Source organism: Protopterus annectens, chromosome 5.part0 (assembly GCF_019279795.1).
Source record: "Protopterus annectens isolate FY-2018-M chromosome 5.part0, PAN1.0, whole genome shotgun sequence".
NCBI lineage: Eukaryota > Metazoa > Chordata > Ceratodontiformes > Protopteridae > Protopterus > Protopterus annectens.
In genome coordinates this window covers 961,258,441-961,330,529 of record NC_056735.1, presented here as the reverse complement: position 1 = coordinate 961,330,529, position 72,089 = coordinate 961,258,441, and positions in this window count along the sequence as shown.

Here is a 72,089-nt window from a genome sequence, read left to right as displayed (position 1 = left end):
GTTGGCAAACAATTTTAAATAATGACCAATTTACATGTTTACATTAACAGTGCAAATAAGAGGCTTGATACTTCAGCTTTCTGGCAGACGCCTGAAGGTTTTGGGCCAAAAGTGACTGGTATTTGGAACTGTTCATAATTCCCTCCACCTTGACTAAAGCCCCCATTCCAGCTGAAGAAAAGCAACCCCAAAGCATGATACTGCCACTACCATGCTTCACCGTGGGGATGGTGTTTCTTTGGTGATGCAAATTGTTGTTTTTGCACCAAAAGTACCTTTTGGAATTGTGGCCAAAAAGTCCAACCTTGGTCTCATTAGACCATAACACATTTTCCCACATGCTTTTGGGAGACTTGATGTATTGTTTTGCAAAATTTTAGCCAGGCCTGGATGTTTTTCTGTGTAAGAAAAGGCTTCCTTCTTGCAACCCTACCCCATAGTCCAAACATATGGAGAATATCAGAGATTGTTGTCACATGTAGTACACAACCAGTGATGGCCAGAAATTCCTGCAGCTCCTTCAGTGTTGCTGTAGGTCTCTGGGCTGCCTCCCTGACCAGTTCTTGTCTTGTCTTTTCATCAATTTTGGAGGGGCATTCAGTTCTTTGCAACGTTGCTGTTGTCCTATATTTTCTCCACTTTCTTATGACTGTCTTTACTGTGTTCCATGGTATATCCAATGCTGTGGACATTTTTTGTACCCTTCACCTGACTGATACCTTTCAACAATGAGATCCCTTTGATGCTGTGCAAGCTGTCTGCAAACCATGGCTTTCGCTGTTGCAAGCAACTGAGTAAATGTCAGGAAAATCATACTAGGACAGCTGAACTTTATTTGGGGTTAATCAGAGTCTCTTTATTTGATGGCAGGTGTGTAGCCAAGAAGACTAAATGTTGTAATTAAATCAAAAGGTGATTCAACAAAGTATTAGTTTTAAGGGTGTGGACACTTATGCAGCCAGCTTATTGTACATTTTTTAATTTTTATATTTTTTCCCCATCAGATTTGTTTGTTTTTCAATTGACTTGTACAGGTTATAGCTCACATTAAAGGTGGGAAAAGTTTTGAAATGATTTATTGTGGTCTCATTTTGTTATATCACAAAAACCTTGCATTTTAACAGGGGTGCGTAAACTTTTTATATCCACTGTATGTATGTATATATATATATATATATATATATATATATATATATATATATATATATATAATTAGTATGCATTCATTTATTCAAGTTTATCAAAGGACTCAGTATTCACTGTTCCTGCTGATTCTTATTATAGGAGATCTCTGCCTTACATATAATGAAAAAAAAAATGAGACAATCCCCCAGATTCAGCAAGTCCTGGACGGTGTGCAGGACTAGTGTAGGAGCTCCAGCAGGCAATATGTATGCCATGCGATCCAGGAATAGGCTGTAGGGACGTGCACGAGCACTCCTGCACTAATTCTGCACAAACCCAGCCCCTGTATGCAAATTACCCCATTTGCAGGTGAAATCCATGCAAATGAGGTGAATTTGTGATCCAGGAAGCTGGAAGCTGGCCGTGCAGGACTAGTGTAATCTGCAGAAATGTATTTGGTCAGTAACCGAGTACATTTCTGCAAACTACAAAACGTTGCAATGACAGCTCCAAATAAAGGGTAGATATTATATAGAAAGCATGCCAATCACCAAATATATGGCCATTGGCATGGAAAACAGTTGCAAAAATAAAAAAAATCAACTTTCATTTGTTTTTAGCCAATCCCGGATGTTTAAGCATTGGGCAGCGGTGCGCAAACGGGATTGGGCGAAAAATAAAATAAAAACCCTAAAATAAGCATTCTAACCAAAATCACTAATTTGCCATTATACTAAATGTCAGGCAGAAGACAACATGGCCAGTAAATAGTGGTTGCTAAGGGGGGAGGCTCAGTGTGGGACCTGTAACTATGCATCAGCAGGCAATCCTATGCAAATGAGGGGAATGATACTGAATTCCATATTTCCCCTGCATGCTAATCAGCACGCAACAGTGTAAGAGCAGGAATAGCTTGGTGCAAGCCTAGGAGTTAGCTGACATCATAGGGGTTGTGTCAAGCATACTGTAAGTGGATTGGAGCCCTGTGGCTCAGGTTTGCCCTTAGCTTAGCAGAGCTAAGCAAGGGGGTGTGTCTGAGGCTGTCTAGCACTCTTTACATTGCCTAAATGGATGTGTGCGCCGTGCGCCAGGTTTTAAAGGAAAAAAAAAAGTAAACCAGGAAATAGCAGCTCTGTGCACATTTGAGCACTGTGTTTGCATAGTGCGCCCTGGGGTTTAAACAAGAATGAAATGGGAAGGGAAAACAGCAGTAGGAAAGTAATCTAGGCGAGCTAGCATAGCTGGCAGGTGAAATGCATCAGAATCAGCCAGTTACACAGACAGCAGACCAACCCAGCCCAGAACACTGCTATAAACTATGCAAACACCTTTCTCTCTGGTTTTTCCACATACTCTACACCAACGGTGTATACAAGCGGGGCAATTTTAACAAACAAAAACAACAAAATTATAGGGGCTGCAATAGCTATTATACATCATAATGTGGAAGAGACTGAGGATGGTGAGGATGAGAATGCTGTTAACCAACCGACAGTCAGGAGACGGAGAAGAGTGTACAGACTCAGGGTAACCTACCAGGAGCTATATGAGCTGGAGACAGTGGAGTGTTATAGGGTGGACAGGGACCTCCTACAGCAAATTGTTGAGCTGTGCTGGCCACTCCTCACACACAGAACCAACAGAGGAGAACACATCCCAGTGGATACCAAGGTATATGTAGACCTAAGAATACTAGTTACAGGTACCTTCCAAAGGCCAACTGGAGTTATAATGGGGATCTCACAGGCATCAGCATCCAGGGTACTCCACCAGTTCCTGGATGATATGTCAGCACATGCCATTGAGTGTATATTTCCCCAACACTTGTGAGGCATTGGCCAGCAATATGCATCTCTTCCACCAAATAGCAGAATAACCTGAGGTAGTGAGTGCTATAGACTGCATGCATATATACATCAAAGCATCACCTGGTAAACTGGGTAGGGTCTACATCAACTGGAAGGGTTTCCCCTCCATCAACTGCCAGGTTGTGGGCGATCCCCAGGGCATTATAATGAATGTGTGTGTTGACTGCCCTGGAAGCTAACACAATTCTTACAACTGGCATCTGACTCAGCTATACCAGAGATTTGCCAGTGGGGATATCCCTTACGGTCACCTAGTGGGGGATACTGGTTACGCACTGGAGCCATGGCTAATGACACCCGTCAGAAATGCACACACACCCAAATAAGAACTCCATAATGAGGCACATGCACAGACCAGAGTTGTAGTAGAGAGTGTGTTTGGGATGCTCAAGTCATGGTTCCAGTGCCTGGACACATCCGGTGGAGCCTTGCAGTACTCCCCAGCTACATGTACTCAAATTGTCATTGTCTGTGCCATGCTACACAATATGATCCTGCGGAAACAGCTGCTGCAGGGACAGCATGGGGTAGGGCCACACAGCCCCCCTACCATTGCCAAGGCCTGCACATGCACAGAGTGACTCGGAAGAGGAGCAACCTGAGCCTGCCCCAGTAGGCAGAAGGAGGCATGCCCAGTATGCCCTGGCCTTGGCAAAGAGGCAACACATAGCACATACACTGACACAAGAGGGACCCAGGGAATGACAGCACTCTCTGACTCGCACATACAGTAAAAGGGATGCCAAATATGACACTACCTGTGCTCAACCATGTATAGGGAGTGTACTATGTGCGTCCAATATAGGCAGCCAACCAGCACCATCCTCAGTACTGGCACACCCACAAGGTAAGTCACTCTCCTTACCAGTTGCTGAAAGGAGTAGTATGTGTTGTTACTTGTATCTATGGTATGGATGTGAGCATGCAAAGGAATTGGGTGGCTGAATGGGATGCCAGCAAAAAGTAGACACCTACAGTGGCACCATGAGGTCTGTAACACATACTGGTGTCACCATATTAGCCAGTACTACACATGGTGACAAAACCCACTGCAGGAAATGTGCTGGGCCACATGTGTGTTCATATGACTCACACATGCCAGTCAGAGAGGTTCACATACCCAACAACAGTCTCAGCCAGCAGGACAGGTGTAGACAAACACAAACAAAGGCTGTGCTAAGGCCTCTGAATGATGGCTATGGGTAAACACCCCCCAGGCCTACACAGAGAAACCACAGCAGGTCAGGCAGTGGGATGTTAGTTCTGAAGGGTAGGGAGTCAGAAACTAATGCAAAGGTCAATCAAACCTAAAACCTGTAGTACACTGATATGCTTCTAGTCAACATGATAGGTTAGAATACAGAATGAAATGGACTACCTGACATTCCAGTACAGTCATAGCAAATGTGTACAAGTGTCAGGTGTGACTCCCCCAAATCCTATGCATAAATGTGGAAACAGTCAGGTGTGCCCCCCAATCCTGTGTAGAAATGTAGAAACAGTCAGGTGTGCTCCCCCCCAATCCTATGTAGACATGTAGAAACAGTCCAGGTGTGACCCCTCCACTCCTGTGTAGAAATGTAGAAACAGTCATGTGTGACACACCCAATCCTGTGTAGAAATGTAGAAACAGTCAGGTGTCCCCCCCCCCTCCAATCTGATGTAGACATGTAGTAACATGTATGTGTAGGTATAATACCAGTGGAGCACAAATGACCAGAGGTGGCCAAGGTAGCAGGATAGATTGTAGCATTTGTACAATATGCAGGTATGTGTGTGTTAGGTTGGTGTGTGTTTCATATTGTGTGAGAGTGGTCAGTATGTATGCATGTTGAGGTTTGACCTGGTGGTCATTGCCCACTACTGCTGATGACAGGGCCAAGTCCTCACAACTGCAGTGCCAAAGACAATTCCCCCCAGTATAACACATGCTAGCAGTAAGCCATTGTAACTGTATGGCGGTAATATGTGTCACTATCTGAAAGATGGACATGGCATGACTGTTGGGCTAGATATACAAGCAGTACACAGGGAAAAGTATCCCAGACATACAGTATATAATGTGTAACTGTGGAATGGACACACCCTTGGAATTGTACATACAGGTATGCATCACATTATCTGGACTTGTAGTAGAGAATGCCGATGCCATCTGTCCTAACACTTGCAGATCACAAAGGTGATAGGACTGATGTATTGGGAAATGACTGATGTCCCTGCACAAGCCAACATAACTGGAATTCCCCATGCATATCTGTGAGTCATATGCAAATAGTGCTCATAGCACACATGCACCCAGCTCACCCAAACACCACCCACAGGTACCTCTCTGGTCATATCCCTGCTGTTGGGAATGGGTACAATATGACCCCCACCTGTGTATGGCAATAGCAAACGAATGCAGCATGCAGTGCAGGTGTCCCATGCAGGTGTGTCCCTAGCTGTAAGTCACACCCTGCCAGCATCCACACCACCTGATCAATACTGATAGAAAGTATTGGCATGAACCCCTACACACCTACCCTGTCACCCCAGGGGAATATACTGTATGGCAGTCTGGGACTGTAGGACTGACAGAATGCAACGGCCTGCTACAGCTGGCCTGCATCACCACCAAATGGCCTACAAGCCTCTGCAAAAGGCCCATGTCTCACCCATACTGCCAATGTATGTTATGTCATGGACACCCAAATAACAACATAACACACTCCACATAAGCCATATGCAAGGCCATATGGACAAACCACAGTAACATGTCTACCATGTCCCACTGCATGAACTTTGGACCAACACCAAAACACAGCTGTGATGAGGTGATAACTATAGGGAAAGTATCAGAGAATGTACGCATAATATATGGAAGAGGATAGAATAATAGAGGGGGGGGTGGGAGCATGGGCAGCATGGAATGTGTAAGGTCTAACACACAGCCATTTACACATACTATCCCTGGCTGCAAACACAAAAATGGGTGGCTAAAAACCCACCCGTACACAACAATAAGAGCAATTGTTCTAACTTATGACTCCTGCCTCTGGGTAACCTGTGTGAATCTGTACAGCTGTGAGGTATTGCCACAACATGATAAGGCCATACTGTCATGTTGATGGATATACAATTATGGGATCCTCTGCCAGCACATACCAAGGTGCTGAACTGGATACACAGACCCAGCAGCAAATGTCTGCAACTCCCCCTCCAGAATGGCATAACTTTCCATGAATATGTAGGCATTTGACCCCAATACTGGACACAGCTGCATTGACCCTGCGTTCCCCAGGACATCACTGTGAGCAAAAATGTCCACCTGACAGTACTTGAGGACATAAAACATCACAGTGTATAACAGTACACGTCTGAATATCTCTGCTAACATCAGTACCATGTAGCAGAAGCAGCACAGATACAATCACCTACAGTACACACTATCCCTTGCACAGTGTGACCCTATATTGCCAACTGATCTACAGATATCCTGCAGAAACAGTTTGCTATCTGTAGGTGTAGAACACAAAGGTCTGCACTGGAGTACAAACTACCTGCAATGGATCCACACATTCAATACAAAAGGGCATACTGGACATGCTCACACACTCAGAGAAATGAAGGCAATGTCAGACAATAACATGCTGAAAGGTCATACTGGGCATGCTCACACACTTAAATAAATGAATCCTATGTCTATGAAAAGCAAAGGACCATACATATCTGACAGTTGCAGATATTAGTGCATACAATCCTCGGTTTGCACCAGTCATGCTTTGCACACACAATGGATAGGAATACACACATAGATCCAAGGGCAACACACTATAATATGCCAAAAGTACACATACATAGATGTGTGGAAGAGAGTGACAGTGACAAAGAGCCTTCCATCATGAGGCCTGTCCCACCCAGCCAAATGGCTACAACCACATGATGTGCAAAAGTCACTAACTGTAGAAATTAGCCACTGGTATCCCTCAGCATTACAGACTCTGTGGTGCAAGTGCTAGCTGTGCAACATGACTGTACAAGGCAGTAGTCATCTACCAGTTGTATACATGTACCTGCAGAATATAAACCTGCATGTGCCTGAGTGTGGTGTGTCTACCTCTAGATGAATGAGTTTTGGTCCATGCACACACACTGCCCTCCCCATAGCCCTACTATGACAAGTCTGCTGATGTCATTCACTTTGAAATACACCTTTGGGAAAAGAATAGCTCAATAGTCTCTGTGAAGTGTTCTATAACTGGTAATGCTGTAGTGTGATAAACTAGTTAGGTAGGAGTTCTAATCCCAGACATGCTAACTGTGTGTGTGTGTGTGTGTGTGTGTGTGTGTGTGTGTGTGTGTGTGTGTGTGTGTGTGTGTGTGTGTGTGTGTGTGTGTGTGTGTGTGTGTGTGTGTGTCTGCTTGTGTAGGGAGCAATGCTTTTTCGGCTTGTCACACTCACTACAATACAAATGCCCTACTTTGGCAAGGCTGCTGATGTCATTCACTTTGAAATACACCTTTGGTAAAGAAGTAGCCTAATAATCACTGTGACTCGTCCTATGACTGTGTAATGTTGTAGTGTGATAAACTAGTTAGGTAGGAGTTCTAATTCCAGAAATGGCAACTGTGTTTGTGTGTGTCTCTCTGAAAGGAGCAGTGCTTTTTAGGCTAGTCACACTCACTACAATTCAAATGACCTACTTTGGCAAGCCTGCTGATGTCATTCACTGTGAACTACACCTTTGGGAAAAGAGTAGCCCAGTCATTTCCATGGTGTGTCCTATAACAGCATAATGCTGTTGTGCGATATAATACTTTTGTAGGGGTTCTATTTCCACAAATGGCAAGTGTGGATGTTTGTGTGTGTGATTCTTTTTCTGTGTAGGGAGCAATGCTTTTTAGGCTAGTCACACTCACTACAATTCATATGCCCTACTTTGGCAAGCCTACTGATATCATTCAGTGTGAAATACACCTTTGGGAAAAAAAGTAGTCCAGTAATCTCCATGGTGCGTCCTATGGCAGAGTAATGCTGTAGTGTAATATAGTACTTTGATGGGGGTTCTATTCCCACACATGGCAAGTGTGGATGATTGTGTGTGTGTGTGTGTGTGTGTCTGTGTAGGGTGCAATGCTTTTGAGGTCATTCCCAGTCACTACAACCTCAATTGACCTTTTTTGGCAATCCTGCTGATGTCAATCCCAGTGAAATACACCTTTGGGGAAGGAGTATTTCAGTAATCTCTGTGGTGCATCCTATAACTGCATAATGTTGTAGTGTAATAAGCTAGTTAGGTAGGAGATCTAATCCCATACATGGCAAGTGTGTGTCTGTGTTTGTCATTCATATCCTGTGTGGAGGTGGCTGTGAATGTGTAACAACTGGACTCATTGTGGAGTGGGTTTTGCAAATTTCTTATATGGTGGCCCTATTATATGTCACAATGTCCACCTTACAAGGATAAAAGATGTGAAATAGCCGAGAGGCCAGGTTGCCAATCTATACCCCTACATCTGACATCAAGACCTGGCAAATAAAGTTAGCAACCCTTGTATTACCCAGGGAACAGTCTCAACCCATATCTCATACATAAACACACTTGCCTAGGCAACAACAACTATGTTGGTAGTAACCTGCATAGTACCCACAGATAGTAACCATGGTGTGATTGCAGTAGACTACAGAGGGCATAGCACCCTGTCAATTGGTACAATTCACACGTACATGCAGACAGTGTGCCTTCACTATGTTCCCCACTGGATGTCTGCAACACCTGTGGTGCCATCAAATGTGACCCACAAATGACATACCATGCCTTAAACACATGCCCTGTATGGACAGATGCCACTGACACCAGAGAATGCCTATATCATGCTATCAATGTAGGTGCAAGTTCAACCTGCTGTCCATTACCAGTTCCCACCACATGAGCCCAGGACTGGCACATCTGATGATAACAATCTGTGCACACAACATGGGCCAGACACCCTAGGTACAGTTCCACATGTCACTGTACATGCATGTGGGACATGTGCACATCCCAGACAGTGTCCATGTCATGGACTAAAGAACACATACATGGCAGGCATTGCACAGCAATGGCCACACACAATAGTTACCCAGGTGACTGGATGGTGAATACAATACCCATCTGTGAAGACCAATCCAGACACTACACCCCTGAGCCACACTGCAGACCATTGTCATGTGGCCTGATGCCAAGGTATACCTTTCACCTAGCCTTGTATAGCCTTCTGACACAGACAACCACTACACACCTGTGAAGCAATGCACGCATGCATGTCAGTACTGGCACCCTGTGTCTGTGTGTGAGGCATATGATGCTTTCGACCACATTCACACTCACAACAACTCCCATTGGCATACTGAAGCATGCTGTCTGATGTCAGATACCTTCACGTACCCTTTGCCCATATAACCTCCGGATAACCCCTGTGGTGCATGTGATACGTGCACATTACTGTATTGTGGCAAACTAACTAGTTAGGAAGTGTATTCCTGACCCTGCCAAGTGTGTCAACATGTGTGAGTCCCTGAAGGGATGTGGCTGTGTTGATGCTGATACCTGTTCATGTCGACAGGCACGTGTACTACACCTACCGTATCACTACCATATCACTGTTGCAGTTGTTACTCACCATTACATATATGTTTGGACAGCTACTCAACAAGTAAGCTATGTGGTGCATGCGATAACTGCATAGACATGTGATAGCAATACATAGTCAAGGGTTTGAAACCCTGTACTGGTAGGTGTGTGACACAAACAAGCTTAGGTTTTACTCTACCACCCCCTCCCTGACTTACTTTGTCTCTGTCTGTCTCTCTAACTCCCTCTCTGGTGGATGTGGAGAACTACACCTCCTTTGCTTAGACAGCAGCTTGTGTTTTGTAATAGATGCTCATGATCAGCTGATGGCCTCTCCACGAATTGCAGCCCTCCTCTAGCTGATTGCATGTGGAACAGCTGTGGTAACATTCCTATAGCCAATTGCATGGAAACACACTCCAATATCTAGGAACATCATGTTGGTGTTGGGCCTTTTCATTCACTGTGCACAGTACCTAGATCTGGTGTTTGGCAAACATCACAGATGGATTTGGGATTTACCTCTAACAACATACACTGTGGAAACAGGCCAACACACAGAAGGGGGATGTGCCTGACATGACTGCAGAATGTAATTGTTGCTATTCTTCATTTGGAGTAATGTCGGTTTAACAGGGTGTGTGTGGATATGGCTGTTCTAAATGTTTTAATACCTGTCATGATAGTGCTATGTTTTTGAGGAAACTCCCATCTGCAGGGGCATCTGCAGACTGGGCAGTGTGTGGTGCTTTTTGTTTCTTGTGTTACTCAAAGAACACCTGTCTGAAAATTGCAGAAGCATAGTGTGAGGACTGCAGTTAGCACATGGTGACAGCTGTGAGAGATACTGACTTCATATCCCTTATAGGACATATGTCATACCAAACCTTGTTACAACAGTAAATGTATGAGGTTATCACAGCAACATGTCAATACTGGCCCTGTGTTTGTTCTTCCAGCCACAACTCTGTCAACCTTTGTACATATGTCATACAGTAAGAGGTGCATATGTTCTGTACACCATTATTTATTGACATCATATCTGATAACAAGCCAGTGAGATATCAGACTGCTTCACTTGCTATGTATAGTAAGGGTTATGTTTGAGGACATAACCTGGGCATTCTGTGGTTGTGTGTACAGTACTGTGGTCTGTGTACTTATGGTGATTGTCGACAGTGTGTGTATAGCAAATATGTACCTTGGCTTGTGTACAGACAGTGGTAGATGTCATTGTTTTTGGTCCTGTTCTATCTGATGTTGCATGCTGCGCCAGTCTATGGTATCCTATCGGCTTACATGTTTGTAGGGCCAAACACACACATGTCCCATACCACAGACAGGCATGGGACCACACTGTGTAGTGGCCCAGTATATGTAGGGTTAGTGTGTGAGTGGCACATATGAGGATGGTGTTAATCAGACAGTCTATGTACTGTAATATTAAGCTAGCTTACCATATGTGGTTGTGGCTGTGTTCACATTGGTTGTGGGTATGCACTTTCACACAGGTGTCTGTTACCCTGTGCTGTGACATGACTGTAGAGCCTGCTATATTTGCAGGTACATGTGTATTCCCCCATAAGAAATGTAGGCCAGTGTTGTGGCAGTCTGCCTGTAGTTTGCACAGTGCTCTGTTACATGCCTAGCAGCTTAGTGTACTTACCCAGTGTGATGTTATGACTAGATATTTGCCAGATGTACTGCTGCCGGACCATCATAACTGTCATGTATTTCTGACAAAGCAATGGGATGCTCTACAGATGTATGTCACTAACTCGTGGGTAGTATGTGGCCATGTGACCTCTGCACCAAAGGTTATGTGTCAGGACAGACAGGAGTGTGTGAATGCATAACCTGTGTGGTCATATGTATTCCAGTATTTATGTGATATACCCATCTACATGGATGTTAACATCCACATTGTCAGGCTTGGTCCACATATCTTGCACTAAGGAGTCCTGTGTATACCTCTGGACTGACCAGAGTGTGTCAGAATGTCCACATTTATTGGCCATATCTCTGCTGTAGTCCACAAGATCATTACTGTGCTGGCTGTGGTACTGTACTATGAGGTCCTTAGGATGTCTGTCAGTAGCGAATGGCGCACATGTTAAAAGCATATGTGACCTCCCATACACAAAGTGTCTGTTAAGACAACCCATATTACAGTAACAACAGTCTACATATATACTTGCAATACATACCTGACATTCCCTTGCACTACGAGGTTGGGACTATTGAGGCTGAGGTAGGACTCCGCTTTATGTTCTGGACATATGGTGAACATATATGTACATTTAATTATCCATATATCTATATAGATATATACACATATACATATCGACATACATAGATGGATATATATATATATATATATATATATATATATATATATATATATATATACTATATATATATATATACATATATATATCTATACACATATACAGATATAGATACATATGAACATATATATATATATATATATATATATTGACAGCAATAGGTATATCAGAATAGATATGTATGTACACATATGCAGATATAGATACATATGAACATATACTTATGGATATCTGTACACATAGGATGTGTATACATATATAGCTATATATAAATACATATATATATATATATATATATATATATATTCATATATATATATATATATATATATATATATATATATATATATATATATATATATATATATATATATATATATATATATATATATATATATATATATACAAAGAGATCTACACATGGCCATATATATGATGCACTATACAGATGTGTATACAGACATATGTATGAATATACATGTGTCTGTACATGTAGACATATAGCAACATATGTATATGTATATATCCATATTCCTGTCATATGTAAATGTCACGGTTATGTATACCTTCCCAGATGTATCTCACTGTATGTATCTGATATGTGTACATTATGATAAAAGAACATATGTGATGCAACAGTCATATGAATAACATGTACTACATAATTGTGAAATTAAAGGCAATTGTTCAATACTAATCAATATATGCATTGACAGATATATTGGAAAAACAACAGCTGTCTTCATAGTGGTCATGGTGTAGTGGTTAAGTGTAATGACTATAGTGTACAGGGTCCTGGCTTCAAGACCTGCAAGGGTTGTTCATTTTGTTGCTGGGCAGAACAAGGGGTGTCAGATACAGAGTGGTTAAGGCAGTTTTGAGCAGCTTTAAGTGTGTTTGCATGGGTTTCCATGAAGCTAAGCGGTGTTAAGCTATGGGTAAACGTATGGGCACTTACACAGTGTAGGCTTCACTTACCAGTGTGCAAATCAGCTTAGCTGTTATATTGGAGCAATGTTGATGCCTGCTAAGCATGGCTTAGCCCTTGTAACCAGTTCTCACCATTCAGTCTGATAACATAGCAGAGTAAAATCACCAAAACTGCCGTTAGGGTAAAAAAATAACAAATAACCAAATGACAAGACCCTGGAAGATAGCACAATAAAGCTTACGGACAGGACGAGCTTGTAAACCATTATATCTGTTTAATCCGAGTATTCACTCCACAGAAAACACAAATGCCACTCATAACACTCAATGTACAAATACATTTTCATTTTAAAACTTTCTCAGATGTGGGCTGGTATCTACCCCAATACATTTATATACACCAATTTTAAATTAAAACTACCAATTCCATGCTGAATAATAAATGAGACATAATTAAACATTATGCCATAAAAATCTAAAACACAACTTTTTTTTCTTTTTCTAAGTTGAAAACTTCATCTAAACTAGATTTACTTGTAAAATTACTAAAAGCATCATATGTGTTATCTATAAATTTACAACATAGCAGGGTAATGACATCTGTAATAAGTGTAGGGACATAGATATGTCCACCTGCAGTGATGCACCCCAGTACTGACACATGTCTACCTGTGCATTACTGAAGATAGCAGTGTCTGTGTGTTAGCACACCTGTACTTGGGAATTCCATGAGGGCCTTCACAACCACCACAACACCTATTGCCATAGTCAGTTGTGGCTGCTGCTGTATGGGACATTACATGTACCCTGTTATTCTGCTCTCCCTACCGGTTACACAAGCCTTGCAGTACCAGCACAACAGTGTTGTGCAAATTAGTCGATAGGCATGGGATACCCATTGAGTTCTGTCAAGTCTATGTATGTGTGCATGTCCGTATATCTGTAGGGTACAGCATTCCGAGGCCACATACTCCTATTACAATACCCATTGCCACACAGTAGTACAGATAGTGTTGTTGCTGCCCATAGGTGAGGCATGACAATGCAACACCCTACTATGCTTGTGGCATGTGCATTAGATGCAGATCCCTGTAGTACCACTGTTGGGATATACAATGTGTTATATCACAGTCATGGGCAATGTGTGATGGTGGGTATGTCTGAGTGTCATCATGGGTTTCAGGGAGTACAATATCAACTGGGGGGATGTGGGTGCTGTGTACACTGTCATTACATCAAGGTACACCCAATATATGTCCCATGTGTCACTTTATGGTTACCACTGTCACCATCAACCATACAGGTAACTGATACCACAATCCAGCCCAGTTATGCATATGCTGTGTGCAGCCTACCTGTAACACATTGGACACACAGTCAAGTTAGTTAGCAGCAATAGCTCCAGGTCTCTTGGACATGTGTCTGCCTGTTATGTGTCTGTTAATGTGTATATGAAGGTATGTCACACTATGTATTGTCCATTACACCAATTACATCCCCCATTAGCATACTGTACAAGTCTGGGGATTTTCTGCATGTAACATGTAACCTGGAACACACCTCACCCAAAATGCTGTGTGGTGTGGGCAATAAAAGCCACACACTTCAGTAGCACTACATACCTAGGTAGGGGTCTAGTCCCAGTGTTGCCAGGTAAGAGTGTGCAAGTATATGGATGGGTCTACATCAGGTTGCAGATTATACACATCCCAGCAGGACACTTGCCCATGTGGCACAGGCAATAACTGTTATACAAACCTGTGAAATGTGTTCAACTGTACCCCGGATATGTCATAGCCATGGTGTCACCACAGTGCCATACCCCTTCCGGAATATGACTGCAGACCATCCCCCTACTGACACATGTACAGCTAAAACACAAATGGATAACATTATGGAGACCACAATCACCCAGTGTTACTAACAGCAATAATGCATCATAGCTGGATGGCTACACTACCTGGCATGTATGTATTAAACTTTACTCCTGACAACATGCTACACTGCAGTACTTTGGTACACTATAGTGCAGTCACCGGGTGCATCAGTACTGCTGTATGAACAACCCCACAATCACACATGTGCATACATGGCCACCCACACAAACACACACTCACACACATGCACACATCAATGCTATGGATGACAGGGATGCGGCACAGGTATCATCATATGCACAGGGTGTGTTGGTTTGCCAGAAGCTGAGGGTGGGCCATACATTTGACACCATGTGTGTGTGGGTGAGAGGTGTAATGAGGTGAACTGGGCATGGTGATGTGGTGTGTGTAGGTATAGGGTTAACCTAGGTGTGTTCGTATAGTGTGTGTGTGTGTGTGTGTGTGTGTGTGTGTGTGTGTGTGTGTGTGTGTGTGCGTATATGCATGCACGCAGTTCTCCCATATGGCTGCCCTACACAGGTGTTTATGGACAGCTGCAGACCATACCTGGCAGGGTGTGCAGTTCACAGCCTCCGGTCATGGACACATGGACTGTGCCTGCCAAGAGTTCCATGGGCACGTCCAGGTACAAGCCTCGATGTGCCACTCTCCCCTAATGGTGACAGATGTCCGCTGGAACCAGGTCCCTCCTGGCACTGGCCAGGACCATGTGCTCATGGCCTGCTGTGGTGTGGTGTGGACAAGGGCTGGTACTGCTACTACGGTAGCCCCTTGGTGTCCTAGCATGTCCACATTGACTGCTGGCTGTTGGTGTTGCTGGCCTATGTCCACGTGGCCATCACCACACTCCCACCACATGCTTAAGCACGGACAAACCACGGTCAATGAGGGCCATCATCTCACCAGAACATCTATCCATGAGCTCAGTATAAGCACAGATAGCACCAGACAGTTCACGGAAGTTTTCACTTGCAGATGTGAGAGCAGCTTTCTGCTGCCTCAGGCCCTGTTTGATGTAAAGTTCCATATGTGCCTGCGCTGCCATGACAGCCTAAAACATGCACCTGGTGGTACCGGTTGTGGTGCATCTGCCAGCGGCATGATGACCAGTGGCCCAACCACGAGCACCCTGGGATATCTGCCTATGTGGTGCCCTGTTGGACATCCTGCTATGCCTGCTGTAACCAGACACAGTAAGAATTGTTACCACACTCTCCTGTGCACTGCCACTAAATGCCAGCTGTCCCTCCACTATGGCCACTGGTGATGGGGTATGTATAGGCACTGAAACTGTGTGTGGGGTTGAGGTGGCTAAAAGGGTGATGTAAAATTATGGCATTGTTTTGGCCACTGACAACCCCACCTGTGCCTAAACAGTACTACCATCATCTTCAGTATCTGTATGGACACCAACATCAGATTGCATGCAGGAGGGACCCTGACCCACCTCACCACCTGTGGGGGAAAACAAGAAATGCACTTTAAGACCTGTACAGCATTGCATAACAGTATACACACACACACACACACACACACACACACACACACACACACACACACACACACACACACACACACACACACACACACACACACACTACCTTAATACCTACCTGTCCATGATTTTACAGACAGTTCCATGTTTATTCCCATGCATTCTCCATCCTGCATCACACTTGGTAACATACACTCATTGATACCACTCATTAATGTATCATTCCTCTAAATGCCTAGACAAGTGATCACAACACAAGAGCTGTTACTCAATTACCTCCCTCACCTGAGTGGAGTGGTTTTACATGGCCTCACTGCTGTCATTCAGTGTTCACCCTGTGTATGTCCAGACATCGTGAGCATGGCCCCTATATGTGAAGGGCTACTATGTTCACTCCATAATATCACGTACTGGAGTGTCATGTGTAAGTATTGCTCAGTACATGCCAGATATGCTGCTCAATCAACCTATCATGTCACAACTGTAATATATGTATACACTCCCTGGTGTGGTCTAGTAATTCCCCAATGCATCTGTAGTGCTGCATACATGGGTTGTCAGTCACCTCTCTGCTGAATGCGATATTAAGGGTATATCTGGTGTCTACCTTCCCTCCCAATGTGTGTTCCATGCTACAGACCTTATTATACTATCAGCTGTCCTCTGATTACATACATGACAAGTATTCCTTGTGTGTGATGTGTCAGTCCATGTCCATGTACTGGACTATCCCAAAGGGAAGTACTGCTGTATGAACAACCCCACAATCACACATGTGCATACATGGCCACCCACACAAACACACACACACATGCACACACGCATCCTACATGCATCAACCTTCCTCCACTTCACCAGAGTGCCCCTACAGACAAAATAGCCACCCACCAAGACACGCACACACACACACACACACACACACACGCACACACACACACACACACACACACACACACACACACACACAGGTGAGGTTGCACAATGATAATACACACAGTCCTCCTTTTACCGATCTGTCAACATGCAGAACATCTGGTACACAACACCATGCAGTGAAGCTATAGTCAATCCATGCTAGCAACAGTATACGTGTGTGATGCATGTGCTGCATTAGTAGGTGATGCCCCTTACCCTGGATACCACTGCACCCATGTACACAGTATTGTTGTGCACCTGTTCTGCACCCTGCCATGTACTGTGCACCAAACCTCACAGTTGTACAACTCATTGCTGAATATGTAGTACTGTGTCAGTTATGTCAGCTCTAATGTTCACAGCCCCTAAGTTTTTCAGCAACACATACCTGGGATGATATGTGGACAGATGTCATTTCTGAATGCCTGATGTCTGGTTTACAGATCTCAAAATCAGCGGACCATGTATGACCAATCCAATACTATTATACTGACAACTGTCAGAGCATAGCATGACTATAGGGAGTGTACACACTCTTACTGATATGACGCACCCTTCCCTGATATGCCATGGGACCACATCACCGCATATATTAACAGTACATGAGCCTGATATGTGACATATATCCTGTACATTCACAGGCAGTGTCTACGAAATGTGTTAGGTGTGAGGATGCTGACCGTGATGCATACACTCTGTGTGTGCATATGTGTGCACACCCTTATCATGACAGTTTGTTGCACCTATTATTATGTGTACTACAGCAGTCACTACTCCTGGCAGGGGTATACTAGCATGGGCCATCTGCATTTGCCAGTGTATGTTCAGTCTGCCCTACACATGTCCCCCAAATCTGCATGATTGCAAGGTCTACTCATGTGCACATCCCTTGGTGTTCACACACTGCCATCACTATTGTTGTAGGGGTAGGGTATACTAGCATGGGCCATCTGCATTTGCCAGTGTATGTTCAGTCTGCCCTACACATGTCCCCCAAATCTGCATGATTGCAAGGTCTACTCATGTGCACATCCCTTGGTGCTCACACACTGCCATCACTATTGCTGTAGTGGTAGGGTATACTAGCATGGGCCATCTGCATTTGCTAGTGTATGTTCAGTCTGCCCTACACATGTCCCCCAAATCTGCATTATTGCAAGGTCTACTTATGTGCACATCCCTTGGTGTTCACACACTGCCATCACTATTGCTGTAGGGGTAGGGTTACGTCTGTCACAGTTCCTGAACCTGATTGTGTGCAGATACAGCCATTCTTAGCATCCTTAGGATCCCTGTGCAGTGCACTGGCGTGTAATGCTGACACCCCCTCCCCACCTTCAGCCTTTTTGCAGATGCTTGACAAGTAAGGCCTACACATGTGTCAGTTTACAGTGTCCCATACACTGAACACTACATGTTACAGCCTAGTCCCAGCTGATAATGTGGACCACAGTAATACATTATGCCATAGTGTAACTCTGTAACAGTTGCCATTGTACTACTGGTACATACGCTGTTGTTGCACTGTATACGGGGGATGTTTCACACATGTCCCTACTGTAGGCCATGTCTCCCACTATTATGTTACTCCCTGTGGACACATTTTGCAATGACAGGATGTTAGTTATCTTGCAGGTGCCTGACATACCCTTCCAATACCACATCATGGTCACCACTGTGATGTCATGGATTTAACAGCAACAATACGTGCACATGTACAGCATGCATTCTGGTAGGTATGTTAGATGTATACAAGGAACATACCGTAGCCATTACATGCCCAGTGTATTGGCAAGCATCAACATAAAACATACTCACCAGCTACAGGATGCTGCCTTGGTGGTATACCGGAGGGACAAACATAAGAAGGTGAGGGATGCAAAGTCAGTGGCCACACCTGTGTCATTGCTACAGGGTGGGCGCAGCATTACAATACATCAACAGTACATGTCCACAATACTACCACGTATGCACATCTGTTTATCACTACTATGCAGCAACAAACCTTATCTATGACATGTCAGATATGCATGATCTATCTGTACATATGTGGATGCATAAGCAACAGTGGTCTACTGATGTGCCCTGTGGCCTTACCTGCATGCCAGTGTGTGGGTAGCACCCACCTCCACCATGGTGTCCGGCAGTTGTTGGCTATGTGGATGGGCAGGTGCCATGAGGCTGGCGAGGAGCTCCTCAACAAGTGTCAGAGGGGATGGATGGCTTGCCCCCCCCCATTGTGAGGTGATCTCTCCAGACTGCAGCAGCACGCCAACGGGCATTGTGAATTAGGTCAGAACAATGATGCCGGACCTGCTCATAACTGCGGTTTTGCAGTCTGACATCACTGACGCTGAGGACTAGGTCATTCCACAGGGCGGTTCACTCCTGCTGCTCAGGAGCGGCCCAGCCAAACAGGACAGGGTAGGGCTGGATTAGGTGGTTTAGCAGTATTTCATTCTCAGCAGATGAGTAAACTGGGAGCTGTCCATGTGACATCTTGCCTGAAAGACATAAAGATGGGAACAGGTCTGAGCAACTCATAAAGCAAGTTTACCACAATTCTTAATACACATCTCTGTCACCCCCACACCATATCAGCGACAACAAACTGTACACACAACTCAATAGGTATGGCTATAGCTTACCTACCAGTGGGACAGATATTGTATTGTACCACAGGTCATGCTATGTGTTTGTAGCCATGTTCCCTGTATGGATGCTATCATTGCTGGCCTGTTACAGACTATTCACCTGCATGTCATTGTCAGGGCCACTATGGTTTCATATATGCCTGTGGTATGCTTGCTATGTGATTGCTGCACATCTGACATTCTGTGTTATTGGGGATATCTATGCATGCTTTTGGACATGTTCTGAGATTGTGTAGACTATTACTACCCACATATGTTCTATAACAGTGACACAATAGCATGTTTAGGGAATATTTGCCAGCAGAACCACCTCTCCAAACTCATCTGCCCATGTTACCAGGCCACATCACATGTGGGACCCACCCAGGGGCCTCCTCATTTATTGCTCCCGCAATACCTTCAGGTGGAACCAACTCAGGGGATGTTGTCTCCCCCCGGGGGCACAAACAGACATGATCTTGTCCCCCGAGGTCAGGTCCAGGATCTGTTCTATAGCGGGCTCCACAGACAAATGTGGGATGTGCTACATCACCTTGAGGCACCCAGTATGCATTCACAGGGTCCACATGCTCCTCCTGCTCAGCCTCCAGGCCAGGCACCTTCAGGACATGGACTGCTGTTGTGAGTAGCAGCAGGTGGAAGTCTTGTTCCCATTGTGTCCGTATTGGGGCCCATGGGGCTTCCACATCACAGACCACACACACCATCCAGGGTGTTTACCCACCATGTGTCGCATATCACCCCTGTAGGCTGTCCTCTATATCTACCAGCCTGGACCACCTCCACAACTATACCTGCCATACTTCCCCATATTCCCATTCCTTACTTCACAGACAAGGGCAATGTGGTCCCAACAAGGGGTTCACCTGTGACATACCCATCCATGCTGCAAACACTGACAGCTGTATATATCTGTGTGTATTGCTATGTGTGCTGTTCCCTCACACATAGCATGCTGCACTGTGGTGGTAATATAGGGGACATGTATTTACATACATATATGTGTGTGTGTGTTTCTATACATGTAGACATGCGCATATAGGTATATATCTATATATGGGTAGATATATATGATTTATATATGTGTTTATATATATATGTCTACATATGGGTATCTGTATAGTTGTGGACATACATGTCAGCAAATCAACTTCAATGGGGAAATTAACAGCTCTTATAGAACTTCTTACCCAACGCGTCGACTCTCTTGCAAGCCAGGTTGCAGGAGTTTTGATTGGCGGTAGCATGGGTAATGTGAATAAATCGCCTAGTAATGGCATCAGTAATGGAAACGGAAATGTAGCATCAAGCAAGGGCTTGAATCAACAGTTTCACAGCAACAACAACAATCTAATGCTGGACTCAATAAAACATCAGGATCGAATGATCGGGTGAATTCAACAGTGAGGCTTGCTGAAACTGTTTCAGCGACAAGTGGAAATAATAACATTCCACTTATGGCAGGATCTTCGAACTGTTTCACAGATGCCGTAATATCTAATAACTCCTGCGACAGAAATACAGGTACTGACTCTTCTATTCCAGTCCTTAATGATTGGCTCAAAGAACCGAATAGTTTATTTAATTCTGCTGGGTCAACTGTGCGATGTGGCAATGTGACTGGCGAAATTGATATTTTAACAAACAACTTGAAAAGCTTCGATGTAAAGCTTTTCAAATTTAAAAAGCTACAAGTTGAAATACAATATTTAAAAGAGTGCAGTTCTAGGAAACAAATCCCTAAAGGTTTAAGGCAGTGGCATTTCCCTAATGGACATGTTTTACATTCAGATTTTCATAAAGAACTGCTCCTTTTATTTGATAAGCAAGGACTGGAATTTATTAATTGTTTAATTAAACATTATAGTGAACAGACTGTGATTTTACAGAATGAATTGACAGTGTTAGATAATATAATTAGATCTGATGTGAATTTTGAAAGGTATAAATTTGATTTCCTGCACATTTTTTCAAGCATTGATAGTGCTTTAAGTAAAATCAAGGAGAATAAAATGAGAAAATTGAATAGGGATGCCTTGGCTTATAATAGAGGTACTGTATATCCTTTACCAAAAACTCATGTTGGTATTAATAATAATGTACTGAGTGTTGGAAATAATGACACTAACCCTGGTAATATGGATACTGAATGTTCCTTTGAACAAGTAGATGAACAATGTGAATTTGAAGTCAGTGACCCCTCCCCAGTTAGAAGAAGTGAAAGGATAGCTGGCAGGGGGGCCAATAATAATATAAATCAGGGAGACATTAATCCAAGGAACAACAGTAGTAACAACAATAATAATTTTTTTCAATCAGGGGTGAAAAAGAATGGCCAACAGCATGTCCCAAGGTATCAAAATCAGAAAAAAAGAAAGTATCAGAACAAGAGAAAGAGGTGATAGATCACCCTATAAATACTGATGACTTTTTGTTTATGGATACGTCTGCTGATAGGAATGTTAATGTGATCATGAATTCCACAGGGGACTTTTGGATATATAATTATTCCGAATTTAATCCAGATTAAAAATTAGTTGACGTCCTAGCTAAAGGACTGACTTTTGTTCCTTCTTGTAAAAGCGATGTGGCTAGAACGCTGGCAGATTTAAAACTTTTCACTAGAAAGCTAAATTTGAAAATTATGTTCAACAGCATTGCAAGCTTAGTTGGTGATTTTAGAGTGGCCAGTGTTTTCAATCCACCGTTACACCCGTCTATTATGTTATATGAAAGAATATGTGAGAACGATATTAGATGTCTACTGCAGGGACAATATAAATCAGGAGATAAGAGTAATAACTTATCAATAGTGGAACGGGATGTATTAGACACTTTAAAGTTTGCCAATGTCTGGATTTGTAAACCTGATAAGGGAGGGGGGCTAGTGTTTTTCAATAAGGATGATTATACAACTAGAATCTTGGATATGTTGGATACACCAGCTTATTCAGAAGTGTCATTGAATGAAATTAATGGGACGTATCATAGATTTAATGGTTTCCTCAATGATTTGTTTATTGAAAATAGAGTGGATATGGATTTGTATAATTACCTAAAAATGGCATACCCATTAATTCCAAAGCTCTTTGGGTTGCCGAAAATTCATAAATCTTTGGCTTCACCTCCCTGGAGACCTATTATTGATGGCAGACAATCCATAACATATGGCTGCGCCAAGTACATTGACTGTAAATTAAAAATTTTTTTAAAGAATAAGAGACAGATATGCAAAGATTCCTGGGCATTCCTTGAGGCTGTAAATTTGGTCCCTTTTAATTGTGAACTTAATTTTCTGACAATAGATGTCAGAGACCTTTATACTTGTATTCCACAAGATATTGGATGCGAATGGGTCAGGGACTTTCTTTTGGATGAAGGAATGCCAGGTAGTGATATTGATGTTCTGATTTATTTATTAGAACTGGTTCTAACCAACAATTATTTCATGTTTAATGAAAAATTTTTCCTGCAAAAAACTGGAATAGCCATGGGCTCCCCGTGTGGGGGCACCTTTGCTAACACAGTCATGGCAGCATGGGAAAATAATTTTTTGTTTGAGTCACCCTTGTTTAAAGAGAAAGTGGTTTGGTATACTCGTTACCTAGACGATATTTTTATCCTGTGGAATGGGAATAGAGAATCTGCAGAATCCCTTGTTTTGGAAATGAATGGTTCCACTAATTTTCTTGAGTTTACCTTTGATTTTCAAGAGAATTCCATAAACTATTTAGATGTCCTGTTAATTAAAAATTATGAACTGAATACATTCACATCTAGAATATTTCGAAAATCCACTTACTCTAACTCATTCTTGCATTTTTCGAGCTGCCACCCACTACACCAAAAGCATGGAGTAGTGAAGGGACAATTAGTCAGAGCAGCGAGAATGTCTACTTTGGAGGGGGATTATTTGAATGAATGAAAAATACTCAGTGAAATGTTTCAAAGTAGAGGATATCCACCCTTATTAATTAATGAATTAATAAGAGAAGTTTTATTTAAGAGAGAGCAAGGGATTTTTTCACCTATCCTGAAATATACGGTGAACATATTAGATGATTCATTTAATGGAGAACCAAATTAGGTTGGCACAAATAATAATAATATTAATTGTGATTCAGCAATAATCGTTCCCATGATTAATAAGGAACATGGCAAGGATTTAGATGGGACTAACTTTATAACAACTTTTTCAAAGGATGCTTTCTCTATTAAGACAATTATTTCAAAAAATTGGTCATTTATTTCCGATGATGCCTTTTTAAAGGAATGTCTAGGCACATCTCCTAATATCATTTATAAGAAAGGGAGAAACTTGAAAACCATCTTAGAATTGAAACAGAAAGAGAGTTATAAACCATATAATGGAATGGGAAAATGTGGAGCTTGTAGAATGTGCAAGTATATATTAGTGACTAAGTATTTTGAAATCAATGAGAAAAGATTTTACCTTAATGATAAATTTAATTGTAATAGTAAAGGGGTTGTTTATTTAGCATTATGCCATAACTGCCCCTCGTACTATATAGGAAAAACTGATAGGGCCATTAAGAACAGAATTTATGAACATGTTCATGCCATAGCAAAACGTAATTTAACAAATGCCCTAGCAAGACATGTGTCAGCCTTCCCTGATCATGAATTTCAATTTTTGGTTATAGAAAAAATTCTTGATAATAAAAGGGGGGGGTGGCCCATTTCTTTGTTGTTAGAAGAGAAGGAGTTATTGTGGCAATTGAAGCTGAACGCTTCAGTGTCCCCTGGATTAAATGACACCGTTTCCATTATGAGTTTATTGAAACTGAAAGTTTTAATTCATTAGGATGAATGTTCAAAGGTTCCTATTTTATGAAATATGTAGAATTATGTATTTTTAAAGTAAAATATTTTAAATTTGTATTTTTATGACAGGATGTGATGTCATCCTGATTTTTGTATTTAAACAGCTGTTTCCTCTGTCTGTTTGTCTGATGAAGTTTATCTAATTGATATAAACGAAAGTGCTAACTATATCTTCATTTTGTGTCCAGTGTGGTGTTTTCAGTCGTTCGATATACATGTATGTATATATATATATATATATATATATATATATATATATATATATATATATGTGTGTGTGTGTGTGTGTGTGTGTGTGTGTGTCTATAAATGGGGTACATTCAGACATCAGGTCCACAATCTCACAACATCTTCCTACACTGCTGCACTATTCTGCCTTGCTACAACACAGACAGTTGACACATATGTTCATAGCCTAACATTAGGGGCGGTATATGTAGGGCCAGATTGCAGGTAACCCTATTACACATCTATGGCATTCCAGCAGCTACAATACAAGTTAACTTGAGTATCCTGCAAGTGGTGGGCTGTGGAACCCACTTGTCCACCATTATGGCATTACTTCCACCACCAGCTATTGACCACAGTAATATACATGCTTCCCTTTACATAACACACACTATGATGTTTTACATCTTATCAGTCAGTGCTGCTCTGCACAGTTGACGGGTATGGCCCACTACCCACAGGGACAAACTCTATTGTCCTTAGCAGTTGTTCAGCTGAACATCATTACAACACCTGATGGCACATATAAATCATTCCACATCTATCCTATTATTATGGATCAAGTACTACAGTCAATTACATGCATATATACTTCACATATCTGTTGTGGGAATGATGTGTCTTCTGGATAGTTTGCTGGATGGATTTTTTTTTTTGTTGTTGTGTTTTTTTTTTTTTTTTTTTTTTGTCTTTCACTCACTCTGTCTGTCTCTCTCTCTATCTCTGTCTCTATCCAGTAAATGTATTGTGCTGCTTTGAATAGTTTGCAGCATGGATTTTGTAGGTGATGCACATGATCAGGTGATGGCCTTTGCACTAATCAGTGTCTTCCATTTGCTACCTGCATGCAGCATGCTGTGAAGTACTTCCAATTACCACTGTCATGGCAACCCGCTACTATAAATCCCTACATCATGTAGGCATGGTCCCTTTACCTTTCCTATATGGTGGACATCCTTCCTGTGTGTGGGCAGCAGTGTTACAGACAGCAGGTAGCAATACCTCTTACAAGAAAACTTGCACACTCAGGCTAGCTACATATTTGTATGAGGTTCCAGAACTACAGACAGAGTGTGAGTAATGTTGTTGTAAGCATTGTATAGCACCAGTGTTACAGGGTTTGTGTGTACATACTAGTTTAACATGGAATGCAGTCTGTCTGCATAGCTCTCAACTGTGGTCCTATCCACTTGATGGCCAGAGGTGTGCGTATTATGTTTTGTCTGTCCACCACACAGGTCTTGTGTCAGATATATCACTAGCAGTGTGTGTGTTGAGTGTAATCAGTACATGGCTACATCCATTTGTGTTTCTAACTTCATATTCCTGACTAAGGGTATGTTGCAGACTATCCTGTAACACCAGCAACTTGCTTAGTGTATAACAACACTATATCACATATGGGCCTGTATTCCAGCCTCTGTCCACCAAATACATACCAGGCTTTGTCCGTACGACATGCTGTCAGGGGTTGTTATGTAGTGGGCTGTGAGTATGTCATGCTGCCATTCCTGCCATCATTCCACTGCTGTTGTGGCCCCCACACATATTGTGGGGTTGGGTCCATATATGTGTGGGCATCATCTAAACAATACACGTGTGCCCTTATGCACTTCAGAGGCCAGTGTATGTCACTGTGGTATATGGCCCTGTATGTCAGTCTATGGGGGGATTGTGTACAGAGTGTAGATAGAGGCTGCTGGACTATATATCTGCATTACTTACTGTTGATTGATTGTTATCTGTGGCCCAGTCCGTGTTTACCTGTTTTACTACTTGAAGGCCTTGGCCTGGACAGCAACATATGCAAACCTTTCCAGAATACTGTATTAATTTATCTGTTTTACAGTTGCATTAGTCTGTTTATATGCATGTCAGAGTCAAAACAGCTATATGACATGGCATATACAATTGTAATAGTACACAAATAAAGCTTTCCCATGTATGCAAACCTGTGTGTGGTGTTATATCCTTTGACCTCTCTGTGGGTATATGTTGCAGGCAACACTTGACATTTGTATGGGTGGCTCATACAGTGTCCATTTGGTAAGGTGGCAATTGTAGGCATAGTGGCTGTTCTGTATTGTGAGCACCTTCTACATATGTATCTTCCTATACATATCTGTGTGTGTGTTTGTGCAGTTGCATATATATATATATATATATATATATATATATATATATATATATATGTGTGTGTGTGTGCGTGTGTGTGTGAGTGTGTGTGTGTTTGTGTGTGTGTGTGTATCTGCAGATATGTGTGTCTGTATATGTATCTTAGGAATGTTGATTGCTTCCACATTGTACATTCCCTATGGTAGCCAGACTGTACTGCATGATATGTTACTGGCACCAGCTTGACATCATACAGGTGGGATGGAGTACTGTTAGCATCTCTTGCCCATGTTGTGTCAGGTCCTGGTTATAGGATTTGAAACAGTCTGTATTGTATTGCAGGGCAGACGTGTTTGGCTGTGGAGGGGGGATATCTATACGCACAAGACGTATGTTGCTTGGGCCCCCTCACCCCCATTAACAGTACATGTGGACATACATGTTTTTGTTATGTTCTTTTATATCTATAGATATATATTGTTATATACATATGTAGATATATATTTATGCTTGCATATATATATATTGCTGTATATATATATATATATATATATATATATATATATATATATATATATATAGACATATATATGTAGACATATATATCTATAGATGTAATGTATGCATATGTATATATATATATATATATATATATATATATATATATATACGTATATATATATATATATATATATATATATATATATACATATATATATATATATATATATATATATATATATATATGTATATATCTATTTATATATATATATATATATATATATATATATATATATATATATATATATATATACACATACACACACAAACATACATGTTTAAATACATTTCCTGTACTGTTGAATGACTGTGCTGGATGATATTTACTTAACTGTAAACTGCTTTTTCATACTGAGAGTTGTATTTTCCTGTTTGTGAGTGCTCTATCCGAGCTTTTCTGTGCATTTTTGTCTGTTTACAGTTAAAACCATTTTTGAGTCTGCTCCTTGATCTGTTTAAAACTTTCATTTAGTGGCTACAGCTAGGAAATGTAATAGTGTGCATTATTATAATTGCATTTTTATTTAAATTACTAAATTGTAAACTGCTTTTTCATACTGAGACTTGTATTTTCTCTTTGTGAGTGTTTTTTCTATGCTTTTAAAGTGAGGTTTCTGTGTTCTGCTCAGGTGGCATAATCTTGATAGAGGCCTGTTGTCTAGGCTGGTAGTTTTGTTTGAGTTTCCTGTGTTTCTGGCAACCATTTTCTGCTGATTGTCTTCATTATTATTGAGAGTAACAAGGCCTCCTGACCTTCTGTAGTATGAGTGATTGGGTAATAGCAGGGGCTGAGTAGTAATCTGATCTTCCAACTCTTCCATTCTTACTGCTATATAAACCCTGTGTCTTATAAAGGCTCTGCTTGTATTGTCAGGCTCTGGATTGCATTGCATAAGTGGAAATTGCTCAAGATTCCAAGAGCAGGATAAGTTATTTCTTACACTTATTTTACTGAACTGCACTTCTGAAATGCTTATAATTGTGCTATACAGTTGAACTACTACATTTTTGCACTGTTATAAAGCTTTTTTTATTGTTTCACTTCATGTATGTACTGTTTTATACTGTTTTAACATTACTTAACTGTAAACTGCTTTTTCATACTGAGAGTTGTATTTTCTGTTTGTGAGTGCTCTATCCAAGCTTTTCTGTGCATGTTTGTCTGTTTACAGTTAAAAGCATTCTCGAGTCTGCTCCTTGATCTGTTTAAAATTTTCATTTAGTGGCTACCCACCCACCCTCGCTAGTGTTGTGTGTTCTTATACTTGTTGGCTTTGCAGTTGCCCGCCCATACTGTATATTTGATCTGTGATACTCCTCCCAGTCTAGTGTCATTAGATCACTCAATCTAATAGAGAACATTTGTGAACGCCAACCCACTCAGATTCTTAACGTTGAATTAAGTTTTGTTCCAGCTTTCTTCATTTCCACTTTACTGGGAAAAAAATTCTAAGCTTGCTTCCCCCTTTCCTGTGGCAGGTCAGATATGGATTTGCTCTGTCCAGGACTGTGTGTGAGCTCCTAAGACCCCCCCCCCAACTTAACTGGGGTTAAACTATTCCTGGTGCCATAAAGTCTGTTCTTCAAAATTTCCCTTGCAACTAGCCAGCTTTTTAGTTTTAGCACTCATCTGTTTCTTTGATCTTAGCACTTGTTCAGAACTCATTGTAAACACTAAATAAGTTACAAATTACTACAGCAGTCAACTTTCCTCACTTGTCTAGAGGAAACCAGTTTTTAGTACTTAATAAATAAGCACCTAGTGAGGCATGTCTAAAGATCAACTCCCGGTGTTTTCTCCTGTCTACCTGATGAATCTGGGCATCTTGGGACAATGTAGCAATTGCCTCATGTACACAGACAACCCTCTCCTCCTACCACCCAACACTACGACCTGTAAGAGATGCACTTATATAGCCAGACTGGAAGCAAAGCTCTCTTCACCAAAGACTGGCCTAGACAGTCAAGAGGAGAATTTAAACACTTGCACCACACCACACTCATCACATAGTCCCTCAAAACCTACACCACCAAAACACACACACACACAAGCACAAAACACACACCTACATTCATGGAGGTTCTCAGTGCAAATCTGCCCAAACAATAGAGACCTCCAAAGAAGAAATGCAAGCAACCTCCACCCCCAACACAACCCAAATGACACATAGCCCACATACTCAGTGTGCCACTCAACTACAGCCCATAAGGCATAACGTACCCAACACTCTAGTCATAGGTGACTCTATAGTCAGGCACACTGATGTTCCATTCATCAGGCTAAACAAGGAAAAAGTTACTGTCCGCTGCCTGTCAGGTGCCAGGATCCACCACATAACGCACACACTCAGGTCACTCCACAACAAGTACAAATATGACTCTGTCATTGTCCATGTTGGTGTGAATGACCTGAGACATACCTCCCTGGACTACATGAAAGAGATGTGGAGGAACTCTCTGATCTTGTAGCCCAGGCCGGTATGACCCTAGCCCTAAGTAGCGTCCTGCCATCACCAAGAATGACACCACAGTACAAGGACAAAATGATTGACTTTAACAATTGGCTAAGCTTCTGGTGTCATTCTAAGGGAATCCAGTATCTGTCTGCCTGGGATGACATGATCAACAGACCACGCTGCTTTGCCAGAGATGGCTTGCACCTGTCGCCCTTGGGATTCCGGATACTGGCAAAGGCTCTTGCCACCCCTATAGTGCCTTTTTTAGGCAAGGTTCAAATGACAAATTCACCACCGTAACAGGTACAAGCAAGCAAAATCTGAGGGTAATGCTACTCAATGCTAGAAGTCTAAACCTCAAAATGCTCTCACTTGAGGCACTCCTTAAAATGGAGAGCATTGACATCTGTGCAGTGACAGAGACCTGGTTGAAAGCTCCAGAGAGCACCCCTGCATTACCAGGCTATAATTCATACCACACCTTTCGGCCACCAAACCCGGACATAAACACTAAAGGTGGAGGCGTGTCCATATTCATTAAGAATATCCACACCTCCAAGCTAGTTGCTCAGCATAATGCATCCGAGATTATCCAAGTTCAACTAACTCTGGGCAAAACCACAATCCAGATTGTAGCTTGCTACAGACCCCCCCCCCCCCCATGCCCCAGGATTCCCACTCCTCTTTTCTTGATACACTGAAAAATATTAAGGTACAACCCAACACTCTAATAATGGGTGATTTCAACTACCCTATCATTAACTGGGAAAACTACTCATATACCAACTCTTTTGCTCAATGTTTTCTGGAAATCATCAATTCCAATGCCTTGGATCAACTTATCCACACCCCCACCAGTGGCAGCAATATCCTAGACCTGGTCATCACCAACATGGGTGACCGGAGTTTCACACCAGAGGTCAGCTTCTCGTTGGTCAGATCCGACCACAAGCTAATCACCCTAGACATCCACATCCCGCTCCCAACTCCCATTAGGAAAACAACCGTAAAAAATTTCTCCAAAGCCAACTTCATGCTTTTTAAGACAGAAGTGGCAAACTTCACGACACCCATGCAGATGGACAATAGAGGTACGACTTCTGAATCCTACACAAATGCACTTTATAAGCACTTACACGAGTGCATGGATCATGCTATCCCTAACAGAACCAAGATGCTATCCTCCAAAAAAAGGAAGCCAATTTGGTATTCTTCTGCCATAAACAAACTCTACAACAGAAGAAAGAAACTGTTGCAAAAAAGAGTAAAATCCCACGATTGGAGGAACTCCCTGGTCAGCCTCAGTAAGAAGCTGAGATCCCTCATAAAATCCTTCAAAGCTAGTTATAAAAACAAAATTGCCACTGATTCTAAAGACAACCACAAAGCATTCTTTAACTATGTCAAAAATCTCAATGGCAACACTCAGATCTGCTCTGAGTTACAGCACAATGACACTAAATATACAGAACCCACTGATATTGCCAACATCCTGGCAGATAGGTTCAGTGCTAACTTTACCCCCCTCTCACCCCCTAAAGGGCCCATCTTTATACCGGAAGAATGCAAAGATCCTGTAATCACAGCTGCACAGGTAAAAACCTCACTCTCCAAAGCCAAGAACATAGCATCCATGGTACCTGACAACATCCCAGGCTGCCTTCTACATGAACTACAGAATGAACTGGCACCCCACCTAAGTACCATGTTCAGTCATGGCCTCACCTCAGGCTTTGTGCCCATTGAATGGTGCACCATGACAGTTATCCCACTCCACAAAGGGGGGGGGCCACAACAGACCCTGGGAACTACTGCCCCATTAGCCTGACGAGCCTCGTCTGCAAGGCCATGGAACGTATCATCATGGAACTCATAAACAAAGACATTGGAGATCTCCAAACTCTAGACCCCACACAGTTTGGGTTTGTAAAAGGCAGATCATGTCTCCTAAACCTGATAGACTTCTTTGAAGTAGTCACCAAGGCCATAGATGAGGGTAAGGTGGTTCACACAGCCTATCTAGATCTTGCCCAAGGCGTTTGACACCATCCCCCACTCTGGAATTATAGATAAACGCACTAAACTAGGCATAAATCCCTATGCCACAAGATGGGTTGCCAACTGGCTTACTGACAGAACCCACACCGTGAAAGTAGCAGACTCCAAATCAGACTTCAGACCAGTGGCAAGTGGAGTACCACAGGGTTCAGTCCTGGGTCCTCTCCTGTTTGGTATCTACTTCTCTGAAGTATAGGCTAACACAGAAGGTCTTTGGCTAACTAAATTCCCAGATGACTGCAAACTAGGAGCCATAATCGAAACTCCTAACGATGTGGACATCCTACAAAAGGGCCTCACTGAGACAAATGCCTGGTGTCAAAGACATGGTCTCAAGCTCAATGCCAAAAAGTGCATTGTCATCCCCTTTGATAAAAACTCTGTACCCATGAACTACCACATAGGCAGTAGTCTACCTAACACTGAAAGTGTGATAAGAGACCTTGGGACACAGGTGGACAGTAGTCTCTCCTTTGATGCTCACATCACCACAGTGGTCAGGAAATCCTTCTACATGGTGCACCTCATCACAAAAGGTTTCTCATCCAGAAAAAAAGAGGTCATTGTTCCCCTCTACTCATCACTCATTAGACCCATTATAGAGTACAAAGCCCCTTTTGGTATGTACCTCACAAGACATCTACAACAACTGGAAAGGCCGTAAAAATACCTCACAAAGAGGATTACTGGCCTCAAACAGATGCCTTACACAGACCGTCTCAAAAAACTTCAGCTTTACTTCGTCACATATTACCTACTCAGAGGCAATCTCTGTCTGACATACAAAGCTATGTCAAACCCAGAGCTGTTGGACATGCTCCATTTAAAGAAATCCCAGTCCCTCTGAGCTACACTCTCTAGGGACCTAAACCTTGTCACCACAATAAACAGAACATGCTGGAGGGATAGATTCCAGTCCCAGAGACGTCCCCTACTCTGGAACAGACTACCTATCTATATCAAACAGAGCTCCTCATTAACACTCTTCAAGAAAAATCTTGATGCTTGGATGGGTAATAGGAAATTCACCCCAGGGATCAGTTCTGTGGTTCTGCTTGACAAGGGCACAGGAAAATAATTTTCTTGGGTGGTGAAAGCCAGGGTACTTTTTTGGCTAGGCTTGTATAGGCCCTAGGACCAATAGCCTTGTATCTACCTATGAACCTATGAACCTATGTTTGTGAAAACATCAAGGTTATGTGTGTCTGACATGGCTTAGTGGTAAATCACTTTGGCTATGGCTTGCAGGGTGCTGGGTTCAAGATTTGTAGAGGCTGTTTATTTTGTTGCTGGACAGAATAAGGGCCATTGGATATAGAGTGATTAAGGCACTTTTAAGCAGTTGTAAGCGGGTTTGCGAGGGTTTGCATGGAGGTAAGCACTGCTAGCTTCCGGTTACAATTTTTTATATTGATTTAGCTTCTCAGTTACTTAACCTGTGTAAGCATTGCTTACCTCTGTGCAAACAGGCTTAAACCCGCTCACTGCTGCTTAGAAGGGCTTATTCCCACTTACCCCCCATGCTAATTTCTTTAAAAGAAAAGAAAAAAGGGTTGATAGTAAAGTGTTGAAAAAGGGGCACAAAGACGGAAAGACAGTAGGGAAAATAGCTAGGAATGTGGGGGAAGGGTGTAGGGAAGGTCCATAGCTGTCCATATTTTCTACAGCAACAGCTGTGTGCATACACTAAATTTGGAGGTAGATTTGGACACTCAAACCCCTGAGAGAGGGGTGGGGACAACAATAATATGTTGTGATGCCAATTAGACCAGATTACATGTGCCCAGTGGATGTGTGTGAAATGGACAGCTATGTATGTGTCAAGATTTTTTGGGGGGGAAAGTTTGCCCATTTTTTTTCAGGTGAGAGTGGGATGTTGGGGTGGGATAGTAGGTATATTTGGGGAGGCAGGTTGGGTAGGTTAACAGACAAGACAAAACGCATACAGGGCAGTATATGACACGTGTGGGAGGTAAACACCTTGATGGGGAGGGGTGTTGGGAAATCAGAAGCCCATGAGCTCCCTAGTGGAAACAGTGGGACTGAGGTCCCCACCCATGGGCAGTCACCACTGCACCTTCACAGCCCCAAAGGTGGGTGTGATGGGGGCTGAGTCGGAGAGCCAGGCCAACCCTCTAGTCATGACACGTGGTCCTCAAGCTGCCGTAGTAGATCTCCAACTGCTGGTTGAGCTCGCTACGCACTACAACCTGGACCTGGTGATGGGTGACAGTTTCCCATCCACGCCCGCTCCCAGGGCGGGTGGGCCCCATCCCCTGAGGCAGCTTCACCCGAAGGTGGTGCAGGACCAACAGATGAGGAGGTCCTGGGTTGGGCCTCAGACATGCTGGGGCCCAGTGCCACAGCCAGCTGAGGTGGGACAGGTGGGTCTGCTGGTGCCTGCATTCCCATACGTGCTATGGTGTTTATGTTTTATCAACATATGTGGGTTAGTAATAGTCAACACATTCCAGGATTAGGTATAACAGCATGCATAGATATTCCCATTAACCCATACACCAGATATGGAACAATTGCATAGCAAACAGAACACATGCATATATGGTACCACAGTAGTAATTACAACAGCATACAGGTACACTGATGGCACCATGCCACCAATGTTGGAGCATTTCAACATAGCACAAGCATAGAAACAGATTCAAATAATTATCAAACAATAGGACATATGTCCCAACATTACAGTTAAGTCATCACGTACCTATTGAGTTGGGTATTTAGTTTATTGTTTCAGATATGGTGGGGGTTGAGAAAGATGTCAGTTGACAACTAGTATATTCTTGTAGTTCACATTACTTTCCTAGTCAGTGCTGTTATCTGTACCTTTCAAGTATTAGTACACTACCCTATTGCCTTAGTTTGGATAGTGGTATGGCTGTCAACAACTATATACATGAACTGGTTTTACCTGCAGTATACACCTCTTACCTGGTATACCTGTGGAGTAATTGTTTGTTAACACTAACTGTTTTTACATATACTCCCAGATTCCAGGTCAATGTTATGCACATAGCTGTCCATCTTATTTTGCACAGACTCTGGCTATGTCTTGACCACATGCAGGTTAACTGGGATATATGTAGACTATTGCCCTCTTCAACCTTTAGTGACTTACAACACCCTTATACAGGATTTCCTAGACAGTTACATTATGTAGCACAGTGTGGGTGACAGTGATGAGTGATACTTTATTATACAGAGCAACTGCAACACTCACAATGCCATACAATACCAGAGTAAACAGTACCAGTACAGGGTATCAATCTTTTATTTCTAGGCACAATGTTCGTATCTGACAGACCTGTGGGAGCAATGTTTGTTAGCACTATCTGAATGTTGCCACACAAATTAGCAGATTCCACATTAGTATTATGCACATACATCTCACTGTGTTACTGTACACACTCTGGTCACAGCTTGACAACATGGAGGTGTAGATGGAACATACTTGGCTTACCACTCTCATAACATTTTGGGGAGTTGCTAGTGTGACAGCTTTGTTCTTATAGATGTGTGACAATCAGTTGTATTTCCTGTTTGCTGCCTAAACATCTGGGATTATCCCACTGATTTCCCAGGGGGACAGGATGACAGGCAGCTGATATGGGCCGATATACTGGACATTCCAGACATATCTGTACAGTTTTGAGGTATGATTCTGTATGCAGACTACTTTCACTCCCAGGATTAAGACCATTTCTGTATCTGCTAAGCCTAAACCCCTGTCCATCACAGTTGTGTGTGCTATATAGATATTTCTGCATATCTCTTATCTGATTTCTGTCTATAATTCTCCTGTGGTTTTACATTCTAACCTTGTATTACAACACTCTTATACAGGGTATCATTATTTTATTTCTGGGTACAGTGTTCGTATCTGACAGACCTGTGAGAGCAATGTTTGTTAGCACTACCTGAATGTTGCCACACAAAGTACCAGATTCCACATTAGTATTATGCACATACATCTCACTCTGTTACTGTACATACTCTGGTCATAGTCTGACAACATGGGGGTGTAGATGGGACATGCTTGGCTTATTACTCTCATAAGAGTTTGGGGAGTTGCTAGAGTGACAGGTTTGTTCTTATAGATGTGTGACAATCAGTTGTATTTCTTGTTTGCTGCCTAAAGGGCAGGTATACCCCAGGGATTACATCAGTGTCACTGCTTGACAGAGGCACAGCAAAATAATGGGCATAATATCCTTCAATCTAAAGGGGTGGCGTAAGCCAAAAAACTCTGGGCTAGGCTTATAAATGCCCTAGGGCAGATAGCCTAGTATGAACCTATGGACCTATAAACATCTGGGATCATCCCACCGATTTCTCACGGGGACAGAGTGACAGCCAGCAGATATGGCCCAATTTACTGGACATTCTGGACATATCTGTAAAGTTGCGGGGTATGATTCTCTATACAGACTCCTACCACTCCCAGGATTCGAACCATGGCTGTGTTTGCTAAAACTACAACAGTTCACATCTCAATTGCGTGTGCTATTTGGATTTTGTTGTCTATTTTTTTCACTGTATTCTGCTATGTCTCTCTCAGTTGTACTAAATGACCTCTAGGGATTACACCAGTCATATACAGACATTCCTACACATTTTATTTATGTTGCACCGTGTGGGTAACAGAGTGCTTAATACAACAGTACTATTACATGATTGCAAATCTACATTACCATATGATACCAGAGTAAACACATGCAGTCCAGCAGTTAGACCTTTATTGTCAGGCTATTATGCTTTTATTTACATACAACCTATATGAGACTCTTCCTGCCATATTCTCTAGTGTATGCAGTACTTGCCTTAAACAATACAGGTTTTATACAGGCAATCAACTTATTAATACTTTTAGATTTATTTCCTATGACAGTACATGCAATAGTATTACTAACCTGTTTCGTGTCGCAACCTCTCCAAGCGACATCCATGGGCCTCCTGGTTTGCAGCCCACTCACTTGCCACTGTGAAGGACATAAAAGGAATATTTACCCATACCTATCCATAATAGACATGAGCTGGCAATTATTAAACAGGAGGTGGAGTGATACTTACACACAGCTGGGACCACCCTGTACTCCTAGCCTCTTGGATCCACTGATCCAAGAGATCCCCCTTTCGCCGCTTCAGGTCAGCATAGTGATGCCTGACCTGCTCACCAGTTTGGGGTATGCCAGTGGCGCTGGTGAGGTCACGGGCGAGACGGTCCAGTCTTCCGCTTTATATTGGGAACCCTGGTACTGGCCCTGCAGCAGTCTCTGCTCATGATCTTTGACAAGGAGTCCTGCCATGACTCTGGACTCCTGGATGCCCCAGCGCTGCACCCAAAGGTGCACACCTTCTCCCATTCCAGACATGGTGCCTGCAAGGGGAAGCTACAACCAGTTATGAGATGTATTCCCACCTGTTGGCTTAAATAGGGACAATTTCCCACACTTTGCCATGACTGGATGGTTTTGAAAAGGCTAAGCTATGGGCAAACCTGCTTACCTAAAGTTGGCATTGTTTAAAGGGGTATACCAATGGGCAAACTGAGTTAGCTGGCCTACACATTGCTTACACCTACTAAACTGGGCTGTGCAATGCTTAGCATTGCTTAATATGTCATTTGCATTATATTGCTTTTTGGCATTGATTTATTATTCATTACTAAGAATACAGCATCCATGGGACCAGATGACATCTCGGGCTGTGTACTATATAAACTACAAAATGAACGGGCACCTCACCTCACCTAAGTGTCATGTTTAATCATAGCCTCACCTCAGGCTTCAGGTCCACTGAGTGGCACACAGCTACAGTTATCCCACTCCACAAGGGGGGATCCACCTTGGTTTCCGGGAACTGACAAGCCTGATCTGCAAAGGCATGGAATGCATTATCAGGCATTTTATCCTCTGCAGTATTCATTGATTTATCCAAAGCTTTCGACATGGTTAACCACCAACTGCTCTTACGTATAATGATATCTCTATCACTTGACCCCTTAACCATTAACTGGTTCAAATCCTACCTTGAAAACAGAAAACAAGCGGTACTCTGGCACAATAATCTTTCTAATCTCCTACCTATCTCCCTTGGTGTCCCTCAAGGCTTCATATTAGGTCCACTCCTATTTTCCATCTATATTAATGACCTTCAGTCAGCAATTCCATATACTACCTGCATTCAGTATGCAGATGACTCCACTATTATCTGCTCAGCCACTTCTCAAACTGAACTGCAGACCCTTACCCACAATGCATTTAATACTGTTGAACAATGGTTTACAAACCGTTGCCTCCTCCTAAACGCCAAGAAAACTAAACTGCTACTCTTCTCACCAGCCCGTAAGTCCACCCCCGCACATTTTACACTTACATCTAACAATGGTACTGTTATCTCTCCAGACCTAACTACCAAACTCCTAGGAATAACTATAGATAATAATCTCAACTATGACATGCATATTAACAGTACAATAAAAACAGTCAACAAGAAACTTGGATCCCTCTATAGAATTAAACCCTTTCTTACACCAGCAGCCAGGACTGCTATAGCCAGAACTCATCTCGTCTCCACTCTACTCTATGCTTCACCCATTTATACAAATCTTTTTAAAACCAACATTAACAAACTGACAGTATCCTATAACAATATTGCCAGATTTGCTACTGCCTCTCCTTTCAGAACTCATCACTGTCTTAATCTTAAACAACTTGATTGGTTAGAGTTTCTACACCATCTACACTTTTCACAGCTTACTATTGCCCACAAAACCCTGTATCAACCCACCAATACTCCTATACTCTCAAACCTACTTACCCCCTACCATAATCCTAAAAACTTACGCTCTTCTAACAAACTACTGTTTAACATTTGCAGATCCAACAATTTAGCAGGTGACTCCCTTTTCTCAAATACCATCGGTAAGCTATGGAATCTACTACCCACTGAACTCACAACTCTCTGCCCTCATATACTTTTTAAAAAGAAACTCAAGCTTCATCTCAAGTCACACTGATTATGTTCCTGTACTATCCCTGACTAACTGTCGATACTTCTCACTTATAACTACCTGCATCATCCTAAGCCTTCCCTATAAAATCTGCTTATCATGAAACTTTTGAGTGAATTCTTTATATATACTTGCATATTACATCCTCTCATGAGTATTCCCTTATTGTTTACTGCTCCAGTCATGCTCAATGGTAGTAAGGCAGTTAATATTTCATATCTTAAAAAAAAAAAAAAAAAACTTTTTTCTTATTTATACATCTGTTCTACTCAATGCTATTTTCTATATTGTTTTTGGTATACGACTTTATTGGTACTCCTTCCTTGATTGAATTTTGCATGTGTTCTTCTGTAAACTTTTTCAAGATTGTACTTTATATATGTTTCTTATTGTTTATTGTTTTTTGTTTGTTATTCTTGGAGCTTTTCTCCCCGGGCCTCTACTGAAAATGGACATGTATCCAGCTAGACTAGCCCGGTCAACAAATGTAAAACAAATAAAAATAAAATAAATAAAATCATGGAGCTTATAAACAAAGACATTGGCAACCTTCAAACACTGGACCCCACCCAGTTTGGCTTCGTGAAGGGCCGATCTTGTCTCCTGAACCTGATTGACTTCTTCGAATCAGTATCCAGAGCTGTGGACGAGGGTAAGGTGGTCCACACAGCCTACCTGGACCTCACCAAGGCCTTCGACACCATCCCCCACTCTGGAATCATAGATAAACCTACTAAGCTTGGCATAAATCCCTACATCACTTAATGGGTTGCCAACTGGCTTACTGACAGAACCCAGACTGTAAAAGAAGCTAACTCCAAATCCAGCTCCAGACAAGTGACAAGTGGGGTACCTCAAGGTTCATTCCTGGGACCACTCTTGTTTGGCATCTACTTCTCTGAAGTACAGGCCAACACTAAGGGACTCTGGCTAACAAAGTTTGCAGATGACTGCAAACTGGGAGCCATTATTGAATCCCCAAATGATGTGGATATTCTACAAAAGGGCCTTACAGAAACAGATGCTTGGTGCCAGAGCCATGGGCTCAAGCTTAATGCCTAGAAATGTATAGTTATCCCCTTTGGGAAAAACCATGTACCCATGAATTACCACATAGGTGGCAGTACACTAAACACTGAAAGTGTGATGAGAGACTTAGGGACACAGGTGGACGTGGTCTCACCTTCGATAACCACATCACCAGAACAGTCAGGAAATTCTTCTATGTGGAACACCTCATCACTAAGGACTTTTCATCCAGAAAAAATAGCTAGACAGGGGTCCAGGGAAGTAAATATTGTGGGAAGAAATATCCAGGGAATTGTTATGGCTAGTCTTATATAGGCCCTAGGGCCAATAGCCTAGTACCACCCTATGAACCTATATGTGTCTGGTATCCATGATTGATGCGTATGTTCACTGTATGGGGTCCTTGTGTTTATTAGTGGGCTTCAACACTTTATTATAATTACACCTCACATCTGGGCTTAGTGCATGACTCCAGTTCACATATTTCTGTTATGTAGTAGGTTATACAACATAAGACTGTATATAGATGGCTTTCACATGTTCAGTTTGATTTTCTTATAGTGAGGATTTGTTTGATAATACCTCACTTTTATGTACTGCTGTGATGTCTTAGTGGTTAACTACTGAGACAATACTATACAAGGTCCTGGATTCAAGACCTGCAAAGGCTGCTTATTTTGTTTCTGGCCAGGACAGCGGCTGTTGCATACAGAGTGATTAAGGCACTTTTAAGCAATTGAAAGTGGGTTTGTGTGTGTTTGTGCGAAGGTAAGCAATGCTAACCTCTGGTTAAATATGCTTACAGAGAGTTAGCTTCAATATTGCTTAACCTGTGTGCGCATTGCTTACCCCCAAGCAAACAGGCTTAAACCTGCTTACTAGTACTTAAATATGCTTACTCCTGCTTACTACTGGTTAACAGTGCTTGCACTTGCTTACTAGTGCTTACTCCCGCTTACCATTGCACTAATTTAGACAGTAATGTCTAATGGTTCTTGGGAAGGTGGGGGATTTGGAAGCTGTATGGAGTTATCATTCATTACACATTTTACCATCCATTTGGTCTGAGGAAGGAGAGATAGTACTCTCTCCGAAAGTGCTTGTGGTTAATAAAAGCTCTAACGAAACAGTGTACGAACTATCGTTGCTTCTTTAACACTTAACAGCGGTACCTAACTGTGGATTATCACTTGGCTACCTACTTGGCGTACGCCCAGCAGCTTGCTTCCCTTGAATTTTTGTACACCATCCATTTGTATCCCTGATTCCTGTGTACATATACTATATGGGGCACTTGTGATTATCTGTGGACTTTGCAACATTATGGCACTGACACCTCATCTCTGCATTTAATGCAGCACTCTAGTTCACAAATATATATTATTTACTAGGTTATGCAACTAAAAATATTGGTCATGAAGTGATTTGGCATGGAAAATGGAATGTGCTGCAGTGGGACTCAAACCAGGAATGACCGCTTGGAAGGTGATTGCTCTGCCCACTACACTATTGCTGTACTGTTTCATTTGCCTCTTGGTTTTTATCCTCTTCTGCCATTTAAGCTGCATTAACTGTAGCTAAGCGATGGGCAAACCTGCACACCTATGGTTAAATTTAATCTGTTTCATAAAAAAATAAAGTATCTTTATATTTTTTGTGTTAACTATTGCTCTTGTATGCGTGGGGGGATGATGCTGGGGTTATGCGTACACCTATGAGCGGTCTCGCTCATTCTTTTAGGACTTGTCTGCTGTTCTTCATTGAAGGGACGTGTATATTCTGACAGCTCTGCTCTCAGACATGCCCCCTGCACTCTTACATGCTCCATGTAAGATTAGAAGCTAAGGCAGAGCTCCTTCATTAATATGCATGGTACGCTGCCGTCCTGCTCCTAAACGGCCACTTCCATGCAGGACTAAGTTAGTCCTGCATGGACGGATAGTAAATCTGGGTGAATTTTTCTTTTCCTGTATTTCACATCTTTTGCCATTTATATCAAATTATGCCATTATTATTTCCAAGCAGCTGCATTCATTGCTTTATTTGTTTAACTATGCATTTGCTCAAACATACAATACTATATGTATTCTCGTAATTTGCTAATATCCCATTTACTGTGATTAATAAACAAAAGTAGACAGCCTTGGTAGAATGTTCCATTGAAATATTTATGCTTTGCATGTAGAAGTCTCTGAATTTTGTTCAGCAGGAATGTCCAGAAACACAGAACAATATTGCAAATTATGGATGTTTCATTTCCTGAGCTGTTCAAAAGTGTATGTTTGATAGTTTTCTTCTTGATCAATTCTAAGCATATAAGGTGATTATTTAAAAATGTATGCAGGACTAATTACATTGATTATTTCTCAGGGATGTATGTGCTAGACATTTATTCTCGATGCAGCTGCCCTCTCCACTCTTGCCCCAAACTTCAGTATAACTAGGGTATGGTATCTGAGTGACTTATGTGCACTTACAATTCTGAAAAGAAAGGAATTTGTCACCTAATACAGTAGGAGATAATTCCTGGCCTGCATAAAATCCTGTCTGCATGTAATTTCAGTAGTACCGTTAATCCAATGATAAATGAAAGTTTTGAAATTCAAACATTTTCTTTTCTTCTTCCTGTCTAAGCAGATAGAAAACTTGTTGTTACAGTACTTATGCAGTAGTGTACCAGTGCTTTTTAGCCATGGGTATGCAGATTAATTTGTTACCAATACCTGTCTTACATTACTATTTGTACAGGCTGTTATTGTTATCATATAAACATTGCATGCTTCTATGCTTATGTACTTCTGTATATAGATATGTTATGCTTTCTTTAATATTACTATAATAACAGTATAGATCAATTTATGTATGCATACATTTTTCGTCTATGAAATACCTTCAATAATGCAATGCCCTTGAATGTTTTACCCATGATAAATATGTCCCCAATATGTGTTTTTTTTATTACAGATACATATATATATATATATATATATATATATATATATATATATATATATATATATATAAATATACACGTGATGGCACTGCTAGCTGAAGTGGGTAATCCTTGTGAGGGTCTTCAGGTGCTCACCCAACTCCTGTCAAATATCAGTTTTCTTTCAATTACTGCCTTTAATGCATGCCTTGACCTTTCCCAGAATACAAGTCCTTCAAAATGTACAGCATGATTGTGGTGTCTTTATCAGACCAGCCTAGAGTGCGACTTCATGCCTTAGTAGGTGCTGCCATGATTAGCAATGCCAGTACCAAAATGAAGAAAGTACATAAGGCTATAAACCCACTCTCTATGGGGTGTATCAGTACCTTAACCAAACACAGATAACCAGCAGGGGCACTGTAACAGGTAGTGTTATTATTGGCAAGTTTGGTTTAACCAAAAATGCTTTGTCACAGACATGTTTTTTAAAGGAATACATTTTCATTTGAATTATATTGTGCATAAAAAATGCAAAAGACATTTTCATTATGTAATACTTATAATTCCCAGCATTTGTATACTTTGCCTTAGCATTTTTGGAAATATAAAACCAGAATGTTATACTTTCCTTCACTGTAGCATTAATGGTACATTTTGGGTGTGGGGGAGGGTGTATAAATACAGCTAACTGTGTGGTGGATGAGCAATTTAAATAAAGTTTTTAGTGTGTAAAAGTGACAAGGTGTATCATAAGAGAGTAGATGGCAGAGATTACACTGTATAGCTGTGGTAACTGTAATGCATAAGACTCCATTTTGTTTTATCTGAATATTTTTGCATATCAGCTTAACTGAGCCTATCTGCACATTCTTCCAGTATGCTAAGAAAGGTGGGAATGCACTGTGGACTACTGTGGTCTCTTCAGTCATCCACAGCACATTCACAGTAGACAGAATTCATGTTCATGAGCATGTTAGACTGTTTTATGTCTAAAAGTGGCCTACGTTTGTATACTAGTGTAATTCATAGAGATAAATGTAGGAAACATAATTTGCATACAGAATGTGTAAATAAACCTTAACTTAAGCAGAAAAGTTGAATACCTTCATATTAACTTGCCATTGTTTGAATTAGGCAAGAAATATGTTAGGAAATACAGACTTCTACAAGTAAGGAAATAATAAAACAATATTATAACTTTATAAGAATCACTTACAGATAGGTAACTGTACTGAGTTAAATTAAGTAAATGTTAGTTTTACTATTATCATGTGCATGTTATGATGGGTATTAATGAATATTGTAAACGTGTCATGTGGAAGTGGGAGGTCAGTACAGCAGCACTGCAAATGATTAATGATCATTTAGGAGATTGCTTTGTTGTTATGCATTGAGTGTGCATACATAGTAGAAATCCAATCATTTACTTGTGAGCTACAATAGTGGTAAGATTTAGTGACTAGTAGTAATAAATGAAAAATGATAAAATACTTGACAATGGTAGGGAGTAGGGTAAGGATGAATCTTAAAAAAGTGGTTTTGTTCTATTTATGTGAATTGATGCTAAATGTGTATCTTATGCTGCCAATTAGGCTGCATACAATTAGGCTACATACCTGTAGCTGCTGACAACCTGCCTTTTGGCTATGGTTGAAAAGGGTCCTTGTACCACGTACTTAATGGCAAATAAAAGTTAAATAATGGAATGGCTGAATAAATGAACAAATAAATACATAGTTTATACATACACACACACACACACACACACACACACACACACACACACACACGTGCATGTGCAGCTTCCAGGCCCATGTCTTTGTGATGAGGTAGGTTAAAATTGCACACAAAGATCTTCATGTGAGTATACTCTATAGCCATGACAAGAGGCAGAGACACACAACTATGGATCATACTAACAGAATATGGGGACACTTATAGGTTCATAGGTTCATACTAAGCTAACTGCCCTTGCAAGACATTTTAAGCCTAGCCAATTATCCCTTGTGAGACTCAAACTCTGCACCTTGTGTTTGTAACGCAAACACCTTAACCATTAGGCCACCCTCCCAACCCAAAATGACGTGTTGCTGGTAAGATAACAGGCTGTAATACTTACTTGTGCATCCACATCAGAGAGGTTTTTATGGTGACGGCATACTTCTGCTGCTGGAACACAAATATAACAATACAGTAGTAATTGAGAATTAATGTTCTTTAATGAGTAATGGTGTATGCTGCAGTGTTTGTGAAGGCAGGTCATACATGTACATCCTAGAACACTTGCTTCAATGCCTCTCATGGGTATCCAACCATCCCAGCTAGTGTTATGATGTGAGGCCAGGAACATCATTATCCCACCTGTGGAGGGAAAAGGTGGCACTCCTCACCCTCAGCTGTTGGCTGCATGGAGGATCATGTCTGAGCAATGTCATCGACAGGTCTTCCTGGTCCATCTACACTTGATGCCTCCAAACAGTATTGCCCTTCTTGTCCTAGAAGGTTGCAGCCATGCTGGCAGAGATCCTCAATTATTTCAGTCTGTCTGTGTCCAAGAAATTGTCTCCCCTTATTCTGATTGTGATCTGGAAGACTGGGTGATATGCACATCATAGACTTTATATAGAGACTCACATACTGACATGACAATGTTAAAAGCATATGTCAATTGAATTGCTCACCTCTCATTTACAGTCCATAGATATACAAAAATTCCATGTCATGTATACCACTGTTATGAACAGAGAATCTGAATGAATATGGAAAACATGTCTGACTGTGAAATCCATATGGACAAACACAATCAGTACATTTACAATCCATTTAACAATTTAGCATATATCATATGTGGGATTTGCACCCATGTCAGTTGATGTGACAACAAGTAAAGTACACACACATAACCAATGTGCCACAAACCAAGTGCTGTAGCAATTTTGTTTCCATAGGTACATGCACATATAACCAGAAAGAGCATGTGTATCTCAAAAATGTAGGCTGCATCTCATATATTACTGCAGTCAGTGTGACACACATAAAAAATATTACTGTTGTTATATGGTACACAAAACACATAATGGAATTTATAGAGAAATTCAGCATATTAAAATAAACCATTATAGCTACATATCAGCACAAGAATCGGCAAACAATCAAAGATATCCTTATGCTGCTCTGTCAGATTGAATATACTCACAACTATTACTATATTATTTATCATCAGAGAAACATAAATTAGTCACTGAACGTATGACTTAAAATCCTAAGTTGTCAGCGTCTGTAAACTTGCCACAAACATTACAGGTTAATCAGAAATAACTATGGATATAGTTTCATTTCATCTGTATCTGTAGTTCACTAAGGAGGTTTGTTTTTTAGCCATACAACTGCATATGGGGAACATATCCTTGCCATTTATGGACATTGACACATCTGTATGCATATCATTTAATTCTACACCCCTCCTTTATGTAACATACAAAGTGTAATGTAGACTATTACAACAAAATGCATGAAAACATGTATCAGCTGATTTATAGAGAATAATGATAACATAGGTAAGTTATGACAGCACTCTATTCCATGTATCAGCTGATTTATAGAGAATAACGATAACATAGGTAAGTTATGACAGCACTCTATTCCATGTATCAGCTGATTTATAGAGAATAATGATAACATAGGTAAGTTATGACAGCACTCTATTCCATGTACCAGCTGATTTATAGAGAATAACGATAACATAGGTAAGTTATGACAGCACTCTATTCCATGTACCAGCTGATTTATAGAGAATAACGATAACATAGGTAAGTTATAACAACACTCTATTCCATGTACCAGCTGATTTATAGAGAATAACGATAACATAGGTAAGTTATAACAACACTCTATTCCATGTACCAGCTGATTTATAGAGAATAATGATAACATAGGTAAGTTATGACAGCACTCTATTCCATGTACCAGCTGATTTATAGAGAATAACGATAACATAGGTAAGTTATAACAGCACTCTATTCCATGTACCAGCTGATTTATAGAGAATAACGATAACATAGGTAAGTTATAACAGCACTCTATTCCATGTGCCAGCTGATTTATAGAGAATAACGATGACATAGATAAGTTATAACAGCACTCTATTCCATGTACCAGCTGATTTATAGAGAATAACGATAACATAGGTAAGTTATAACAACACTCTATTCCATGTACCAGCTGATTTATAGAGAATAACGATAACATAGGTAAGTTATGACAGCACTCTATTCCATGTACCAGCTGATTTATAGAGAATAACGATAACATAGGTAAGTTATGACAGCACTCTATTCCATGTATCAGCTGATTTATAGAGAATAACGATAACATAGGTAAGTTATAACAACACTCTATTCCATGTATCAGCTGATTTATAGAGAATAACGATAACATAGGTAAGTTATAACAACACTCTATTCCATGTACCAGCTGATTTATAGAGAATAACGATAACATAGGTAAGTTATGACAGCACTCTATTCCATGTATCAGCTGATTTATAGAGAATAATGATAACATAGGTAAGTTATGACAGCACTCTATTCCATGTACCAGCTGATTTATAGAGAATAACGATAACATAGGTAAGTTATAACAACACTCTATTCCATGTACCAGCTGATTTATAGAGAATAACGATGACAGAGGTAAGTTATAACAACACTCTATTCCATGTACCAGCTGATTTATAGAGAATAACGATAACATAGGTAGGTTATAACAACACTCTATTCCATGTACCAGCTGATTTATAGAGAATAACGATTACATAGGTAAGTTATAACAGCACTCTATTCCATGTACCAGCTGATTTATAGAGAATAACGATTACATAGGTAAGTTATAACAACACTCTATTCCATGTACCAGCTGATTTATAGAGAATAACGATAACATAGGTAAGTTATAACAGCACTCTATTCCATGTACCAGCTGATTTATAGAGAATAACGATAACATAGGTAAGTTATAACAACACTCTATTCCATGTACCAGCTGATTTATAGAGAATAACGATAACATAGGTAAGTTATGACAGCACTCTATTCCATGTATCAGCTGATTTATAGAGAATAACGATAACATAGGTAAGTTATAACAGCACTCTATTCCATGTACCAGCTGATTTATAGAGAATAACGATAACATAGGTAAGTTATAACAGCACTCTATTCCATGTACCAGCTGATTTATAGAGAATAACGATAACATAGGTAAGTTATAACAGCACTCTATTCCATGTACCAGCTGATTTATAGAGAATAACGATAACATAGGTAAGTTATGACAGCACTCTATTCCATGTACCAGCTGATTTATAGAGAATAACAATAACATAGGTAAGTTATGACAGCAGTCTATTCCATGCACCAGCTGATTTATAGAGAATAACGATAACATAGGTAAGTTATGACAGCACTCTATTCCATGTACCAGCTGATTTATAGAGAATAACGATAACATAGGTAAGTTATGACAGCACTCTATTCCATGTACCAGCTGATTTATAGAGAATAACGATAACATAGGTAAGTTATAACAACACTCTATTCCATGTACCAGCTGATTTATAGAGAATAACGATAACATAGGTAAGTTATGACAGCACTCTATTCCATGTACCAGCTGATTTATAGAGAATAACAATAACATAGATAAGTTATAACAATACTCTATTCCATGTACCAGCTGATTTATAGAGAATAACGATAACATAGGTAAGTTATGACAGCACTCTATTCCATGTACCAGCTGATTTATAGAGAATAATGATAACATAGGTAAGTTATGACAGCACTCTATTCCATGTATCAGCTGATTTATAGAGAATAACGATAACATAGGTAAGTTATAACAACACTCTATTCCATGTACCAGCTGATTTATAGAGAATAACGATAACATAGGTAAGTTATGACAGCACTCTATTCCATGTATCAGCTGATTTATAGAGAATAACGATAACATAGGTAAGTTATAACAGCACTCTAATCCATGTACAAGCTGATTTATAGAGAATAACGATAACATAGGTAAGTTATAACAACACTCTATTCCATGTACCAGCTGATTTATAGAGAATAACGATAACATAGGTAAGTTATAACAGCACTCTATTCCATGTACCAGCTGATTTATAGAGAATAACGATAACATAGGTAAGTTATAACAACACTCTATTCCATGTATCAGCTGATTTATAGAGAATAACGATAACATAGGTAAGTTATAACAACACTCTATTCCATGTACCAGCTGATTTATAGAGAATAACGATAACATAGGTAAGTTATAACAGCACTCTATTCCATGTACCAGCTGATTTATAGAGAATAACGATAACATAGGTAAGTTATAACAACACTATTCCATGTACCAGCTGATTTATAGAGAATAACGATAACATAGGTAAGTTATAACAGCACTCTATTCCATGTACCAGCTGATTTATAGAGAATAACGATAACATAGGTAAGTTATAACAACACTCTATTCCATGTACCAGCTGATTTATAGAGAATAACGATAACATAGGTAAGTTATAACAACACTCTATTCCATGTACCAGCTGATTTATCGAGAATAACGATAACATAGGTAAGTTATGACAGCACTCTATTCCACCGCAACAAAGCCAGCAGTGATAGCTTAACTCTTCAAGCTAGATTTAACTTAGTTATATCTTAAAGTGAGATTAGCTATGTGGACACAGCTTTTAAGTACTGTTTGTGCCATATGTAATTAATGAAGTTCATTATTATTCATTTTGGAATCCTATTTTCGAACATCTGAGTAGGTTCTCAAAACTCGGCACATACCTTGGCGTAAGTGTAAGGTGCTCAGTGCAAGTACCCAATAGGTATCATTAAACAGGACTAAATATAACACATTCCCAATGTCATCTAATAGTCTGTTACCATCCTATATATGTGAGCTTTAAAATGTAACATCAATACATTTTATATTCATACTATTGCTACATGCAAACAGAGTGGGACCGCAGTTTGCATTTTTTTGGAAGGAGTTTTTCAGTAACTTTAAATTGCAATAGTCTGGATGTCAGCCAAGCGCAGGCTTGGGTGCAACTAGGTGTTGACCTTGTCCAATGAAGAGATCACAAGATGCTCATTATCTTTGTTGGATATGAGTAGAGGATGCAAACACACTCCAGGAATTTCACAATGATTGACTTATAGAACCAGATTGCAAGGGACCACTACAGATGAACTGGATCTACCCGGCTGGCATGCAAGTCCTTCACTCCTATGATGACCTGCATCAAAGGGACACAGAAGATCTTCACTGGAAAGTTGCAGAGGTCCAGCACCAGACAGAAGATGCTTACAGTAAGTTACATAATCTGCATCTTAAGACCTACATTGTCATAGCTGTATTTAGTAAGCATATCTGTTTCTGTGACGATATTTCAGATGTATTCTATGGGTATCTGCATTGATAATAGTAATGAAAATGAAGGAATTTAAGTTCCATTCATTAATGTTACCATTAGAGTAACAAAGCATTCTGAGGTCAACCATGACAATACTGTGCCAGTGTACACCTTATGCAGGATTGTTGATTATGGTTGTATATTCACACAGTCTTCACACATACAAATATTACTGATATTCCATACCTGATTCTATTAGTAATGAACTGAGATGCTCCTCAGCTCAAATGGTTCAGCAATATGGCAAAAGTGACTGCTGTTCTCCTATGTGCTGGTTTGAGTCTCATTGTTATCTGTTTCTGAAAATGTTAATAACTATCTAGATAAAATTGCATACCACATCACATACAGAACACCTGTGGTTATTTGTTAACTTATATAGTACAGATTTTTACACATCTAGCATGGCGGCAGTTCTTTAACGCCTATAGTGCTTAGGCTGCAAATGACTACTCATTTCTCTACTATCTACAAAGCTTCTAGAAATATCATACAGCATACTTCTGTATGTGTTTGTGCTAAGTAATACATACATTAGAAAGCTCTCCATTATAGTAATTACAAAATTATGTTGATATCCATGTTTAGTTTAATCACTTTCATGAATATATGACCAATGCAGGTTAGAATGTTTGTAATATATTTGTGTCTTGTAAATACAATACAAGTACAAGAAGTGTGGATCTGTAATCCTTATGTTATCTTATGGCTGTAGGTTTACCCTCGTATATGGAGACATGTGTTACTGAATCACATATTGTGCAATAATGCCATTAATGTCTTATTTTATAAGGGGGATAAATCCATATCCCATTGTTATTCCATAGAGTTTTACAGCACTAAAGGAAGAGTGATGTCCATTATCTCAGCTAATTAAGTAATAGGGCAATGCAATTGTTTTATGAAAATGTGTGGGTTCAAATCCGAGCACAGCCTGTTTTGGATGATCTCTTTGAAGTTCAGCATTCTCTATTTAACAACAGATAATGAGAGATCCATAGATGGTTGGTGAGTTATGCAGTACAGATTTCTGCATATCTAGCATGGCCATAGTGTATTGTCACCTAAAGCACTTATCCTGTGGATGAAGAGAGATATCTTCATTATCTAGAAAGTTTCTAGAAACATCATACTACTGCTAATAATGGTGTATGCGTAAATACTGGATAATACACACGTTATCTATACTGTTTGAATTACACAAGATTATGTTATGCAAGCAATAATGCCTGACAGAGTGTGTGTTAATGTGTAATTTCTGCCCTCCCGGGGGTATTATGAGGCCCAACACCACAGACAGAGGGCCTCTACACTCCTGGAAGGGAGTTAATTACACATTAACACACACCCTGGAGGGAATTATTATGCTTAAAGAATGGGTTATCTGTAAAATTCTGGTGTTTTACTTGCTTATTTATTTTTATTTAAGTACTATATTATTTGTTATATATTTTTAATGTAAAATAGTTATTCCGCCTAATGTTTCAAAGCTGCTGTATAAGTTAATGGTGTTGGAATGAAGCATTTTACATCAAACATATACAAAAAATAATATCGTGCTTAAGAAAATAATAACCAAGTAAAGCACAACAATTTTACATAGATCCCAATCTCTTCTGCTTTCACACACATACATATATACACACACACACACACACACACACACACACACACACACACACACACACACACACACTCACACACACACATGCACAGGCTCCTCTTTTTTCATACAAGCATTCACGCACACAAGACTGCTCTCACTCTCTCGCAATCTCTCACACACACACAGTCTCAACTACTTTCATGCACATATTCAGTCACACTCACACACACACACACACACACACACACACACACACACACACACACACACACACACACACACACACACACACACACACACACACACACACACACACACACACACACACAGTCTCTCCTTTTTTTGTTTTACATTTTATGCTCGCTAAACAGCAGAACTGCTAATTAGTGAATGTAAATCAATGGCGGACATTAGTTTCTTTTGCGGTACGAGCTGCATGGCAGCTTGATATGCTGCTGTTGAAACGGCGGACTCATTTGTCAGTGGACATTACTTGTACATTAATACACTGCTGGAGAACATTCGTTCTCATATCAGGGTATTGATGTACAGTTTCTTATTCTTTAAAATCCATTAGTGTTTTTCATTGACTGTCCTCCTACTTAAATTTCACGTTTATGTATTAAATCTCAAAGATAAACAAGGGTCTGAATGGAGAGATGATAAAAGCAGCAGGCAAAGGAGAGAAGTATTGCTGGAACTGAATTCATCTTCAAGACTTGGTGAGTACCTTCATGAGGTAGACCCTGTTTTTTATTAAATCTCACTAAGACAACACTTAATCATAGATTGTATTTTATACAGCATATATCATGGACAGAAGTAGGTTAATAATAAAAAAGACAGGTGTGTACACAAGTCACAGGATATAAAAGTGACCAGTCCTGGTAGGCACACCACTGCAAGGACTGGAAAAAATAACAGTGTAGAATCCTCAAGACATGAAAACATTCCTGCAATAGGGTTAGGCCAAGCTCAGTGGGAGGATGCCCCCCTGTTGTAGAAAGAAGTAGTAGTCCACAAAAATCACAAAAACTGGCAGGCCAAAAAAAGAGCCATAAAGATGATAGAGTGGACTATTGAGGATAAGAAATAAATGATGTATTGCTACTATTATTGAAGAAAACCAGAACTTCTGCACAAAATATAGACAAAAAGATTAACAGAGAAATTAGAAGAAAGAAAAATATATGCAAAAAAAATGTTCAAAGCTACAAATATAAATCTGTGTTCATTAATGTAAAAGATATGTGAAAAACATTCCCTGGGATTCAGCAATCTTACGTGCAAGAGCTAATTCTTGCATGGAAGGGACCATTCCCATGCAGCATGGCAGCATGCCATGCATATGTATGAAAGGTGCACTGCCGTGCTCTAAAACGGAAACAGTTTTGTGTGCGAGTGCAGGGGACATGTCTGAGAGCAGTGCTCTCACAATACACACACCCTCTGCACTCGAGAATTGCCGTTCGGCAATTCAGAATAAGAGAAAGCCATACCTCCCAACTATACAGCTCTCCGCATAATGTCCAGTTGACTATTTCATATTTTTGGTGTGTTCCCCTAAAATCTGCACCTGTCTGGCAAATAGCTGTGAATTGAAGTCATTAAATAATGACAAGTATTTCAGCTTAAGACTCTACATCCTCAGAAAATACGTGCTAATCCAAAGCCCGTCATTCCATCAATGTTCTAAGTGTCAAATAGCAATATTTAAAATATAGTCCGTATTTTTTTTTCCTGTGTGCAACAAAGTCTAAGTATAGCTGGCGGGTTTGCCCATCGTGCAGCTAGGCATAGCAGAGTTTAAACATGAAAAGAAGCTAAATAGAAATATACACAGTACTAATATGGAAACTGGAATAGTGTAGTGGTTAGAGCGTTCGCCTAGCAGTCAGCCATGGTTTGAATGCCACAGCAATTCATATATTTTCATATGTGAAACACAACTAAAATGTATTTTTCATAAATAGGTAGTGAATATTATTATGTATATGCTAACCAGGGTAGTATAGCAGCCCTAAACATGAGGTGTCAATGAAACTTAAAGTTTAAGGAAGATGTAGCATAGCTAAGTGGATTTGTGCATGGGTAAGCAGGGCTAAGCATCTACCCCTGTAAGCAATAGTTATCTTAGCTAAGCAGGTTTGCCCGGTGCTTAGCTTAGCTCAGCAGTTTCAAAACTGTCCAATCACGGTAAAAGGCAGGAAATTAGCCCTATTTAAACCACACAAATGGGAATACAGCCCATAACCAGTTGTAGCTCCCTACTGTACGCACTATGGCAGGTGTTGGTGAAGGTGTGCACTTTCGGGGGCAGTGTTGGGGCATTCAGGAGTCCAGGGTCATGGTTGGACTCCTCATTAAACACCATGAAGGGTGGCTGCTGCAGGATCAGTACCAGAGCTCCCAATACAAAGCGGAGGCTTGGTACCGCCTTGCCCGAGATCTCACTACTGCCACTGGCATCCCTCAGACTGGTGAGCAGCTCCTTTGATGACTTGAAGCGGAGGAAGAGGGACATTTTGGACCAGTGGGTCCAAGATGCACAGGCAGGGAATGCTCCAGCCGTGTGTAAGTTTTAGTCAAAATAAGTGTTCTCCAAAGTCCAGCCTGTGTATGTGATGGATAGGTATGGATAAATGTTTTTCCTTATCTCCTGTACAGCTGCAGATGTGAGGACTGTGAACTTGGAAGCCCACATCACCAGGCTGCTAAGGCTGCATCATGAGGCTGGTGAATAACACTCTAGTTGGTATTATGTAGGGAAAATAAATAAAACTTAGTAGAATGTCACCTTGCAGTATTTAAAAATGGGTATGGTGTTTAGTGAATGAAGAAGCCAGTAGGAGGGTAATAGTGACATACAGGTCATATATCAATAAAAGTGTAATTACATGTGAATAAAAGTGACAACCCCAGACTGATTTTGTTTACTCTGGTATTGTATGACTGGAAAGTTTCATGCACCAAGATCTGATATCAGAATAGTAATGTTGTGTTAACCATTGTTTTCCACACTGTGCTATGTCAAAAGGTATGTATAGGAATGTATATAAAAGAAGGTTGTAATCACAAGGTCAGATTGTACAACCAAGAGAGAATTAGACAGAAAACATTCAAAGAAGTGACAGCAGTTTCTCAATAGCTCATTCTGATGAAACACAAACATGTAGTATTTTTAGCAGAAACAGCCATGGTACAAATCTCGGGAGTGGTAGTAAGCTGTATGCATAATGTCAACTAGCATTTTGTGAATATGTGTAGAAACAGTCAGGTAGTGTCAACATAAATTCCTTCCACAGATCTTCCAGGTGAAAGAAGGTATAAAGTAGCTATAAGAAGCCTGTAGTAATAGTGTCCAGCACCCACAGTCCAACCCCAAGGCTGCAAATTATAGCAAGTTAAGTACATACGCCAAGTGGTCTCCACCAATAAATGTTCAAAAGTGTCCAGCTGTCACAGCTACTGGTCCCTGCTACCAACAACCAGGGAGACACGATAGAAATCAAGGCAGAGTATGTCAGTAGCACACACACACACACACACACACACACACACACACACACACACACACACACACACACACACACACACACACACACACACACACACACACACACACACACACACACATACAGTATGAGTGTAAATATGTAACCCTGACTATGTGAATATGGGTAGAAACAGTCATATAGTATTAACAAACATTCCCTCCACAGGTCTTCCAGATAAGAGAAAGTATAAAATAGCTATAAGAAGGCTGTAAATTATACTGTGTACAAACACACCACTGCCCAACCCAAGGCCATAGTTGTTGTAATAATACCTATAGAGTAATGAGTACAGCAATGATCATTAAAGCTGTGACCACTGAAAGAATCTACATTTGTTAACTAACATCTACCTCTCTCCCCGACCTTATATTCACCAATAATCTAAACACATAAATGGATGGGTATGTTTTCCACCAAATCTACTGTTGGGACATGTGTCCTGTTGTTCTACAAATGTTGAACTGTATTACAATTAATGTTCCCTGTTCAAATACTATCATTGGTGGCCTGTTGCTATCAATGTAACCTGCATGCCGGTGTAATGCCCACTGTGGTTACATATATGCATGTGTTCTGTTTGCTATGCAAATGTTCAAAATCTTTTGTTTTGGGTTAATGGGAATACTCATGCATGCTGTTATAACTAATCCTGGAATGTGTTTACCATTACTAACCAACATCTGTTCTAAAACTGCAACACCATAGCATGTCAGGGAAGGCTGATCCCAGCGGATCCGCCTCTCCTTCCTCATCTGGCTGTGGCACCAGACCCCAGCACATCAGGGACCCACCCTGGGACCTCCTCATCTGCTGGTCCTGCACCACCTTTGGGTGGAAAAACTTCAGGGGATGGGGCTCATCTCCCACTGGGTGTGGGCACAGACAGGATTTTATCACCCAAAGCCAGGTCCGGGGTCTGGTGCTTAGTGAGCTCCACAAGGAATTGGGAGATCTGCTATGCCAGGTTGAGGGTCATACGGCGCAATTAGAGGGTCAGCCTGCCCCTCCTGCTCAGCCCCCAACACAGCCACCTTCGGGGTTGTGAAGGTGCAGTGGTGACTGCCCATGGGTGGGGACCTCAGTCCCACTGTAACCATTTGTGGGCTTCCGATTATCAAACACCCTTCCCCGTCCAAGGTGTTTACTCCCCACATGTGTTATATACCACCCCGTATGCTGTCTTGTCTGTCTTCCTACCTAACCTATCTCCCCAAATATACCTACTATCCATCCCCAACATCTCACTCTCACCTTAAAAAAAAAAAAGAAAGAAAAAAAAGGGCACTCTGTTTCCCCCAGAAAATGTTACTCCATACATACCTGTCCATTTTGCATGTGTGCACTAGACACATGTAATACTGTCTAATTAGCTTCACAACACATTATTGTTGTCCTCACCCCTCTATCTCAGGGGTTTGAGTGTCCAAATTTACTTCCAAATTTAGTATATATGCACAGCTGTTGCTGTAGAAGAAATGGACAGCTATGGACCTTCCCTCCACCCATCCTGCACATCCCTAGCTATCTTTCATATTGTTTTACCATCTTTGTGCCCCCTTTTCACCACATTCCTAGCACCCCTTTTCTCTTTTCTTTTAAAGAAACTAGCATGGGGGTAAGTGGGAGTACACAGTAGTAAGCGGGAGTAAGCCTATTTGTGCGGCACTAAGCAATACTTACACAGATTAAGCACTTTTAAGGCTGTCTGTAAGCATATTTAACCAGAAGTTAACATTGCTTACAGCCTCATAAACCCAACTAAACCCACTTACAACTGCTTAAAAGTGTCTTACTCACTCTGTATCCAATGGCCCTTGTTCTGCCCAGCAACACAATAATCAGCCCTTGCATGTCTTAAACCCAGGACCCTGCACAACATAGGCATAGCAATTTACCACTAAGATATCTGAGCTGTTGATATGTCTAATGTTTTTTCAAACATATCATGCAGCACAGTCATTCAACAGTAAGGAAAATGTATTTATATATGTATAGTTATATATATATATATATATATATATATATATATATATATATATATATATATATATATATATATATATATATATATATATATATATATATATATATATATATATATATATATATATATATATATATATATATATATATATATATATATATATATATATATATATATATATATATATATATATATATAAGCGTGGATGAAGGCAAGGTGACACATACAGCCTACACTGATCTGGCCAAAGCCTTCGATAACAGTCTCCACTCACTAAGCTTGGCATCAACCACAATATCACTAGGTGGGAACAGAGGCACAAACACAGGGGTAGATTGGACATACTTGTGTCATACATTGAAACAATTGCAGATGTCACTGGGTTTGTTGTAACACCCTTTCTGAGGAATATGACATCAGTAATACCAACAGATGTGAGTATTTACTGACTGCATTCCCAAGAGTTCACAACTGATTTACCAGGGACACCAGCTGTCTGGTGAACACACAAAACATAACAGGCAGATATGTGGGCAGTCTGTGGATGGCGTGCCAGTGGAGAGGTATGTCAGAGACATATTATTGTGAGTCATGACATCAGACACCGAATGCATGTCCACACAAACCCTGTCAATCTAGCAATCCACCATGTGTATAACAGCAATGATGGCATAGAATCTGTTCACAAATCTGGGGATATGTCCCCCATATTGGTTGGCTGTATTCACATGTCCTATCATGAGACATATTGCCACCCACTGTATGTGAATCTGTAGGCTACTACCCCTGTAATGCCCCTTACACAGGCAAAGAAATGGGGCAAGGCCCACGTTAAGAAATGTCCCTTATGTCGGAACTAACAGCAGTGTCCAGGCCCACAGCACAATACAATGTGGGCACCTACATAGTAATATGGCCATAGCAATACCTGACATCTGCACATCTGTACAGAGGACCAGCAGAAAGTAGATAGCAAACAGGTTATGCATTAGGATGAATGTTTTGAATGATACACGTCTAAAACTGAAAGGTATGCCATTACTACATAACAGCAGTCCTCAATTACATGCCCAAAAAACATAAGCCCCACCCAGTTTGGGATCATGAAGGGCTGATCTTGTCTCCTGAACCTGAATGACTTCTTTGAATCAGTCTCCAGAAATGTGGACGAGGGCAAGGCAGTCCACACAGCCTATCTGGACCTCACCAAGGCCTTTGACACTATCCCTCACTCTGGAATCATAGATAAACATATTATGCTGGGCATAAATCCCTATGTCACTCAATGGGTTGCCAACTGGTGTACTGACAGAACCCAGTTTGTAAAAGTAGCTGACTCCAAATCCAGCTCCAGACAAGTGGCAAGTGGAGTACCTCAGGGTTCAGTCCTAGAACTGCTCTTTTTTGGCATCTACATCTCTGAAGTACAGGCCAACACTAAGGGACATTGATGAACAAAGTTTGCAGATGACTGCAAACTGGGAGTCATTATTGAATCCCCAAATGATGAGGATACTCTACAAAAGGACCTTACAGAAAGAGATGCTTGGTGCCAGAGCCATGGGCTCAAGCTTAATGCCAAGAAATGTATAATTATCACCTTTGGGAAAAACCATGTACCCATGAATTACCACATAGGTGGCAGCACACTAAACACCGAAAGTGTAATGAGAGACTTAGGGACACAGGTGGACAGTGGTCTCAGCTTCAATAACCACATCACCACAGCAGTCAGGAAATCCTTCTATGTGGCACACCTCATCACTAAGGACTTTTCATCCAGAAAAAAGGAGGCCATTGTCCCACTGTACTCATCCCTCATTAGACCCATTATAGACTACAATGTCCCATTTGGTATGTACCTCACAAGACATCTACAACAGTTGAAAAGGCCGAGAAATACCTCACTAAAAGAATCACAGACCTAAAGCAGATGCCCTATGCTGACCATCTAAAAAAACTCCAGCTATACTCTGTGGCATATCGTCTACTAAGAGGCAATCTCTGCTTAACATACAAGGCCATGTCAAACCCTGAGCTGTTGGACATGCTCCACTTAAAGAAATTCCAATCCCTCAGAGCCACATGCTCCAGGGATCTAAACCTTGTCATCACAATGAACAAAACATGCTGGAGGGATAGGTTCCTGACCCAGAGACTCCCCATACTCTGGAATAGACTGTCCATACATGTCAAGCAGAGTGCCTCCTTGTCCCTCTTCAAAAAGAACCTTGATGATTGGATGGGAGATAGGAAATTCACCTCAGGGATCATGTCAGTTGCCCTGCTCGACAGGGGTCCAGGGAAGTAAATATTGTGGGAAGAAATATCCAGAGAATTGGTATGGCTAGGCTTGTATAGGCCCTAGGGCCAATAGCCTAGTACCAACCTATGAACCTATGAACCTATAGTAGCCTAAAGTTAATATCAACATACCAGATCAATATCCAATAGGAGATACATAAAAACATACAGCTCAAACACCAAGAACAAGATACTCAGTACTCAGAGTCCACCTTTGTATGCAGGGGTGTATTATTCCAGTACTACAATCTGAAATCTACTCTTACTTGAAAAAGCACTGTTAAAAGTAGTAAAGTAATGATACAATATGTGTTAAACTATTTCTGTCAACCAGTGCACTGTACTGGTGTAACATGCAAGTGTGACTGCATATAACCTGGGATACTACTCATGTAAGAAACAAATCCAAAGAGAAATGATTGTGGTACTACCCATGTATATCTAGGTGTCCCATACAGTATACCCACACCCCTTGCTACTGTAATAACAGCACATAGAAGCATGTTATGTACAGGAAATGAAATACACTTATTAAAGATGTCATTACTCTGCCATTTTATCAGACTGGAATGTGATCACTGGTTACCAGGGCTAAGCTATGCTCATCAGGTTTCAGCATTACGTACATATAAATGCTAAGCAGATCTGCGCACTGATAAGTGAAGCCTACACAGTATAAATGCCTATATGTTTAACTGTAGATTAGCACCGCTTAGCATCAAATAAACCCACACAACCATACTCAAAGCTGCTCAAAACTGCCTTAATCACTTCTGTATCCAACAGTCCTTGTTCTGCCTAGTAACAAAATAAACAGCCATTGCAGGTCTTGAACCCAGGACCTTGCACACCATTGACTATGCAATTTACCAGTAAGTTACCTCATCTGTATTGCTGGAGGATGTTTGCTCAAACATATCCTTCTATACACACACATATATATATATATATATATATATATATATATATATATATATATATATGTGTGTGTGTGTGTGTGTGTGTGTGTGTGTGTCTGAACAGAAACATATATAGAGAGAGAGTGAGATACATAGGGAGATTCATATATGTGTACAACAATATATAGATATGTTACCAATAAATACTGAGGTGTGTGTGTGTGTATATATATATATATATATATGTGTGTATGTATATATGGGAGCTCTTCATTTGTTTGAACTTTCAAATGTTCGAAACTCATATGGCCAACACCATATGAGTGAATGTTTGAAAGGCCAGCAAATCATAGCGGAGATCCCGCTACAGTATGGGACGGGGAGTTTCCCCTTTCCTGCACTGTAGTGTTATCTCAGAGTGAGAATATTTAAGTAGTAGGGGGTGTGGTGTGTGCAGAGGGGCTTGCCCTCCTGTATAACACAGTTTTACTGTGTTTACAGGTAGGTAAATGATGCTATTTCAGGATGTCAATCTTTCGGAATGTCGATCATATGGTGTTGACCATATGAAAGTCGGCATTCTGAACGGTCGACATTCTGAAGTAGTGTATATATATAAAAAAAGCAGCCATGACACTCACATCTACCTCCCTCCCCACAGTCCAAATTAATCAGTGAACAGTACACTCCTACAAAATCATGACAGACCATACACAATGGCCAAACATACAACAACCTCTTAGCAAAACAAATAAAATGTCTGAACATGGCAAAGAAAAGTTCAACCAGCCAGTAATTCACACATGTTTATTATACTCTGATGTCTTGGCCACAGCCTTCAATGAGTAAACATTACCAGAAATGCACGCCTTAATCACAAGAAGCAATTAACACCCAATTAGATAATTGCATACACAGTCTCCAATTACACTTGTCATTTAACCCTCTATGGAATAACGTATCACAGTTAATATTAATACAGTGAGTCTGTAGATAACAATTGTCCTTTTATGAATGTTTCATCACACTGAGAAACAGACATTTTCAGAAACAGTACCTTGAGACCCACTACTGTCCCCATGGTGAGATTTATTCAACTATATAGCTATAGAACTGACATATTTCTTATCAGTAATATGTCTGACATGTTCTAACAGCCTAGTTTTAAAACATGTGTTACTGTCCCCCTCATAAAATTTGTTACAAGGCCAACTAAGTGCTTTCTCTATATACCAACTTCTTGAATATACAGACTTCTACATGTTTCCCAGCCATTCCGCTCAGCAGGAATTACACCACTAAATAATGATAGACCAGTATACCTATCCACCTACTGCTGTATGACATCTGGACAAAGCCTGACATAATTGGTGGACAGAAGCCCAAATACACAGCTATACATGAAATATTACTGTTATACACTGAGAAAGTTGCTAGTGTTACAAGGTTTGTTGTAACATATCTTTTCTGAGGGATATAAAGTCAGAAAAATAAACGGATGTTGCCATCTACATAATGCAATCACCAGAGTATGCTACTGATTTGCCAATGACAACAACTGTCTGGGGAACAGCCCATACATAACAGTCTAACCTGCAGCCATTATGTGGATGGTCCTACAGTTGAGAGGTATGCAGAGACAGAACTTTGTCAGACTGAAACCCATGTAAAAGTAGCATGTGCAGACAAACCCTGTTAAACTAGCAGTATTCCAAACATATAACAGCAATACTCTCATTCTGCTCCTAAGTCTTGAACCCTCTCCACCATTTAGTTGGCTTATCTCCACAAGTCTTGTTATAAGAGGTAGTAGCTCACACAACTCCAGGATGTCTTCCTCACAAATAAGGGAAAGGACCAATGCCCACATGGAGCACTCATTTATAGGAGTGTGGTGCCATGACATTGGCTATTGGAAGAACTACACAGCTGCTCTGCATGCAATTAGCAAGTGGGGAACCCCAATAGGGGCACAGGCCATCACCTGGTCATGAGCATTACCTACAAAAGCCATGCTGCCACCTATTCAAACCAGCTATATCCCTGTAGTGCACAGAGAGAGAGAGAGAGAGAGAGAGAGAGAAATAACAAATGAAGCATAAAGTAGAGAGAAGAAAGAAAAAGGTAAGTGGAACATGCAAGCAAGTAACTGAATGTAGTATTTGGTCTGTAATAATGGGAAATATGATTTGGAAGAATATATGACCCAGCAAGACATGCTGTACTAATGTCCTGCTAAACAGTTGCTATGGCCATAGCATCTGCCCCTGTCTGCATTGGGAGATATCACAGGCAATCCTCTCAACTGTACAGATCTTCACAGAATGTCCATATTTTACCATCATGTATTTTTGTCTGTTCCTTCAGAGATTTGTACTTTTCTGGCAAATAGCTGAGGATTGTTGTCATCAGGTAATGACAAACACTTGAGTTTAAGGCTCCACATCCTTAAGAATATTCAATGTAATGCTAAATTTATCATTCTACGAACTTCCTATGTATGTAACAGGAATATTTAAAGTCTGTCCCTATTTATCCCACCATCATTTTAGGCATTGTCCAGATGTGATGCTCTAAGAGGTTATAAGGTGGGATTACAGCTCAGGAGCCTGAATCACCATGGAAAGGACAGCTCATATATGACAACTGCAGGGGTGTCTGTCAAACACTTGTGACTGTGCCACTGCTAGGCCAGTTAATGGGATGTTTTCCATATCCATGTTACCTGTGATTATGAGTATGACACATGTTTGCCTTGTAAAGCTAAGACACCTATAGAGGGCATGTGCATAGTAGAGTACTGTTGCAGACATGTGTTGAATTGTATGTGATATATTGAATTAATAACATTCAACTGTACAGTGTTCTGCTGGACAATAAGCACATTTGTGACTGATATCTGTAGTCACATACACATATACCTGTGTTATGTCAGCCAAATCATTGGCAGGTCTGTGAGCAATGACATTGTAACATAATAGCCTACTTATGACTGTTGGACATCTTCCAGATTATCACAGTGATGTCAAACCCTACTGTACAATCAACGTACTAATGTATGGTGCAGGTATATTAATACAGTATCAATACTGATGTCCCTTTTGACACCCATTTATGTGTGCCATTGTCCAGATGTACTGCTGTAACAGGTTGAGAAGTATGATTGAGCAGCAAGACTGTAACTACAGTGTGCCATACTAACATGCAACAGAAATGTATACTAGGTATCCCCTGAGCACATGTATGTATGCTTATGTTCAACTGGAAGGCACAGAACTAAATCACATGGGTTTCAAGCATTCAGGTACATAGGTTGTGCATGTTGCACATGTTTGTAATATCCATGTCAGTGCATACAACAGACAGAAATGTGTACAGCTACTGGTTGCTGCAGTGCCCTGACAATGATATAAGTACTAGAGTAGGCATGATATTCAGCTATTAATCAGAGAAGAGTCCACCTGTGTTATGACCCTTTGTCCATGCCTACCACTGCCAGCTATATCCACACCTATATACAGTGGATATCACAAGTGTACTCATCCCTATTAGACTGCCAGGTATGTGTCCTGCATGACAATCAGACCACAGAAGATCATTTCATAATATTTCTCATCTTTATGTGACCCCTAACCTGTACAATTCCACTGAAATACAATCAAAGGTGTTTCTAGGAAGGTGACCAACTATTGCCAAGTGAAGATGTGCCATGATGTTAAAGTCCAGACCAAGACAGATGAATGTTGTAACCATCTCACGAGGTGCATACACAGCATATCAGTTTAAGGGTCTGCACACATTCAACTGGCTTTTTGTACAGAGTATTATTTACATATGTTTTCACAGACCCAATTGTTATGTTTTCAATTGAATTGTACAGGCTATAGGTCACACTACAGGTGGGAATTGTTATGAAATGAGTTATTGTGGTGTCATGTTCCAATTGCACAAATACCAGGCAGTGTATCAGGGGTGTGTACCATTTATATCCACTGTAGCTATATGGACACAGCAGTACCTGACCTGTATATCCAGCTTCCACCAAGGTAGAGTAATCCCCTTTGGTGGACAGCAGCAATACAAAAAACACATAATAGGTTGCTACATTGGCTATACAGGGACACATAGGTGCAGGCAACAACTATGAAGCAAGCCCACCTGTATCTGAGCAAGCATGCAAGTTCACAGGTGACTTCCTGTCAGGCTGCCTATGACTATGAATCGGACATATCCACACCACCAAGGACAATTGCAACTGTGTCTCCACATATGTTGTAAGTCTCAGATGAAACAACACAATTCACCCTCTACTGGGGGTAAAGAACATCTCATACACCCATGCCATGGATATAGGCAACCTGCATCACACAGGTTAGGTGGGAATATCGGCACCCTGTCCACCCCAGTTGTACAGGGAGATATGAGCATCAACTACACTCCTCCCATCAGCAATGGTGAGTATGTAGATATTGCCTACTGATAGCAACAACAGCATATATCCATGGGACATAATAACATCAGTGTCTGCATACTACATGAACTCAGGCATGTGCTCAGAGCTCCATCACACACCACAGTCAAACACAGACCTGGCACCATTCACACACTATCCACATTGAAGATGCCCAGTGTCAACCCTCTACAGAGAAAGGAATGGAGGATAGAGGATTATGCAATCAAGTGTCCAACATTGGGGGGAACTAGATAGCTCAGGGACAGACATGATAGCTTGGAAGGTTTTGGTGTAGTCTGGATTATTTGCAAGCAATATCCATGGATGATGTGCATTTTGACAACCGTATGAGGTCCTGTGACCTATTCCTGTTTATGTCTTCCAGGTAACATGCAGAGTGCTTGCCTACCAGCATTCTCTGTTGGGGAAACAGACATCATCACCCAATATGTGATTGGACATTATGTCCTGTCATTTGGACAGAGAGCAGAAGATGTGCGGGAGAGGACTGCCCTGTGGAACAGTGTGGTCCACAGGGTAAATGATACTGGCCTGCACAGCAAAACTTATGAGCATGTGCAGCATCGGGCCACTGACCTCAAATGCCATGCCCATCAATGGGCTGCTGCTGTAGCGAGGGACTGGCTAGCCACAGGTGGGGGCCCAGCCATCCAATCCCCACTGACACCCACTGAGGAGCTCCTCACCACACTTGAGCTACACAGCGAATGCACAAGCCATGACGCTGAGGGAAGCATTGTGGAGGTGGGTTGCACACACACACACTGGATGAGGAGTGTGCAGGTAAGGGCTGAGTGGGGATTAGTACACTAATGTATCAGATATACATGCATCTGTATTGTATCTACATGCATGTGTCAGGTACGATTGCAGTTGTGGATGGGGCTTTCTAAAGCACAGAAATGCACATCTATGGTGAGGACAAGACATTGTGTATTTTTGCGGTTAGTACAGTAGATGTGCAGATATGCTGCATCCATTGTGCACCAAAGCCACATGTGCATCTGCTGACAATAACTCCCTCTCACAACTACCTAGAACCCTCTGGTCTGCATATGGGACATCAGCTTGAAGCTGGGGAGTATGACATTGTTCTGTTGTTGCCTGACAATACCCCAAGCATGTGAATCGCATGCAATTTGCCTTACATACAACCGTCAGTAATAGCTATATTGCTTTATGTAATAGCTAAATTGCTTGTTGTGCATGTTCATTTGTGCTGGGGTTAACTGTATTGCATTATAGTGGTCACCACTGAGGCCTATCTGACACAAATTCAACATTCCTGTAGCATACCTCACAACATGTCAGTGCCAAGATGTCTGGACAGAGTCCAGCAAATTGTGTTGGACAAACAGCTAAAGGTAAGGTCATGCGTGACACATTACTGGTATACAGTGGAAATAAATTGTGTACACACCTTTCTTAAGATGCAAGGTGTTCCTGTTGCATACTAATTAAGACCAGAATATGACAGCCCCCACCCCTTCCAGCCTTTAATGTGACCCATAACAGGTACAGTTCACTTGTAAAACCAAGCATCTGTACTCATGTATTGCACCTACAAGGCAGACCACCTGTGAGTATGGCAGATGTCCTATCAGCATGATGTTTCAGTCAGGTATGATGCATCATGCTGCCATATGTGTCAGTACACTTACTTTGGCCTATTTGGCTATAATATCACATACATGGCCATTGTTAAGGCACACAGACCACTTCTGACCACGCATAGGTTTCAAACATATGGATATTCCAGACACATCTGTACAGCGAACTGTACAATGGTTTAACCTGCTGCATAGTGAGGCAGATGCTGTTACCACACTATATAAAGTAATGGCAGCGGGAGGTGGTAACCAGCCGTGTATGGTATACACATCAAAAAGGTATACTCCACACGTGATATGATCTTCACACATGCAGTTGCCAGCATTAGGATTAGAACACCTGCCTATTTAGGCACTTCTACTGCTGTGCTACACAGTTATGAAATGTGTCACAGAACTTATACATTTCCACCTCTTCCAAAAGTACTTCTAAGGTGGATGACATCAACAGGTCTACTAAACTGGAGTGAAAGGAAGTGTAAAGGGTAGTACACAGGTCAAAATTGGTATGAGCCAAACAGTACATGATTCACCCACACTTGTCAGTACTGGGGTTTAAACTCCTGTCTATCTAGGTATTTCTAATATAGTGCTACACAATTATCAGATGCACCACAGAACTTATATATTGCCATCTCTTCCAAAGGTACTTCTAATGTGGATGACATCAACAGGTCTACTAAATTGGAGTGAAGGGAACTGTAAAGAGTAGTACACAGGTCAAAAATGGAATGAACCAGACAGTACATGATTCACCCACACACTTGATAGTACTGGGATTGAAACTTCTGCTTATGTAGATATTTCTACTACAGTACTACGCAGCTCTCAGACATGCCACAGAAGTTACACATTTCCATGTTTTCCAAAGGTACTTCTAAGGTGGATGACATCAACAGGTCTACTAAATTGAAGTGAAGGGAAGTACACAGGTAAAAATGCTATGAGCCAGACAGTACATGATTCACACACACTTACCAGCACTGGGATGAGAACTCCTGCCTATCTAGGCATTTCTACTTTAGTGTTATGCAGTTATCAGACATGCCACAGTGCTTACACATTTCCACCTTTTCCAAAGGTACTTCTAAGGTGGATGATATCAACGGGTCTACTAAATCGGAGTGAATGGAAGTGTAAAGGGTAGTACACATGTCAAAAATGGTAAGAGTCATGCAGCATATGAGATACACACACACTTAACAGCATTGGGATTAGAATTCCTGCCTATCTAGGTATGTCTACTATAATTTTACACACCTACCCTGTGTGCTACTGATATTACTGAAGTTTCATATGGCCAAAGGTACTGATAACTGCACAGCTGTGGTAAAGTATTACAAGAGGCAGACAGTTTGCCTTCTGTTCCACTCGTACATCATGCTGGTTCTTTCTGTCTCACATTTCAACTAGCATTATGGCTTGGCATTTCACCAGGTTATTGTATCAAGAAGTGTGGCACACCTGGGAGCTGTCAGAAGTACTCGTTCATCACAGATGTAGCCTCAGTACATACTAGTTCTGTCCACCCCTCCTGGCATGTTTGGAGGGCAGTTATCTGTGCTTTCACCCATCAACCTGCTGCACTTGTCCATTCTGGGGCACTGTTGCAACTGCCTCATGTACACAGACAACCATCCTTTATAAACTCCAAACACTCAGACCTGTGAGGATTACTCATATATCACCCAATGTGGACATATGCACTCTCCAGCAAAGACTGGACTAGCAGGTCAAGAGGATAAGTTCAATACCTGCACCACACCATGTGGAACACATAGCTCACCATGGCACCCACTTTGACAGCTATGACATACAGTGAAAAGCCACACACCCACCTTCCCAGAGGCACTCAATGGACATTTACCCAACCAGCACAGACCAGCAAAGCAAACACCCACTCAGACACTGTGACATGGCACATGCCATGGGGCACATATTTAACCTACACAGTGGGCCCCCAACCTAAGCTCCTAAGACTAACCACCTTGCACAGTGCAGTGATCATGGGTAACTCAATACTGAGGCACGCACATCCCATTCACTAAGTTGAATACGGAGCAGGTAACAGCCGAATATCTATCACATGCCAGCATCTAACACATGACAGAGCCAATCATGTCACTCCACAACAACTAAGAGTATCACTCCATATCCATGTGGGTGTGAATGACTTGGGACACACCTCCCTGGACTACATGACAGGAGACATGGTTGAACTCTCTGATTATGTGGTCCAAGCAGGTGTGACAGTAGTCCTGGGCAGTGTACCACTGTCACCCAGACTAATGTTGTGGTACTATCAACAGATGATTGACTGCAACATTGGCTTACATGTTATGTGTCATTCTCAGGGGATCCAGAACCTCTCTGCTTAGGATGACATGATTGACACTACCCAATGACTTGCCATGGATGTCCTACATCTGTCACCGCTGGGTTGCCAGGTACTGGCTACGTGTCTTGCCACCCCTATGGTGCCTTATTAGGCAGTGCTCCTAATGTTATTACCACCATAACAGCTACACATGTATGCAATCTGAGGGTCATTCTGCTCAACAATGGACATCTAACTGTCAGGATGCAGTCACTCATAGCAGTTGTTGGAGTGGAGGACACATGTCTGCTGTAATGGAGAGGTGATTCACAGCAGCAGACAGCAGACCTGGAGTATCAGGCTATGATGCATTCCACAGCTGTCAGCCCCCAAACATGGACCACACCACACCTCCACAGGTTGTGTTGTCTCTGTGTTCATTATGGATAGGAACACCTTCAGACTAGTATCACATCATAATGCATTGGAGATACTTCAGGTACAACTGCCTTGGGGTAATAGTGTGATCCAGACCATAGCCTGGTATGGGTCCATATCTATGTCCCTAGACTGTCAATGCATATTTCTCAACATCCTGCCATCTATGATGGTCCAGTGCAACACTGATGTAGTACATGTGTCTTCAACTTCCACTCCATCACCTTGGGAATGTAGCCAAGTGCTAGTACAGTGGCCCAACACTTCTGGGATTCATCATTTCCATTGCCCTAGACCAGCTCATACTGACTCCTGGTAGAGGATGTAACAGCCTTAACCTGTGATAACCACTTAAATATGGGACTGTTGCTCATACACAGATGTCAATCCCTGCATGGTGAGATTCACACAAGCTGTAATCAACATGGAAATCAACATGTCAGCCACACCTCCCACAAAGATTACCACCTGGCAAAACCTCTCCAAAGCTGACTTTCCAGCCATAAAAACAGGGGTTGATGTCTTCACTGCACCCATGGCAATAGGAAATAGCTGAATGACTGTGGAATCATGCACATAGACACTGCATGAACAGGTACATGAATGCATGGTAGTAGCCAGAACCAACAGAACCCGGACACTGTCCTCCATACACTGGGAGACAATGTGATGGTCCCCTTCCATTAATAAAGTGTACATCACAAGGAGGACACTGTTGCAGGAAAGGTGGTGTCCCATGACTGTTGAACTCCCTTATTAGCCTCAAACACAACTTTGGATCCCTCATGGAATCTCCAACAGGCATGTATGGCAGCAGAGGTGCAGCAGACACTGACAACAGTCACAACAGCCTTTGATAGTTACATCAACAACCTCCACAGCATTAAACACAAGTGGTGCGAGTTACTGCACAATGCTAATACCTATCCTGAGACAACAGATATTGGCCACAGTCTTGGCAACACATTCAGTGCCAGCTAAGTGAAGTACTGAGTGAATCTGTTCTCAAATGCTGCATCCCATTTCCATTCTAGGCCTCTGTGTGTCACCAGGATTTGGCCCTGCAGCAAGGCTACAGGGTAAGGCAGTGTGGTAACACATCCACCATGTCATAGGCAGGGTATAGCATGTGCACAGTAATCCCTGGTCTGTAACACAGTGATTGCATATGCCTCACAGATTATAGGGCTGAGGGTTGTACATAGGTATATGTTGATTTACATCATCTGTTTTAGAATGGGTAATGGTACATGTTCTGGTTTAGACACACCTACAATTGCTAATAACCACAGCCACAGGGGATATTCATCAACCAAACACACTGTGATTACTATTCACACACACACACACACACACACACACACACACACACACACACACACACACACACACACACACACACACACACACACACACACACACACTTGCCAGCACTGAGATCCATAGGTTCATTGCTTCATAGGTGTGTAGTAGGTGAATGGGCCTGAAGGCTGTACAAGGCTAGCCCAAGGGAATACTTTGGCATCAGGCCACATGAAAATAGTCCCCAGTGTGGCTCAGGAGTATAGTCACTGGAGTGGTCCCCAGGTGTGGGTATTGTATTCCCATCCACTCATCCAGATTTCTGTTGTGGGTAACCAGTGATGTGCACTGCTTCCCATGTATGTGATTTATATTCCATAACATGGAGAGTGTCTGGGATGTGCACATGTCCCACATGCATGTTCTTTGAAGTGTGTAAGTGTGCTTGACATCTCTGAGGCATGTTGTGTGGACAGATTGGTATCCTCTGATGTAGCATTCCTGACCTCGTTTGGTGAGACCTGCCTATGTAACTGAGGTAGTGATTGCACTTACATTGACAGTATTGATACGTGTATTCAGTGGAGTTACTGGCATTTGTCCATACAGGGCATGTGTATAAGGCATGGTATTCCCTTTGTGAGGTATATTTGTAGACACTACAGTTGTTGCAGGCGTCCAGTGAGGAACATGGCAAAAGGTCCACTGTACACACTGGTTGGGCTACTGAGGGGATGGAACAGGGTGCTGTGTCCTTTTACTTGCTGGATAACACAAATTCAGTCAGGATATATAACACATCAAAGTACTTTCTGATGTCAGTGTCACTGTTGTGGTCAACAGGCATGTAGTCCACTGCAATTACACCGTGGGTACTATCTGTGAGGTGATATGCAGGGGAACTGCCAATATAGTGGTTGTGCCTAGCCAAGTGTGTTTGTGTATGATTCATGGGTGGAGAGTGGTCTCGGAGTATTAGAAGGGTTGCCTATTTTGTTCACTAATCCATACTGTCACATA